We start from the raw sequence: 72,089 nt of genomic DNA, 5'->3' as shown, positions 1-72,089 counted from the left end.
GATAAAGAGGTGGGGCATTGGGGTGGCAGAGATCACATCAACCCCAAGGAAACAAATCTATGCCCGTGTACTATCATCCTTCTTTACTGTCCCACTGGCTATAAGAGACTGTACCAGCAAAACCCTGGAGGAGATACTAAAATATCTAAACAGTATGAGACTCCCCCCAAAGCTATTTGATAACTCCTGGCTGACACTGCAGGGCAAGTTGTATGTGAGGGGCAACATGAAATATCTAAGTCATGTAAGAAAAGAGTGTCCCTGGGGGTGTGGGGTGGAGGAGAGTCAAGAGCACTTTTTGGTGGATTGTTTTGTGTCAAATCGTTTATATGAGGGTGTACTGAAGGTGTTGGGTATTTATAATATATGTGCTAATGACTATGCAGAAAGAGCCTATGGGATCATTCATAGGAAGCACCGCTTTAACCATGAAACAGTTTTTATTATAATGTCAGTCATTCGATATCATTTATGGAATATCCGATGTATGAAAACTTTTGGGAAAGAAAATGAATCAAAAAAAATCTTAAGGGAAATTGTGTTTATTAAGGTGAATGAGATTCAGAAAAAAAGCATGAATGAAAAAAATTGGATGAACTTTGATTTCTCTTGGTCAAATTCTTTGTAAATAATGTACATATTGTAATATAGTGTCATTTTGATATGCTTTGATTTTGTTATCATTTGTATTGTTTTTAATTTTAAATAAAAATCCCTATCTGATCCCCATTGTAAGCAGCAGTCCTGTCCTGCTTTATGGCAGCTGAGATTCTAGCTATCTGTATAACAGAACATTCTGTCCCAGTGGCTGCACAGATCCTATCTGATCCCCATTGTAAGCAGCAGTCCTGTCCTGCTTTATGGCAGCTGAGATTCTAGCTATCTGTATAACAGAACATTCTGTCCCAGTGGCTGCACAGATCCTATCTGATCCTCATTGTAAGCAACAGTCCTGTCCTGCTTTATGGCAGCTGAGATTCTAGCTATCTGTATAACAGAACATTCTGTCCCAGTGGCTGCACAGATCCTATCTGATCCCCATTGTAAGCAGCAGTCCTGTCCTGCTTTATGGCAGCTGAGATTCTAGCTATCTGTATAACAGAACATTCTGTCCCAGTGGCTGCACAGATCCTATCTGATCCCCATTGTAAGCAGCAGTCCTGTCCTGCTTTATGGCAGCTGAGATTCTAGCTATCTGTATAACAGAACATTCTGTCCCAGTGGCTGCACAGATCCTATCTGATCCCCATTGTAAGCAGCAGTCCTGTCCTGCTTTATGGCAGCTGAGATCAATGTCATAGTTGTGACCAATCCTTATTTACAGTTGTTTTGAGTTATTTAGCTTTTTATTAAGCAGTTCTCCCGTTTTCAATTTCAGCAATCAGGCGGTGGGGGTTACACATCCATATGAGAGGGGTGACTTCTCCCACCTGCAATACCTCTTGAATTTAATCTGTTTTTAACCTGTACATTTTGACATGGTCGTGAATAAATATTGCCTTTTTATTTTAACGTTTCGATTACCCATAATATTGTGTCACTCAGGGGCTTATGATTGGGGATTAAGTCCCATTTCTTGTCCATATATTTACCTATTTATATACATTAATTGCGATGTTATAAGGCTACACGTGTGATTGATGGAAAAGCCTTACCAAACTTTCTTCCATTGCCGAACAGATAAAACTAACAGTAACCTTGACATTATCCCCCCCCCATAAGCGACGACTAATTTGCAACAACCGCAGGCCAAGCAAAACCACTTAACTAATTAGCAGTTCCGGGAGAGAAACGTGAATCAACACTGTCATTACGACGAGAGCCCTGTTTCGAGGGGCCGCTAATTATAACTTGGTAAACGCGGACGCTTCGCCTTTCCAACGCTGTCACCGCCGCATCCCATCACATTCGAGGAACTCCCACTCGGTGGAACGGCGGCACCCTGCAATCTCTCGCCCTCCATAAGTGACACGTTAAGCGTGATTACTTATTGTAAATAAACGGAATTGGAAGTGCAAATTGTCGCACAAGACACACAATGTGACACTTGGCAAGTGGCGGCCGTAATTGAGAGTTTCTTTGACTCCTCGGGATCATTTCGGAGGCGGGTGATTATAACGAGAGTGACGGCACAATGGTATCAGAGCAGTGAATGAAATTGTATCTGCGGTGGTTGTTGTGTGTGTGTGTGTGTGTGATCCTTGATGAGAGCTACACATGCCCGAGTCTTATCATTACAACAAAATGCTCATGTTGTTATCAACCTCGCCGGCGCCAAATGAAAAGAAATGATTGGTTTTTTTTTAAGCCCCCCTCCTTCCTATCTCTTCCTCTGAATAGAGTCAATTTTCAGCAAAAATCCAGCAATAGGCCCTAAAATGCAGCTGCTTCACTCAACCCCCCCCCCCGCCGCCATTAAATTAGAATCAGACACAATATGTTCTTACACTGGAGAATAAAAGCTGAGCCAGGGCCAAGTTTATTCACATACACAAAGCCGTGGGCTCCTCTTTATCAATATAATTGCCTTTCACATTGTGCCGCTCATAATGGGGCTTAATATTTCCTTAAATTCCCAATATATCCCAGGAATTCTGCCACAGCCTAGTCCTTCATACACACGGACACAAAGGGGGACCCAGGTATAGTCACTTATGTGATTCACATGTAGCACCCCCAGCAAGTCTATAGCGAGGATACAAGGAGAGTCCATTGTGCGCGGGGGGAGCAGGTGGAAATGACAACATGATTCCCATCGCTCTCGAGAGCCACAAGAGAGATTTTTAATAACTGGGAGAGGCTCAATGACGAGGGGATAGGAGTAGGGCTGGGAGTTACAATGCAATAGCTTGAGTTTCCCATACAAACTTCATAGTGATACAACTCAATGGATGGGCCCATTCCCTGCTAAATAATTGCACATTGTTGGGGGAAAATAAGTGCACAGCAGCCCCCCAGCTTCACTCGTATCAAACTGACTTCGCTTCCTCCCTATCCACAATTTTATTATTTTTTTGTTTTGTCCAATACAAACAAAGCACTTTCATTAGCGGGAGCTGCACAACAGACACAAATCACCCTGTTGCGCTGAATCAGTTGCTGAATCTTTCTGCAAACTACCCTGGGGCGATAAGCCATCATCATCATCATCATCATAAGCCGTGAGCAATTGGAAAAAATCGTATCCATCTACTTAATGAGACCCATGAAATGCAATGTGTAACATGTATAGGGTGAGAACTCCCTGCCTCCTCCTGCTTCTACATTATGGCATGATAAGGATATTAGAAGTCACTGAGGGGTTGTTCTGTGACCATATAAAGGCACAAGGCTGCAGGCTGAGTTATACAGGGAACTCTGAGTATCACTCATGTATTATAAGGGATAATGTACCCCCTACTGTAAATGATAAGGATATTAGAAGTCACTGAGGGGTTGTTCTGTGACCATATAAAGGCACAAGGCTGCAGGCTGAGTTATACAGGGAACTCTGAGTATCACTCATGTATTATAAGGGATAATGTACCCCCTACTGTAAATGATAAGGATATTAGAAGTCACTGAGGGGTTGTTCTGTGACCATATAAAGGCACAAGGCTGCAGGCTGAGTTATACAGGGAACTCTGAGTATCACTCATGTATTATAAGGGATAATGTACCCCCTACTGTAAATGATAAGGATATTAGAAGTCACTGAGGGGTTGTTCTGTGACCATATAAAGGCACAAGGCTGCAGGCTGAGTTATACAGGGAACTCTGAGTATCACTCATGTATTATAAGGGATAATGTACCCCCTACTGTAAATGAAAAGGATATTAGAAGTCACTGAGGGGTTGTTCTGTGACCATATAAAGGCACAAGGCTGCAGGCTGAGTTATACAGGGAACTCTGAGTATCACTCATGTATTATAAGGGATAGTGTACCCCCTACTGTAAATGATAAGGATATTAGAAGTCACTGAGGGGTTGTTCTGTGACCATATAAAGGCACAAGGCTGCAGGCTGAGTTATACAGGGAACTCTGAGTATCACTCATGTATTATAAGGGATAATGCACCCCCTACTGTAAATGATAAGGATATTAGAAGTCACTGAGGGGTTGTTCTGTGACCATATAAGGGCACAAGGCTGCAGGCTGAGTTATACAGGGAACTCTGAGTATCACTCATGTATTATAAGGAATAATGTACCCCCTACTGTAAATGATAAGGATATTAGAAGTCACTGAGGGGTTGTTCTGTGACCATATAAAGACACAAGGCTGCAGGCTGAGTTATACAGGGAACTCTGAGTATCACTCATGTATTATAAGGGATAATGTACCCCCTACTGTAAATGATAAGGATATTAGAAGTCACTGAGGGGTTGTTCTGTGACCATATAAAGGCACAAGGCTGCAGGATAGTTGTAGTGATCTTACCTGGTGGTGTAGTAGGGGGACGGCAGGGATGTGTGGTCTCTCTCAGTAGGCCGCAGGCGCTGCTGACTAATTTAAAGGCGCAGGCGCGCTGGCGTAATGACGTCGGCACGCAAGGGCGTGAAATTAAAAAGTATAAATAGCCTAATAGGGTTTCCAGACATTGCCCGTTTTAGAAGTTTGTTCCTGGTGCTTTCTGAGCTTTTGCTATACCTGTTTTGTACCTGTTTGATTCCTGTTGTGACCCCTGCCTGGCTTTTGACTATTCTGACCTCTGGATCCTGACCCCTGCCTAAATACCAACTACCTCTTCTGCTTAACCCTCTGATTGACTTCCTGGTTTGACCCTTGCCTGCCTGACTACGTTTATTTTCTGCTTGCCTCGACCCGGCCAGTTCCGACTACGATCCCGTCAAACACCTTGTACCACGACCTTCGGCCCAAAAAACTCTCGCTAACAGTCGTGCCCCTCTGTCTATCCAGAACCTCTAGCCTTGCACCTCTCGTTTAAGTCCTGGTGGCATCTAAGTAGCCGAGGGCTCCTCCCGAGGCCAATGGCGGTCACACTACTGGTGAAGCACGAGCCGAGACCAGGGTGCCTGGTGTTTGTTCTGGTGTTGTGTGGCGACCGTGACAATAGGTCCCTAATATATAGAGACTATAGAGACAAGAGGAAAGTGTTGGAAGGGTTACTGTCTGCTCTCTATTTCTGTAGGGAAATGAGAGAGAGCAGACAGTAACCCTTCCAACACTTTCCTCTTGTCTCTATATATTAGGTACCTATCTAGTGTTACCAATCCCTATTTCTGTAGGGAAATGAGAGAGAGCAGACAGTAACCCTTCCAACACTTTCCTCTTGTCTCTATATATTAGGTACCTATCTAGTGTTACCAATCCCTATTTCTGTAGGGAAATGAGAGAGAGCAGACAGTAACCCTTCCAACACTTTCCTCTTGTCTCTATATATTAGGTACCTATCTAGTGTTACCAATCCCTATTTCTGTAGGGAAATGAGAGAGAGCAGACAGTAACCCTTCCAACACTTTCCTCTTGTCTCTATATATTAGGTACCTATCTAGTGTTACCAATCCCTATTTCTGTAGGGAAATGAGAGAGAGCAGACAGTAACCCTTCCAACACTTTCCTCTTGTCTCTATATATATTAGGTACCTATCTAGTGCTACCAATCCCTATTTCTGTAGGGAAATGAGAGAGAGCAGACAGTAACCCTTCCAACACTCTCTCTTGTCTCTATATATTAGGTACCTATCTAGTGTTACCAATCCCTATTTCTGTAGGGAAATGAGAGAGAGCAGACAGTAACCCTTCCAACACTTTCCTCTTGTCTCTATATATTAGGTACCTATCTAGTGTTACCAATCCCTATTTCTGTAGGGAAATGAGAGAGAGCAGACAGTAACCCTTCCAACACTTTCCTCTTGTCTCTATATATTAGGTACCTATCTAGTGCTACCAATCCCTATTTCTGTAGGGAAATGAGAGAGAGCAGACAGTAACCCTTCCAACACTTTCCTCTTGTCTCTATATATATTAGGTACCTATCTAGTGCTACCAATCCCTATTTCTGTAGGGAAATGAGAGAGAGCAGACAGTAACCCTTCCAACACTCTCTCTTGTCTCTATATATTAGGTACCTATCTAGTGTTACCAATCCCTATTTCTGTAGGGAAATGAGAGAGAGCAGACAGTAACCCTTCCAACACTTTCCTCTTGTCTCTATATATTAGGTACCTATCTAGTGTTACCAATCCCTATTTCTGTAGGGAAATGAGAGAGAGCAGACAGTAACCCTTCCAACACTTTCCTCTTGTCTCTATATATTAGGTACCTATCTAGTGCTACCAATCCCTATTTCTGTAGGGAAATGAGAGAGAGCAGACAGTAACCCTTCCAACACTCCTCTTGACTTCGTATATTTGGCTCCTAAAATATCAGTACATTCATATGTGAGTTCACCAATCGTATCACAGTGTAGTCTGTGGAAATGAATAAAATACATTAACTCATTGCTGTTTTTGCAAACTGTCAGAAAAAAAAGCCTTAAACACAATAAGAGAAAGTCTACTCATAATAATCAGGAGAGGAGAACCTTGCAGAGTGTTGTCTCTGTGCCTGAACTATTGATCCATCCAATCAGCAGGCTGATTCCTGGCACCTAAATATAAGTTGGGAAATGACAGTCCCTGCCGTCAGATTAATCACTGTTTATTCAGGGGGAAAACCAGCAAACATGGGTCTCATCTCTTTGTACCTGATTAGAGATGTTGATGATGATTCTTTGCCGTTGATCAACCGCTACTACAGTGTAACCGCACTCACTGGCCTTTCATTGCAAAACAAACTGGTGGTTTATTCAATGTTTCAGCTCCTCAATGTGATCCGTGTTCAGGAAGTGCAGGATATACTGTATATATACTGTATATAAAAACAAATCTATTTAAGTATAAACAAACTAGAGCCAATATTTGTCTTATGTAGACAGTGGTTGTGAACATCTCCCTGTGTCATCACTTCAATCTCATAGTGAACCCCATACACCCATGTATAAACCATATTCTGTATAGATGTTTATATCTGTTAGTTTTACTTGCCCTCAAAGAAGAGAAGAGATTTATTCCCAACAGCCTGAGACGTATTTGATGCAGAATAAACCCATTGAGGGCCCCGATGCTTCAGAAAGACATTTGGGATGAAAAGAGGTTAATGAGGGAAATAGCGACTGTAAAGAAATATGTTAAATAGTGAAAATAGCGCAGTGTGAGCCATTAGCCAGACGCCCTGATGGAGAAGCAATAAGGGATCCTTCAGTCGGCCCAGGGCTTTTAAAGTCATTAATGAAGGTGAGAAGAGAACCCGGGAAGAGTAAAGGCAATTAGAAAGCTCTACAAGTGTGCGGGGTCTCGGGGCCAAGTCTAATAACACTGACCTGTTCTTAGTAATGGGACTGGATGGGCTGAACTGCAGCAATTGTTCTCCCACCATGTGTCTTATAACAGCCAAGCTGATGCTTCAGCTGAAGGGGATTTAAAGGGCAACTTCACCTCCAACCTGCATGATGAAAGACAAATTCATTCTGATCAGCTTACATTGTATATTAATTTGCTATGTTTGTTTTGTGTGTGTAAATGTATTGGTTTTAAGGGTAAAGTCCATCTTTCGGGCTGTTTCTATTTTCTCTGCACTGCTGCTTCTGACTTCTGAAACCATGTTGCACAAAGCAGGTCTAGTCTAGGGTCTGGCACTTTTTTGGAAACCGGAGCCCAATGCCAGGTTTATTTTTTAGAGTTTTAGAGTTGGAATGGGGCAAGCCAATGAGCTCAACATTAATAATGGAACCTGCTCCCTAGTCTTGGCTTGCTTGGCATCATCTGGGGACTCAAGGTTAATGATTAGTGATGGGCGAATTTATTCGCCAGGCGCGAATGCGTGGTGAATTTACCGCGATTCGCCGCTGGCGAATAAATTTGCAAAACCGAAGCGAAAATTTGCCAGCGTCAAAAAATGGACGTTGGCATCCGTTTTTTTGGACGCCGGCGGATTTTTACCAGTGAATTTGCGCCTTCATCAAAAATACAGATGTCAAAAACATATGCCGGCACCATAAACGAGACGCCGGCACCATAAACGAGACGCCGGCACAGTTTCACAAATTTTTTGCCATTTTGCGAATTTTGCAGGAAATTTGCGAATTTTTTGGCGAAACGCCCCAAATTCGCCATCACTATTAATGATTTCCTTCGGGCCACAAGCTTTCGTCCACCTGGGCTTTTTAAAGGGTTACTGAAAATTCAGTTCACAAGGGTTAAGCGTATTGCGTCCACTAATGAATTATATGATCAGCATTCCCTTCAAATAGGAGGTACTTTGAAGAAAAAGGTTAGAACAGGAGAGAATTAATGAAAATTAAGAGTGAGGTTGAAAAAAAATGAGAATATTGTTGAATTTAAATCTTTCTTCAGAATCAAAGCTTTGAAAGAAAATGTTGCATTTGGATATGAACTTAAAGCAATTATGTGTATTTTCAACTCTATAACTAATTGCCTCATTAGTGTAAAGAGTTTTTAACTCAAATTACATCTCTTTTAAAGAAGATAAAAAAATTTCCATCCACTTTTTGAATATAACTCTGAGAGCTGAAGCCAAAATCAACTTTATAAATTTCGAGACATGGGCAGCACTAAAATCTTTGGATTGTCATACTAATAATAATACTAATAATACTATTAATACTAATAATAATACTAATAATACTATTAATACTAATAATAATACTATTAATACTAATAATAATACTAATAATACTATTAATACTAATAATAAAACTAATAATACTATTAATACTAATAATAATACTAATAATACTATTAATACTAATAATAATACTAATAATACTACATGCCCTAAACCCTTTGTATTAATCTATAGTTTTGTTCCCTCCACACTTCAGATAAAATGAGCTTATAGAAACTATTAAATTGATTTGTCAAATTCTCAGCTTTAATTTCTTTTTGTAGATCGATGGATCACTATTTTGCCATTGATTCCATAGGATAAGTATTAAAATCCATATTGTTCATAAAGTTGATTGAATGGATCTGATGTTAATATCCAAATTGAAATAGATGAATTTGTTGAAAAAGGAAGATTATAAGAAATTAAAGTTTCCTTTATGTCAAGTTTATTGAATTTATGTTGGGTATAGAAAAATTTCTAAGGGCATATTTATCAAGGGTCGAATATCGAATTGAAAATACTTCGAAATTCAAATTCAAAAAGACCAACCGAAGTGAAGTCGAAGGTTTATTTGGGTCGAAGAGGTCCGTATTCAGCCATATTCGAATCGTACGATCGAAGGAATAGTGCATTCGATCAAATTCGATTCGAAGTTTTTTCCCCAAAAAACTTTGATTTCTCAAAGTCCACCAATTGAATCCAAATAGGTTCTAGGAGGTCCCCCATAGGCTAAAGCAGCACTTCGGCAGGTTTTAAATGGCGAATGGTCAAAGTTGACGTTTTAAAGAGACAGTACATGATAAATTTCGATATTCGAATCGAATTTGGACTATTCCCTATTTAAAGTAAAAAATAGCTTGAAATATGAAGTTTCAAAAATTCATCTTGACCTTTGATAAATCTGCCCCTAAGTGTATGTTTGTGTGTAACTGTCTGTCTGTCTAAGTGTGTGTTTGTGTGTGTGTGTCTATGTGTTTGTTTGTTTGTGTGTAAGTGTCTATGTGTATGTCTATGTGTATGTTTGTGTGTGTCTATGTTTGTGTGTGTGTCTATGTGTATGTTTGTGTGTAAGTGTGTGTGTCCCACTCATTTCTCCACTCAATTATTGTGCCTGTGTTGCATGGCTGCAGGTTACATGGAATAAAGGAGCGGAGAAGACATTGTGGCTTTTCCCCTAATTTCTCTCTCCCCGTTCAATTGGGGGGACAATAATGTCGCTGTCATTGGAGACAATTAGACCGTTTTACGGGATTGTGTTGAGTCCATTTTGCCTCCATGTGTGTTGTGTGTGATCTCGGGGAGCTATTGTGAGCGCCGGCCCTTCACACTGATCTGACTTATTGTGCAAAACTTCAATCTTTTTAGCAAATACCAAAGCCTTGAGGAAATTAGCCAGGGCCGGCCCCATGACGTTGCTCTGGGCAACTAATTAGGCCCCGGCAACAAAGTAACTTGTCATTGGCCACCTGGCCTTTCATGCACACGCACACCTGCACTTCATCTGCCCACGCCCACTAGACACACACGGGGTTAACCAGTCAACTGTGAAATGTGTCCCCCCCCAAAAAAAGCCTTTCCCATCAGCAGACCCCACCTTCCTGTCTTCAGCCCCCCTCCCACACAGGTCACCTGCGGGGCCCCCCTACAGAGGAAGAAGACCCCTCCCCCCCACAGTTCCTCTATAGTTACACCACTGAGTAATGGCCAGTGTATGTCCCAATATTGAGCAGTTGTTGGTGAACATGAGAATATGGCCACTAGAGGTCGCTGTTTCACACTAGTGAGTAAGAATCTACTCATCACAACTAAACTGTTACTAGAGCTTTGTACTATAAATGGAGTAAAGCTTTTAGGAGAGGTTGTGGTGGGGCGACTGCACTTTCATTCCCAGCGCTAGAGAGGTGCCTTATATGCACTAGAACCCCCATTTTAAGTCCCCTGATTTTAAGTTTCCCCTCATTTTAAATTGTTTATTTCTGGTCCCTTCTGTATAAGACTTTTTCATGGTTTTAAATTTTCCTGGATTTTACACCAATTTTTTCTGGTCCCCTGGAAAACGTAAAATGGGGGTTCCAATGTATAGGGTTTTTTATTGAAAACTTTACCAAAAAATATGAACATAATTGAGAGTAACTTTACAATGACATTACATTCATACAGAATAGGACAGAGACAAGATGAGAGCGTTGGAAGGGTTACTGTCTGCTCTCATTTCCCTACAGAATAAATGGTTAATTCACATCTCTGGTGTTGCAACTACAAAGTCTCTCCTCCCGGGACACTTGAACTCAAGTAGAGAAGGTTCCCATTTAAATCTCAGGTCAGTCGAGCCTTTGTGTGTAACAATGTTAATTGGGGGAAATCCCCTCCTATGGGCTGTTTGTATCCTGACCTGACACCCTTATAGGACACCTCGGTGGGACATTGTGATGGGCCCATTCATGGTGGATTGTAAGGCCCAGAGCATTCCGACACATCTCTGCTCTCACAAATGAAACAGGAGTCTGGGGAGACAAAGCTGAAGGAAGGAAGGAGGAGTCGAAAGGACCCCTGAACCCTCCATAGAACCAGAGTAAAACCCCATAAAGAGAAGAGGAAAGGGGTAGGGGCCGCCCATGTAGCATAGAGAGTAAGCTCTGGGGCCTGACTGTGGGACAATGTATATTATGATATAAAGACAGTGACTCATTGTATCAATCTTTCAGCTCTTGTGAGCCAATCAGAACAGTCTGTATCTCTTCCAGTATAACGGAGGATTCTGGGTAATACCTGATCAGTTAAGGATTCACAGAGCAACATATAGAGATTCATCAGTTCCATCAAACCTTGGTGGTCGGGGGGGTTGGCTCACCAGTAGATGCAATAGGGAATCTCCCGCACACATATTAACCCTTTCCCTGCGAGCCATCCCTTGTGCTAAAATTGCTCTTCTGGGAAACTTACTAAGGAAACCTTAAACGATGAAATGTAAGTGCTCTAAACCCCTTCCTATGCTGATGGTGAGATCTCCTTTACTCCCCACCAATGAATCACTCATTCCCCTCTCTTGGTAGGGAATCCCATAACCTGACTGCCCTTACAGTAAAGAACCCCTTCCTATGCTGATGGTGAAATCTCCTTTCCTCCCCACCAATGAATCACTCATTCCCCCTCTCTTGGTAGGGAATCCCATAACCTGACTGTCCTTACAGTAAAGAACCCCTTCCTATGCTGATGGTGAAATCTCCTTTCCTCCCCACCAATGAATCACTCATTCCCCTCTCTTGGTAGGGAATCCCTTAACCTGACTGTCCTTACAGTAAAGAACCCCTTCCTATGCTGATGGTGAGATCTCCTTTCCTCCCCACCAATGAATCCCTCATCCCCCTCTCTTGGTAGGGAATCCCTTAACCTGACTGTCCTTACAGTAAAGAACCCCTTCCTATGCTGATGGTGAAATCTCCTTTCCTCCCCACCAATGAATCACTCATTCCCCTCTCTTGGTAGGGAATCCCATAACCTGACTGCCCTTACAGTAAAGAACCCCTTCCTATGCTGATGGTGAGATCTCCTTTCCTCCCCACCAATGAATCACTCATCCCCCTCTCTTGGTAGGGAATCCCATAACCTGACTGTCCTTACAGTAAAGAAACCCTTCCTATGCTGATGGTGAAATCTCCTTTCTTCCCCCCCCCCAATGAATCACTCATTCCCCTCTCTTGGTAGGGAATCCCATAACCTGACTGCCCTTACAGTAAAGGACCCCTTTCTATGCTGATGGTGAAATCTTTTTCATTGGAAACCAACTTCAGTTTATGGAATATGGAGCCAGATGGGCACATTGCATCTGAGTCAGTGAGTATTGTCAGATCAATTGATCCCTTTAACACAGAACTGACAATTATCTGCTAAGAAGAACTGCATTGTGGAAGTGGCGTTCGTTGTACTTCTGCCTCAGGTGTGGCCCCTGTATATTCCTTCTATCACTTTAACAACTGACTCAACATTTGTTGTTAGTTGAATAACAACATGGGCACAGCTCATCCCAGTCTAGTAACCCATAGCAACCGAAGCAACCAGCAGTTTCCTTTTTACAACTACAGTCCAGTTAGACTGATGTCGGCAGATTTGGTCTCCGGGTGACCATCATGGGGCAAATTTACCCATTTTACTCCCTAACCCATTTGGAAATCTGATTTTTCTCAGTTGGATCAACAGGGAAGAAGGAATCAGAGAAGTCAGTTTGGACTCCCCCCTTCCCATCTGTAGTTGATGTTACACTGTACATTATAGAACAGGAGGAGCCTTTAGGGGCAGATTTACTAAAGAGTGAAGTGGTTAATGTTAGTTACTTTTCACCAGTGTTGCCACCCGCAGGGACATCGCCAATTCACTAACAGGCGCCAATTCGCTAGCGAACGGGACCATCACTAGCGGCCATTCGTTCTCTATTGCCAGGTGATTTTTCGCTCTGGCGAACGGACGATACTCCGCAAATTCACTAAAATGTGGATTTTACTGAACGTTGTTACCTCTTTTTCCAAAGTTGCCTTCGCTACCTTACATCAAATTCTGTGAGCTGAAAATGCATTAAAGTTCCAAAAACGCTGGCGACTTTTCCTTTTTTCAGCGGGATTGCCTGCAAAAGTCCTAACAAACTTTTTTTGGGTAACCGTTTTTTTCCAGACATTTTATAATATTACATTTACAGTGGGCTCATGTGTAGGGCATTATATTAACTCTCTTGTCTTTATTAAGGTTCCCTGGACTTGTGTAATAGAAACTGATAACTTAAACCATTTGCACCAAAATTTCTAATAAAGACGTCCATACAACTTTAAATTATATGCAAGTTGACTTAAGCGCAAGATCGCTAGCGAAGTTTCACTAGGCACAAATGAACGCTAGCGCATCTTCTCTATGAAAAGCTCGCACTGCCGAAGTAACGCTAGAGAAAAGTCGCCAGCGTTCGACGCCCAGGACATAACTTCACATCTCAGTGAATTAGCAAATTTGTATTGTATTTACGCCTGGTGAAGTGGTGCGATGAGTGCGAAGCTGACGCTGGTGAATATTCGCCCGTTAGTGAATCTGCCCTTTGCCTTTCATCACTTGCATATTCTGCCTTACCATAAAGCTCCATTGTTGATGTATTTTCCCATGATCCTATATATATATATATATATATATATATATATATATATATATATATATATATATATATATATATATATATATACATACAAACTACGGGATAGGTGCACTCAGAAAACAATGGAAATGCCTAGGTGCTATATATATATATATATATATATATATATATATATATATATATATATATATGTCCCGGCCTCTCATGCAGTTGAATGCCTTCCGAAAATAAGCTCTTGTGCCCCCCCCCATTCTTCAAATAGAGAAATAAAGAAACTATCCAAAATAATACCTTTCTCCCCTTCGTTTAATTATAAATTAATTCAGCTTGATATGTATATAAGACCCCCTGGTACCATCAGAGGGGCTTTAACATCTCTCAGTTATGCAATAATCATTTGGCCTTTAAATATAACCTGAAAAATACGTTCAATATGTATCATATATATATATATATACAGTATATGGGTGGGACTCACACGTCTATCACTTCCTCCAGTATTTCAATAATTCCAATTAAAGGACACGTTCCCTCCTCATATCCGTCAGGCTGAGTATTTGTCCTGCACAGACACAGGACGGCGCCCCAAGTGGTGATCAATAGATTCTCTGTTGCTGCTGAACTATACACTCAACCTTCATCCAAGCAATATGGCACTTCTCACCCACTTGCATATAAATATATATATATATAACAGCTAGTGGCAAACTATCCCTCACACCCCCATCAGGAAGATGTAGTTCAGCAACACCATCAGCCACAGGTTGCCCCTAATTATAAGAAATAAGTTTATTCTCATTGTAACTAATGTCTTTTTCTTTGTCACGCCCCACTACGGACGGGCAGCCCCCATTGAGAACTAATCCCACTGACAGACACAGTATTAGGAACACAATGGTGCAGGGATGTTGGGGATTAGAGAGGCTTTAACCTGCACCTCAGAGTTTCCCAATTAATTCTCCACTGGCAGAAGGAAGTAACTGTTATAGAGACTGGAGCATTTTATATGTTAAAGGGGAACTGTCATTGCTATAAACATGCGGCCGATGTTTAATAAGTCTCTAGTAACAGTTTGGGAGAAATCAACATGTTCAGGTGCAGATCCTGCACCTAAGATTTCATTTTCCTGCTGCAAATCAACAGAATTTACGGATATCAGGGTTGGACTTGGCCGATGGTGTGGTGTTCATGCAAATGGCCTGTAGATGTCACTGTGCTCATACTTATACTGTGTATACTCCCTGGTAGCTTAAAAGTGAAAGTTACTGTTGTGTAATGGCTGCATGACTCTGCTAATAAAAGCAATACTCTACTCATCCTCGGCTACCCAACACATAACAGATGGGACACCAGAAAAAACAGAGGGCTCTAGAATTTGTGGGTCCCACTGATCCTGGCACATCGTTACCTGCTGCCTGTGTTTGATGAATTTGCCCCATAGGTGCTGCACTTGCTACTTAACTATTAAAGGGGTTGTTCACCTTTGAGTTAAATTTTGGTATGATGTAGAGAGTGATATTCTGATACAATTTGCAATTGGTCTTCATTTTTTATTATTTGTGTTTTTTGACTTATTTAGTTGTTTATTCAGCAGCTCTCCAGATTGCAATATCAGCCATCTGGTTGCTAGGGTCCAAATTATCCTAGCAACCATGCACTGATTTGAATAAGAGCCTGGAATATGAATAGGAGAGGCCTGAGTATAAAGACGAGTAATAAAAAATAGCAGAAAACAATAAACTGGTAGCCTTAAAGAGCATTTGTGTTTTAGATGGGGGTCAGTGACCCCCATTTGAAAGCTGGGAAGAGTCAGAAGAAAAAGGCAAATAATTAAAAAACTATAAAAAATAAATAAGGAAGACCAATTGAAAAGTTGATTAGAATTGGCCAGTATATAATATACTAAAAGTTAACCTGACGGTGACGCACCCCTTTAACCCCTGGCAATGTCTGGGAACTACCAGCATGAGAGAGTTTTTTGCAGCAGGAAAATAATCTTCTTTTATTACAACATAAAGGGCTTCATTGGTCAGAACTGATTGTTCTTGTTGCAGCAGTTGATGTGCTTGGGCAGCGTGGGGGTGCGCATTAACCCTTTAACCTCCCAGGGTATATCGCTCCGTCTGACGCTTTGTTTGGTTTTCTTTAATGAATGAGACATTTCCACAGGAGCTGAACAGACATTTTCCCGTGAATTTTGTATTTCTGAGCAATGAATATATTAATTTATCCCTTCAAGTGCCAAATAATTAGGGAACTGGAAGATTTCATTGAAAATGCGGCGCCGCTCAGTCTATGGAATTGCGTGAAAATAAATAATGAGAAGAATCCAATCAGCAGGGGGATATCGGTGATGATGGGGTTAAACAATTCACCCCCAAATGTGGTGCAGAAAAGGGAATCAGAAACTATTCGTTGTTCTACAGAAACTCGGGGTAACGGGGCCACAAGACTTTCACTTCTCACAATTTAATCGCAGACTTACGACAAGAGACTCAACTTTATATACAGTTTGCCCAGTGTGGCCCCCAGAGGTCTCTTCTCCCCCCGAGGGTTTCACAAGAGAAGCTGAGCACCAAGTGTAAAAATGGGCAGAAACCCCCAAAATTCAACTTTTCGGCTCCCTGGGAAGACGTTGCGTAGATTGCCGAAATGTTAACGGGGTTTGTGCTGATTAATAGGCTCCATCTGTCTGTCTGTGTCTGTGTGTCGCAGTATACGGCCAATTAAGATTTGCATTCGGGGTGAGTGTTTATTTGTACCCTGGGTACCCCTGGAACTATAGCAGGGTGACACCCCAATGTTTCTATATATCTGTAACCTTGTTATGAGCTAAGGGGGCCCAGTCTGAAGGTCAGTTAGGGGGAGATTTGGGGTGAGTGTTTATTTGTACCCTGGGTACCCCTGGAACTATAGCAGGGTGACACCCCAATGTTTCTATATACCTGTAACCTTGTTATGAGCTAAGGGGGCCCAGTCTGAAGGTCAGTTAGGGGGAGATTTGGGGTGAGTGCTTATTTGTACCCTGGGTACCCCTGGAACTATAGCAGGGTGACACCCCAATGTTTCTATATATCTGTAACCTTGTTATGAGCTAAGGGGGCCCAGTCTGAAGGCCAGTTAGGGGGAGATTTGGGGTGAGTGTTTATTTGTACCCTGGGTACCCCTGGAACTATAGCAGGGTGACACCCCAATGTTTCTATATATCTGTAACCTTGTTATGAGCTAAGGGGGCCCAGTCTGAAGGCCAGTTAGGGGGAGATTTGGGGTGAGTGTTTATTTGTACCCTGGGTACCCCTGGAACTATAGCAGGGTGACACCCCAATGTTTCTATATATCTGTAACCTTGTTATGAGCTAAGGGGGCCCAGTCTGAAGGTCAGTTAGGGGGAGATTTGGGGTGAGTGCTTATTTGTACCCTGGGTACCCCTGGAACTATAGCAGGGTGACACCCCAATGTTTCTATATACCTGTAACCTTGTTATGAGCTAAGGGGGCCCAGTCTGAAGGTCAGTTAGGGGGAGATTTGGGGTGAGTGCTTATTTGTACCCTGGGTACCCCTGGAACTATAGCAGGGTGACACCCCAATGTTTCTATATATCTGTAACCTTGTTATGAGCTAAGGGGGCCCAGTCTGAAGGCCAGTTAGGGGGAGATTTGGGGTGAGTGTTTATTTGTACCCTGGGTACCCCTGGAACTATAGCAGGGTGACACCCCAATGTTTCTATATATCTGTAACCTTGTTATGAGCTAAGGGGGCCCAGTCTGAAGGTCAGTTAGGGGGAGATTTGGGGTGAGTGCTTATTTGTACCCTGGGTACCCCTGGAACTATAGCAGGGTGACACCCCAATGTTTCTATATACCTGTAACCTTGTTATGAGCTAAGGGGGCCCAGTCTGAAGGTCAGTTAGGGGGAGATTTGGGGTGAGTGCTTATTTGTACCCTGGGTACCCCTGGAACTATAGCAGGGTGACACCCCAATGTTTCTATATATCTGTAACCTTGTTATGAGCTAAGGGGGCCCCAGTCTGAAGGTCAGTTAGGGGGAGATTTGGGGTGAGTGCTTATTTGTACCCTGGGTACCCCTGGAACTATAGCAGGGTGACACCCCAATGTTTCTATATATCTGTAACCTTGTTATGAGCTAAGGGGGCCCAGTCTGAAGGTCAGTTAGGGGGAGATTTGGGGTGAGTGATTATTTGCTGCTCTGGGTACTCATGAAACTGTCATATTCCCAAGAATCCTAGGTGCCAGGTCAGACGCAATCCCAAACTCTCTGAGCCGGCACAGAGGATTCGTGGGAATATGGTGGAAGTTGGTGGAATTGTAACACTGGCCTATGGTATGTGCACAAGTATTTGTGAAGGAAAGTGAGACTGTGAGTGTGAGTGTGAGTGTGGGGGAGGGTGTGTACAAGTCTATTTGTGTGAACATATGTTTGTATGTCTGAATGTAAATGTGAGTGTGAGTGTGAGTGAGTGTGAGTGAGTGTCAGTGAGTGTGCAAGGTTGTGCCCACGTCTCTATAAATAGAAATATTCAACTTATAGTCAGTCCAGGAGCTTTTTATCGAGTGAGTCTTTGCTGATGCTCCGGCTGTAGGGCTCAAAGGCCGAGGAGCTGAGGTATCGGGCCGAGAGTTCGTGCAGGTTCCCGGCCATTGTCAGTGGGTGAGAGGAGAGCCGGTTGGCCACGGTGCCCAGTAGGGAGGGCACGGGCATGTTGAAGATGTTGTGCCCAGTGGGGGAAGGGTGAAGTCCAGGCTGGTGGGGGGGTGTGCTGGTGACAGTTGCAAGTGATCTGGTGCCAGGCCCGGAGCTATTGGGGGCACGGAGGGTGCCAGTTGTACAGGGGGGCATGAGTCCTGGCAGGCCGGGGGGGGACAGCAGACGACCCTGTTCCAGGAGCCTGAGGACACTGCAAGTTGCTGCTGTTTCAGACACGACCGAGCGCAGCTCCGAGTCCTTTCCCTGGTCCTTCTTTTGTTTGGTTCTGCGGTTCTGGAACCAGACCTTCACCTGCAGGAAAACACAGTGAGATGCCACGTAAATGCCACACGTGCTTTTAGATAGAATGAATATTATATACATGACTTTGTCCCAACTCAGTTCCCACTTGTATCTCATCATGCAATCACTCACACTCTCACTCACACTCTCACTCACACTCTAATTCACCCACATATTTCCAACATGCCTTGTATCCAAACAATGGTGCTGAAATACAACTCCCAGCATCCTAGACCAACTGGCCTGGCAGAGCAGCTCCGTGTTTCTGTCCAATAGACAGTTGTTATTATCAGACAAACTGGAGCCCCCTGCTGGTGACTGTGAGAGCTGCATGTCCCTCATCCCCAGTCCAGTTGTGCAGAAGCCAATAGCACTGAGCTGACTCTGAGGGGTTAATTGGACTGGGTCACTTCCTGTCATGTGATATGGATCATACGGACCAGTCTGAGCTTCTCTCACTCTCATGTAACTGACAGTTGGTCTGGGGAGGAAATTATCTGCAAAACCTTCTCATTCTCTTTCTACCCCTGTCCTATAAATACTCACATCTGACTTTATACTAGGGATGCACCGAATCCAGGATTCGGTTCGTAATTCGGCTAAGATTCGGTCTTTTTCAGCAGGATTCGGCCGAATCCTTGTGCCTGGCCTAACCGAATCCGAATCCTAATTTGCATATGCAAATTTTGGAGGGCGGGATTTCACGTGACTTTTTGTTACAAAACAAGGAAGTAAACCAATTTTTTCCACTTTTTCCTTCCCCGACCCTAATTTGCATATGCAAATTAGGATTCGGATTTGGTTCACGATTAGGCTGAATCTTTAAAGATGGATTCAGGGATTCGGCAGAATCCAAAATAGTGGATTCGGTGCATCCCTACTTTATACAAAAAATATTTTCTCAAAAAGGGACCAAGCTATCACCTCTCACTCACTTATACACACTCAAACTCTCACTCACTTATACACACTCTCACTCACTTATACACACTCTCACTCACTTATACACACTCACACTCACTTATACACACTCTCACTCACTTATACACACACTCTCACTCACTTATACACACTCACACTCTCACTCACTTACACTCACACTCTCACTCACTTACACACACACTCTCACTCACTTATACACACACTCTCACTCACTTATACACACTCTCACTCACTTATACACACACTCACACTCTCACTCACTTACACACACACTCACACTCACTTATACACACACTCACACTCTTACTCACTTATACTCACACTCACTTACTGTATACACACACTCTCACTCACTTATACTCACACTCTCACTCACTTATACACACTCTCACACTCACTTATACACACACACACTCACACTCACTTATACACACACTCACACTCACTTATACACACACTCACACTCTAACTCACTTATACACACTCTCACACTCTCACTCACCCACTTTAATAACCCTGGGAATATCTGTCTGGGTATTTGAGCCAGTCAGTGCGACTTGTAAATCGCTAATAATATCGCAGCAGCAAATCCAGCGCAGCATCACATGTCGGACCCTATGGCAGCGCTAATTGTTATTTAATGCGGCAGTTTAGTAAAAAAACCAACCTGGATAAATTGAGGAGAAATAGAATAGAAATAAACGGACGTTACTAAAGCGACAAATGCGATATCGCACAGACAGAGCGACGCAAATAGAAGTCACGTGGGACTCTGGGAGCCAATGACACTGACTGATATTATTTCTGCCCCCCCCCATATTATTTACACCAAATCTATTGAAGAACATTTTATTTAACCCCCAATTCTCCGCAAGTCTCGGGAAATAAACGGATTTTATGTAAATAATAAGGAATATTTTCTACGTTTATTTCCCCCTGGACCCAAGACGCAATTTGTGCCCCACAAACCGGGGGGTGACGATTCCGTTTACAAAAGATTTACATTATAATGTTTATTGGGGGGAAGAATCAGCCCTGAAACATGTGATGACCCCCTCCCCCATCTCTTTGCGCCCCCACTTCTCTCTGCGACTAAATAAAAAGTCTAGAGCCAGAGATTTGCGCCAAACCCATTTGCTCCGAATTCAGCGGATTCTCTTCTCTGACTGTTCCGACTCCTCTGGCTCCACATTCTCATTCTCTCCTCACTTCCAGTCTCTGCGTCCGACTCCGACCCCCTGACACAATTTCGCTCTATTTGCGCTCAGGGTTAATATTTCCATCTAGAAACAAATTCCTTTTCTTCTCAAACTCGACAAAACAGATCCAGTGTCTCCCAGCCCTAAGATTCAGATCCAGTCTGTCCCCACAGATCCGGATTTATCTACAATCAGGAATCCGCTTGAGATTTGCACTTTGCGCCAAACGCACCTTTTATTCTGTGTCTGACGCAAAACCCCTCAATCTTCTCACTTCTCAGCGCCAAACGGACTATCCAGATTTTCTCCTGAATTTACATTGAGCCACAGATCCAGAAGCAAATTCTGTGCTAATTCTCCCTGTCCCTAAACAAAGGTCCAATTAATCCAATAAATCATTTGCCTAATGTTCACTCTACACCCAAACCTCCTCCCTGACACCCAGTACATGGGTCCAAATAATTCCCAGAGATCACAACAATTATTCACATCACATGAAAATCATTCTCCTTATCCCCAATACACAAATAATTCTCCTAATGCCCAAAATAATGTTCCTAATAATTACTAATTACAAAGGTCCCATATGAATATATTTCTGCCAGATACAGACCAAGTGTTTCCCCTTATACCCAATATGCACTGATCCAAATAATTATTCCGCATAACAGATCCAAAAACTTCTATTTCTCGTTACAGACGCAAATAATTCTCCTAATGCGCAAAGTCAGGGTTGAAATAAATGTACTAAATGTTACTCATTATACATTAGAAGCAATTAATTCGAACAATTTCCATCTCATATATCCAATGTCTCTATTAACTGTGCCCCGAATTACTGGTTTAACTATTCACTCCCCAAACAATTCATTATAAGGGCAAATTAACTCAGAGACATGGAATAAATGTGATTCTGTCCCCCCCAAAAAAAATGAAATTCACATATATTAGAGATTATGGAAATGTTTGTTCTCGGGCTCAACACCAAAAACTATTCGTTTCTCACTCGGTTTGTTTGTGTAACTGTGACGCAAAGATACGAATATTACGTGTATTTTGCGCATAATTAATTTCCTATATTTGTGTTACTGTAATTAATTGTGTGTGGGGGGTGGGGTAATTGATCCCACAGAGGAGCTGCTGAGAGATCCCAAAACAAGGAAAAGGGATTTTGTTTTTTTTTTAAAAAATAAAGAGAGAATAATGCTAAAGATTTATTGATTTTGGATAATTGGTAAATAAATAATTGACATTGTGATTGTTCGAGGGCTGCAGAGATGTATCAGTGAGAAGTGTGTGACATTTGCAAACCACACAGTTACACAAACACATGAGGATTAATTGTGCCCCATCTTCCTGGTGACACAACTAACAGGTGCCTCCTGGTGCCCATTGGGTATTATTGGACCTGTACCCCCAAATTAATACCCCTATTCCTTATGTGTGTGTGTGTGTGTGTGTGTGTGTGTATGTTTGTGTGTGTGTCTGGGTGTGTCGGTTTGGAGCTTCATTTGTGACATGGGCTTTGCCTACACACAACACAAACACTGTCAGGGAACCTGGTTGGGCAGAAGATTGGGGGGTTCAGTAGAACTGTGGGGCGATGCCAGGTAATTGGGAATGGGGGGCAGTTAATAGGGTGGAAGGGAATATAGGGGGGTAGCAGTTTTGGGGTGCCAGGAAATGAGGGTGGGAAGGAGTTTGCTGGGAGGTGTTGAATAAAGGAGTTTGGGTGTTGAAGAATGAAGTTGGGAAGAGTGAGAGAATTTGGGGTGACCAGGAGTCGGTACCTGAGTCTCAGAGAGATTTAACTGTCGGGATAAGTCGGTTCTCTCTCGGCCGACCACATACTGACATCTCTGGAACTCCATCTCCAGCCGGTACAGTTGCTCCGCAGTGAAGGACGTTCTGCTCCGCTTGGGTCGGTCCAAATCCAGCCCTTTGGGTAAAATGATCTCCCGGATGGAACCTTTGGCATCTGCAAAGAGAATGTGGGGGTCAGGGGAAATATTTCTCTTTTTTATCTGATAATAATCCCCCCCCCCAATTAACTTGAATTATTATTAACAGATTTATTCCCATTGTCTGACCCTCATTCACTTCTTTTTTTCTACTGTCCCAGAAATAAACCCAATTAAACTCCTATATCAGTGGGGTCGGGCCCCTGGGAGAAGAATTCCTGAGTCCAGTTGAGCAGCTCGACCCATAGACCCAACTCTGCCTCTAAATTCAATGTAAAGACTCTCCAGTATGAGAAATATTTCTATTTATTTCTATTTATAAATCACTAGTGTACAAATCTGTGTGGGGTCGCCGATTCTCACTACAGTAACATCTCTCCTATATTATATACATTAAGGGCAGTGTAGGGCTTTCATATAGAATATGTCATTTAGTATATACTGTATATATATATATAATTAGTTTAGGTGTATTCAATAGATGTTGCTGTCCCCCATGTAACAAGTTTGACCCAATACAGGACTTATTATGTTATGTTTAGTGAATAGTAAGAAGAACTAACGAGTTGTGCCAAATTTAATATCCATTATTATTCTGTATAGTCAGAAATGTGTGTAACAGAGTGTGTAACATAAAGTGTGTATGTGTGTGTGAGCATAGACGAGTGTAGATACAGACACAATCATACAATTTATATAAATAATAAAGGACTGTAGATACAGACACAATCATACAATATATATATAAATATATATATATAAAAAAGGACTGTAGATACAGACACAATCATACAATATATATATATTCATATAATAAAGGGATGTAGAGGGTGCTATACTGAATTTGGGGGTTTGTTTTAGATCTGCTCCTGACAGTTACAGATACTGGTCTAAAAGGGACAGTTGACTTTGAAGGTAAATTTTAGTATGAAGCAGAGTTGTAATAAAAAATTACCCATAAAGGAGAACTATCGCGAAAATGAAAATTGAATATAAATTCAGTATACTGAAAGAGGGGCTCCTTTTGCCTAGAAGATGTATTAGAGGTCACTCTATTAAACTCACCAGACATCATGTCTCTCTACATGCAGGATTTGTGCAATACAGTTTTGTTGCATTTTGTTTGTACTGGAATCAGTTATTTGAGTGACCTCTAATACATCTGCTAGGAAAGGAGCCCCCCTATAAGATATATTGGATGTAACTGTCAGTGAATATCTGACACCCAACTGCTGCATGAAGAGAGAATGAAGAGAAACAGATGCTGAGAGAGGAATAGTGAACATAAACTTGATTATTTCAGAAATGATCCAGAATATTTAATTGATTGTATTTAGAAAGTTTCTTATTTCAGTACGAGGGAACTTATAATTCAATGTTCATTTTCCCCTTTAGTTGTCCACCTTTTCGTGGCTCGTGAATTCTATACAATTTGTGCAGCTCTCTGTTGTCTGGTTACTGGGCCATCATGTTTGTCTCAACAAGGGGGGCAGCTGAGAAGTCAGAAGTGAGTTTGAGCAGCAGAACAGAATAGAAATAAAGAGCAGGACTGATACTGAATTCACTGGAGTCAATTCCTTGTGGTTTTGGTTCTTGGGATCAGTAAAACCCACAATGTAAAACTATAAAAGCATTTTATTTTGCAGTCTTTAAAGATGAAAAAATTTAGAAGTGGCTCTATAATAATAAAAAAATGTTATTTTTAAGCCCCAGTTATATAGTTATTTATTCACCCGAATTTCTCTGTAACCTCCCTCTTTTATTCTGGGGCCCCTTTTCCCTGCACTGGAGAGGAGCCACAGCTTCACAGATATTGAATAGATGGGATTGGATAACTATTACTAATTGGTCTGTATAGGGGAATTTACACCAGGACAGACAGAGGGACAGACAGACAAAAAAGTTCTATAAAATATAAAACACTGGAATTCCTAAAACAAAAACAATGGAGAAAAACAGAGAGAAATAATTCCACTTATTTTACTTATAGAACAGCCCCGATAAACTTTACAAGAAACATCAGAATGGGAAAAAAATCTTGTTTTTCGAAATTCTCGAAAAATTTGCCCCTGATTTCCCACCTGGATTCTCCAAAATGAAAATATTTCAGCCCAAACGATTTTTTTTTTAATTCTAAATTTTGTATTTGGGATTGAATCAGGTTTTCTGCTCGGATTGACCAGATTTCCACCCATAAATAAATGAAAGAAACGAAATCAATCCCAATATGTTGGGAAGCTGAATTATCCATTATAATACAGAGGAGCTGAGATGGGTCAGATCATAAGAAATTAATTAATTACATGAAAAAATCTAATTTGCGCAAAATCATTGGCAATGATTACATTTCCTGAAATGTTACATTAAATTGCGATCGAAAAAAAAATAAACCAGATGAACAGAGAGGGGCAGGAGACTGGAAGGCGACAAGACGCAGACAAAACGAATTGCGATGTTTGGGGGAAGGTTTCAGACAAAGTCGCAGGCAGAAGTAGAAAGAAGGAATGGGCAGAAATCAGGGATCAGACAGGGGCTGAAGTCTGGGGGATCAGCTTTACCTCTCACTAGAATCCTCCTGCAATATTCGGGGTCCCCAGCGCTGCTGCTCTTGTTCTTGGCGCAAAGTTCAGACGAGCCCGGCGCAGGGTAAGTTCCCGGCTGCTCCTTCAGGTAAGTCGAGGGCATTTTGCCTTGAGTCTCTCTGATCTCCTTGTTGTCTTTGGGTTTGGAGATCCTTCCATTCTCCTCAATGTTGCACCTAATGTCCATGTCTGTTGTCTTCTCAAACATTCAGTGCAAAATAAAGGGGGAGTGCAGGCTGGAGGGGAGTCACAGGTGTGGGGAGCTCTGTAGCACCAAACCAAATGAAATAGCAAAATCAAATATAAATATATATCCCCCCAAAGTGTAGGGGTGCCTCTGCTTAATGTTTAATAGTGAGAAGCCCCAATGTGTCCAGAAGCAGCAGCTGCAGCCTGTGAGGCAAGTGCAGGAATAAAGGGTCTAAAGCTTCACCTTATTCCTCACATCCAACATGAAGGGGTCGCTCACTAGATGTTGCCATTGATTAGGGGTAATTTTCCAGGCTGCACATTTAAGTTCCCTCATGAATACATTAAATTGTTTGGATCATATATCAGATCACAAATGGTTGGTGTGTGAGTTTGTCCCCAATCAAGGGGAGTTTAGGCGCAGATAAATCAGTCAAATGATTGGTCTCTTGAGTGCAGAGAGGGGAGACAATCACTTGCGCCAACAGCAAAATGCAACTTGGCTCTTCTTGAACAACATTCCCAGCAAATGGGGGAGACTTTTCTGCTTCTGTTTATGGTGTTTTCCAATTGATGAGGTTATTCTGCTGGGGGAGAAAAACACAGTGGAGTCCAAGGAAATAGATTGAGCAGAAAAATAAATGTAGTTAAATCCACAAGTAGAGAAATGGTTCTTGGTGTTTATGTGTCAGTGTCCCTTGTAGTTGCAGGTCCCAAAGCCACATATTGGTTTGGGTTTGTCTCAAGCTGATCATTAGCTGATAGAAGATATTCCTCCAAGAGGTGAGAGAAGGGAGAGAAGGGAGAGAAGGGAGAGAAGGGAGAGAAGGGAGAGAAGGTGCAAGTGTCGCCCTGGAGGCTGAGAGGACAGAGAGAGAGAAAGAGGAGTTTAGCCTGTCAGGCCCATTGTCCCATCACAACATCAGTGAGAAGAGAAACAGCCAGTAATCCAATAAAACCATTGATTAGGCCACAATGCGCCAATTCAGTCGCAATTCAGTCAGTAGGCTGCCCTTGTGTAAAGAGGATGGTGCAGTCCTTGTTGTCACCTTGTGTAGCCCCCTCCTCACAGATCTGCTTATTCTTTGCTTTATAAGGAATGTACAAGGGAAAAGGCTGCAGACACAGCAATTATCTAATAGGGTCACAATTATCACTCAGGCCTGGGAGTGTCCGTGTCTCGCAGAAAGGCCTGGCGGGGTGAAAGGCCAAGCGCAGCAACAGCCCCATTCACCAAGGTTTCTGGGGGGCTGGGAGGCGGGGGCACAATTTCTTTACAATGAATGGAGGTTTTGGAAAAGGCCTAGTGTTTAACCCCCCAGCAGCCAGACGGAAATCAGAGTGTCTGTGTAACAGGAGGCAGAGTTCTCTGGAAACACTTCTGGCTTCTTGTAACTTTCTACATTTGTAACTTTCTACATCTTGTAACTTTCTACATTTGTAACTTTCTACATCTTTTAACTTTCTACATCTTGTAACTTTCTACATCTTGTAACTTTCTACATTTGTAACTTTCTACATCTTGTAACTTTCTACATTTGTAACATTCTACATCTTGTACCTTTCTACATCTTGTAACATTCTACATCTTGTAACTGTCTACATCTTGTAACTTTCTACATTTGTAACGTATTCTACATCTTGTAACTTTCTACATTTGTAACGTATTCTACATCTTGTAACTTTCTACATTTGTAACGTATTCTACATCTTGTAACTTTCTACATCTTGTAACTTTCTACATCTTGTAACTTTCTACAGCTTGTAACATTCTACATCTTGTAACTTTCTACATCTTGTAACTTTCTACATTTGTAACGTATTCTACATCTTGTAACTTTCTACATTTGTAACGTATTCTACATCTTGTAACTTTCTACATTTGTAACGTATTCTACATCTTGTAACTTTCTACATTTGTAACGTATTCTACATCTTGTAACTTTCTACATCTTGTAACTTTCTACATCTTGTAACTTTCTACAGCTTGTAACATTCTACATCTTGTAACTTTCTACATCTTGTAACTTTCTGCATTTGTAACTTTCTACATCTTGTAACTTTCTACATTTATAACTTTCTACATCTTGTAACTTTCTACATTTGTAACTTTCTACATTTGTAACTTTCTACATCTTGTAACTTTCTACAGCTTGTAACTTTCTACATCTTGTAACTTTCAACAACTTGTAACATTCTACATCTTGTAACTTTCTACATCTTGTATCTTTCTACAGCTTGTAACATTCTACATCTTGTAACTTTCTGCATTTGTAACTTTCTACATCTTGTAACTTTCTACATTTATAACTTTCTACATCTTGTAACTTTCTACATCTTGTAACTTTCTACATTTGTAACTGTCTACATCTTGTAACATTCTACATCTTGTAACTTTCTACATCTTGTAACTTTCTGCATTTATAACTTTCTACATCTTGTAACTTTCTACATTTGTAACTTTCTACATTTGTAACAATAGGGGAAGAAAGTGAACTCATGAAAACTAGGAAACACAGAAAATGCATTGACAGAAAGGAAAAATGAAAAATAGAACCAGGTACAGGGGGTTTGTAATCAGAAAACAGGAAAAACCCAGTGAGTTTACCAGCAACAAACAGGAAGTAGACAGGAATGTGCAGTGATTTTAGGAAGAGAAAATCGGAAGTTGAAAAAGGCCGAATCCTGGTCGAATCCCTAACCGAATCCTGGATTCTGTGCATCCCTACAGAAAACAGAAAGGATAGAAGCAGGTACAGGGAGTTTGCAATCAGAGACAGTTTTTACAGTGCCCATCTGCAAGTCAGTAATAAACAAGTTAAAAAAACAATGAGCCAAAGATGAACCCCTGTGGTACTCCATTAGCAACCCTGGTCCAATTGAAAAATGTTCCAATTACCCCCCCCACACACACACTGTAACATATCCTTCAGCCAGTTCTCTATCCAAGTACAAATATCATAGTCCAGGCCAATATTATTTCATGCAATCACTAACCTTCTGTGTGTTACTGTATCAAATGCTTTAACAAAGTCTAAGTAGATCACATCCACTGCCATCCAAGAGTTGATGCTTCTGCTCACCTCCTCATAGAAAGTAATTAAATCAGTCGGGCAAAACCTTGTTGTCACAAACTCATAGTTTGCCATGTATTTCATCATCCCTTATGACCTCTTCCAAAATCTTTCCTACCACTGATGTCAGACTAACCAGCCTATAGAAGTGGCAGGCCTAAGGTGAGGTCACTCCCACACACACACACCTTGCTTTATGGCTGAGATTCTAGCTATCTGTATAACAGACCAGTGGGTCCTGTAGGTCTCGGGTCAACCACACAACACTAATGAAGAAGGAATGATCAATGTAGATAACAAATGAAAGGCAACCTCCACATATAAATAAAGGATAGTTCTGACTGTGTTTCTTGGACAAGCACCCATCTATGCATTACATCTATGCATTACATCTATGCATTACATCTATGCATTACATCCATGCATTACTAGGCTGCCCATGGCTCCAATTGTAGTTGTGCTTAGATGCATCTAGTGATGACCCCCATCTTGGTGTTGTCCATTCAGTAAACAAACCTCCCACCTCCCTCTGGTTCCTATAGATGTCTGATGTGTAATTATTATTTTCCAACATTAAATGTCTTGTCTCTCTATTTGTTCTGCCGGATCCATTCATAGAACCGCTTGGCATTTCCTTCAGTTTAAACTCTTCTCTGATAATTGTTCCCCGCTGTTTAATTATCTTTTATTTCACTGCAGTCTCTAATTTTAGATCCAATCATATTGAAAGATGTTTAAAAGACACAAGACAAGGTCATTGGAGATAAAGTACTGCACCTTTAGTAGCACTGCTTTCAAGTAAAAATCCAATTATATATATGATTCAACACGTTTAAATAGGAAATTCTTTCGAAATATTTGGTCTTGAAGAAAATATTGAGGGTGCAGGGGTCATAGAACCCTCTAAGCCCAGTGGCAAATCATTGGTAAGGGAGGCACAGGTACCTGCTGTTGGGTCTTGTGCTCTAAGGAACCCAATTTCGCAGCACAGGACTAAAAATCTATATTTACCCTTTTAAGGTTGGAAAAAAGGCGCTTGCGAGGGGACATGATTAGACTTTACAAGTACATTAGAGGACATTATAGACAAATGGCAGGGGACCTTTTTACCCATAAAGTGGATCACCGTACCAGAGGCCTCCCCTTCAGACTAGAGGAAAAGAAGTTTCATTTGAAGCAACGTAGAGGGTTCTTCACAGTCAGGACAGTGAGGTTGTGGAATGCACTGCCGGGTGATGTTGTGATGGCTGATTCAGTTAATGCCTTTAAGAATGGCTTGGATGATTTTTTGGACAGACATATATCAAAGGCTATTGTGATACTAAACTCTATAGTTAGTTTAGGTATGGGTATATAGAATTTTAATTAAAAGTAGGGAGAGGTGTGTGTATGGGGCTGGGTTTTCATTTGGAGGGGTTGAACTTGATGTACTTTTTCTTTTTTCAACCCAATTTAACTATGTAACTATGTAACTATGTAACTATATATCCCCCCTTGAAATTATTTTGCTGCCTCAGATAGTATATCAGTTACAGCTCCCAGCATTCTCTTACAGCAGTTAGATTTACCCATGTGTCCTGCCTCCATCCTCTCAAGTGATCTATCCATGGCCCGTGTTATGGAACAGTGAGCAGTCCACAATCACACAGATTCCACCAGGGTTTCTATTTGCAACTGTGCAGCAAGGAGTATCCTTGATTTAACTGGTGTAAAGACTCAATGGAGCTTCTGGTGCAACTATCTCCATCTGGCCTTACTGTCACCACCTTATCCTAGTATTTCCATCGGGTTCTACTTTTACCATCACAGGTCTCTGTCCTGTTCTATCTCCATCTAGCATTACTGTCTTCATCAGACCCTACTGCCTTTATCTTGCCCTACTGTCTCCATCTGACTTTACTATCTCCATCCTGTCCTACTATTTTCATATGACCCTACTGGTTTCATGTAGCCCTACTGAATCCATTTCACTCTTTCTCCATCTTCTCAAGTGTCTCTATCTATTGCCTAGTTTCCATCTTGCCCTACTGTCTTGCTCTATTGTATCCATCTCACTCTATTATCTCCATCTTGCCATGCTGTTTGTCCTACTGTTTCCATCTTGCCCTGCTATTTCCATCTGTCTTCACCTTGCCCAAATGTCTCCATCATGTGCTACTGTTTGCACCCAACGGTCTCCCTCTTGCCCTGCTGTTTACTTCTTACCCTACTTCTCCATCTTGTCCTACTGTCTCCATCTTGTCCTACTTCTCCATCTTGTCCTACTGTCTCCATCTTGTCCTACTGTCTCCATCTTGTCCTACTGTCTCCATCTTGCCCTACTGTCTCTATCCTATACTACTATTTTCATGTAGCCGTACTGTCACCATCTCACTCTTCCTCAATTTTCCCTAATTTCTCTATGTTTCCATATTGCCCTTCTTTCTTGCTCCACTTTCTCCATTTTGCACTTGTGCTACTGTCTCCATCTTGCCCTGCTAATTACATATAGTACCATCAATACCAATTATTCCCTCCTTTTTCTCCCTACAGCTCATGTATGACAATTGTATGACAAGCTAAAACACTTCTTACAAATGCAAATCATGACATGATATTCTTCTTTATGTCACTCCCATGAGATTATTCTGGAACAATTGAGTGGCCCATAAGCAATGACAATATGTATAACAAAAAAGGCAGTTAATTAGTGCTCTCTATTGCTTCAATAAAGTGACTTAAATAATGTTCCAAGGTTAGTGGCAATGAGTTAAAATGCTATTTGTATAAATCAAGGACATCCATCCTGCAGGCTTCAACCAGGCGTGATGTCACTACTAATGATGTGTTATATAACATCTGACATCATGTTCCCCCACCCACCCCGGCATATGTTCTACTCCCCTAACACTGTCCCTGCAAATACACAATAATACTAAAGAGATGATAGATAGATAGATAGATAGACAGACAGACAGACAGACAGACAGACAGACAGACAGACAGACAGACAGACAGATAGATAGATAGATAGATAGATAGATAGATAGATAGATAGATAGATAGATAGACATAGATAGAGAGATAGATAGATAGATAGATACTGGATGAATAGAGAGATAGATAGATAGATAGAGAGATAGATAGATAGATAGATAGATAATAGATAGATAGATAGATAGATAGATAGATAGATAGATAGATAGATAGATAGATAGATAGATACTGGATGAATAGAGAGATAGATAGACATGACAAAGAGAGACAAATGGATGATAGAAAGAGAGATAGAGATAAAATGACAGATGATAATAATAATCTCTCTCTCTCTCTCTCTCTCTCTCTCTCTATCATCTATCTATCATCTATGTATCTCTCTCTCTCTATCATCTATCTATCATCTATGTATCTCTATCTATCTATCTATCTATCTATCTATCTATCTATCTATCTATCTATCTATCTATCTATCTATCTATCTATCTATCTGTCTCTCCATCCATCATCTATGTATCATCTATCTATCTCTCCATCCATCCATCTATCAATCTATCATCTATGTAACACAAGGAAACTCACCAACTAAATAAGTGCTGATTTTATCTGGAGGGGTTTGTGTTGGGAACTAAAGTGTAATTATTAGTAATTAGTAGCAATAATAATTAGAGTTATTAGCGCCCTCAGCTCTGCCCTCCGCTGCCTCTGACCCACATTTTACTTTCCCTTTTTAAGTACAATTTTGTTTTGGTTCAGGCGTTGGTGCAAAGTCGCCAGTGTAAATGTGAGTAAATGTGAGTAAATATTTAATATTAAGCACATTCCAATGGCAGGGAATCATGGAATTCTGTCCCGGGGCTTTCCTATTTTCTGGCATTTGCAACTTAATCCTCGTATTTACTTTATTTATCCACAAAATTTACAAACGGCTCAGAATGTGATTGGGGACATTTTAAAGTTAAACCTTTGAGAATGAACTGGAATAGGGGAAAAACTCAGATTCCTGCACAAATACATCTTTATTGTACAGTAAATGTGACTATTACTTTAATTGGATCTGTGAGATAAAAACACTGGGCTGGGAGTAAAAGCAGAAATAATCCAATTCCGCTTCATGGCTTATAAATAAAGTGACTTCGGAGAATCTTCCAATCACATTGCAATAAATCTTCTGCGACCAGATCTCCCGAGTTGCAGCCTGGACTTAACTCCTTCCCAGCCGCGGCCCTCGCTATAAATCCCTCTCTGTGTGATGTGACATCGATAGAACCCGGGCACCGAATATATTGGAATTTATTCTTTATAATCAGAGGGGGATTGTCATGTCATATCTGTCTAATCATATGTCTCTCTCTCTCAAATCAAATCAAATCAAATGAGCTTTATTAGCAGGAGCAAATACATTAATCATTGCCAAAGCAGGTATAGGGGTGAAATGGGTGGGGTTAAAGGGGGGGGGTTTCTGGGAATAGGGGATAAGTGGGGTCTCTCTCAGTCTATGACAGTCTCTTATATATTGTGCAGCTATTGTTACTGTCAGTGTCTTTTCTCCCAATAGGAAGTGGAGTTTCCTCTCTTCTTTTATGGATGTGAAGTCTGGGATGTGACGGGAAAATCTCTGGAAATGGGGTTCTCTCAGTGCTGAGTATTTGGGGCTCATCCTCCACTGTCTCCTGGTTACATCGCTGGCACAGTCTGTTCTCTTTGGGTCTGTAGGTCTGTCTGTGCCGTCCCAGTTCTATCTCCAAGTTGTGGCCATTCAGTCTGTACATACTCTGTCTGTCTTTGGGGTTCTGTAGCCTTTCCAGATATGGGGCCAGTCTGTACTCTCGCCCCAGTGATTGGTAAATAGAAAGTTTCTGGGAATTTGATATTTCCTTCCTCCAGTCACAGACGTATTGCTCTTTGTATTTGTTTATTTTTTGTGTTATTTGGCCTTTTGTCAGTTGGTGGAAGTCTTGTTGTGCAGGGTGCTGATCAGTTGTTTCAGGGTGCATGCTTGCCCTTTTGTCTCTATCTTGCCCTACTGTCTCCATCTTGCCCTTTTGTCTCTATCTTGCCCTACTGTCTCCATCTTGCCCTTTTGTCTCTATCTTGTCCTACTGTCTTCATCTTGTCCTATTGTCTCTATCTTGTCCTACTGTCTTCATCTTGAGATACTGTCTCCATCTTGCCTTACTGTCTCCATCTTGCCTGACTGTCTCCATCTTGCCCTACTGTTTCCATCTTGTCCTACTGTCTCCATCTTGCCGTACTGTCTCCATCTTGCCCTACTGTCTCCATCTTGTCCTACTGTCTCCATCTTGTCCTACTGTCTCCATCTTGTCCTACTGTCTCCATCTTGCCCTTCTGTCTCCATCTTTCTCTACTGTCTCCATCTTGTCCTACTGTCTCCTTCTTGCCTTGCTGTCTCCATCTTGCCCTACTGTCTCCATCTACTGTCTCCATCTTGTCCTACTGTCTCCTGCTTGCTCTACTGTCTCCATCTTGTCCTACTGTCTCCATCTTGTCCTACTGTCTCCATCTTCCCTACTGTCTCCATCTTGCCCTACTGTCTCCATCTTGTCCTACTGTCTCCTTCTTGCCTTACTGTCTCCATCTTGCCCTACTGTCTCCATCTACTGTCTCCATCTTGTCGTACTGTCTCCTGCTTGCTCTACTGTCTCCATCTTGTCCTACTGTCTCCATCTTGTCCTACTGTCTCCATCTTGCCCTACTGTCTCCATCTTGCCCTACTGTCTCCATCTTGTCCTACTGTCTCCTTCTTGCCTTACTGTCTCCATCTTGCCCTACTGTCTCCATCTACTGTCTCCATCTTGTCCTACTGTCTCCTGCTTGCTCTACTGTCTCCATCTTGCCCTACTGTCTCCATCTTGCCCTACTGTCTCCTTCTTGCCACTATTCTTCTTCCTCATTGTAAATATTGCTCTTTAAGACAGAGTGCACCATTTGTGGGGCCAAACAGCTTTGCCTGTTACAAACACTAATGCCTTTCTGCATTCCCATATTCAGAACCATATGTGCAAAGAAAGAGGAATATTAACTGGACAATGAGGGACATCTAGTGGCGGCCAATATAAATCCATAGTACAGTGACACTGTGTCGATATATTATATATGTGTTTATTTATTATATTTACTGTCTGTGTGTATATGATATTTGGGCTAGTCAGATATCATAAAGATATTGTAACAAGGCAGATAGGGAATAGCAATTTAGGTTTAAGGACAGATAACATATATATATATATATAATAGGCTTCTGAGAATCTTTCATTGCCCAGGAGCAGACGAGCGGATCAGCAGGGTGCAGCAGGCGAGGCCTCTATCTCTCTCTCTAGACCTCCCAGAAGGAAGGCAGGGGGATTCCTATCCAAGGGAGGCTCATTCTGTACAAATTAGAGTTAATTAGAGCCTGGGTTAGAGCCGCCCTATCAGGGGAAGGCAGTGGGACACCCAGACAGCTGTTATTTACCTTGACAGACTCCAGGCAAAGGAGTAACCTCCCTAATTATAACTCAGGCAGGACAATGAGACTCAAATTGGCCATTCTTCCTTTAAAACAAGGGCCATATTAATACTGTTTACTCACACAAGGAAAATAAGCGGGTGGGTTTTTGTTTCCTTTGCAGAGGCCGGGGCTTTTGTGCTATTTCTCAGGCAGTTCTGTAGGAAGAGAAAAGCCCCTTTGCACCGACCCTTCTCCCCTCCACAGACTCCCCGGTGTTCCTTTCAACCAAGAGGAATTTCTGCTGCAATTGCAACTCCTGCCTGTGCCCTAACTGCCCATCTGGGGGAAAAGAATTGTTTCAACTGTGTGTTTGGGAGGGTCATTTGTTGATTTTTTTCAGAATCCTTCATCTTCCTACAGATTCTAAAGAGTTAATTTGTTGGATTTAAAGGGAAATGGCAAAGTCCAGAATGTTCCATTTCAGCTCTTGTGTGCCCAGAACATTCCTCTCTATTCTCTTCTATAAAGATTTTATTTGCCGGCGGTGAAATTCGCTGTAAATTTATTCGCCTATCACTAATCAGGAATGCACGGAAAACTGATCCCACCAGGAAACTGAGATCAGAAGCTTGCCAGGAAAATTAGATCATGAGCCCACAAGAGAACTGAAATCAGGAGCCCCTATATCAATGAGTAACTGCCCAATGCCCCTTTAAATTTTCAGTTTTCCAGCCAATGCGCAATGACGTCATGACACCGACGCGCTTCAAACCCGGAAGCACACACTATGTGGCTTAATATAAAAGTAAAGTAGTTAATAGGAAAGAGGGAAAAGCATTTGAAAACTACAAGTCTGTGGGGGCAGAAGCTGCATTTAATGAATATAAACACTATAATAAATGTTGTAAAGCAGCAATCCGGAAGGCAAAGATATGAAATGAGGAGAGCATTGCGGCTGAGGCTAAGACTTACCCCAGTCTTACTGTTAAGTATATTAATAGTAAAAAGGTGCAGGTTGAGAGTGTTTCTCCATTAAATAATGGTACCAGTATGGTTGTAACTGATACAGAAAAGGCAAATGTGCTAAATCAGTTCTCTTCTTCAGTGTATACAATAGGCACTGATGGCTCAGCTCCATCTAGTCAGTGGCTGACTCAGGATATGATTCATAAAGCTTTAATAAGAATGAATGTAAGCAAGGTGCCAGGGCTTGATGGCATACACCCCCGGGTTCTAAGAGAGCTTAGTTCAGTTTTAGACCCTATTTCTGATTTTCCCAGATTTTTTCATCTGGTATGGTGCCTATGGATTGGAGAAAAGCTGGTGTCATTCCAATAAATATATAAATGAATATTAGCTCTGACGTTCTATTCATCTGTCAGTGTATCGTGTGCTGTGATTGGACAAGTGGACACCGCATTGTAATTGGACAGAACTTCAGTCGAGCTAACGGTGCCCCAGGCAGGGAGCCAAGATGCTGAAAGTGGCATCAAAGATTCCCATGGACTTGTAATTTAAGAAAATAAAAGCAGACGGGTTATGAATCTTTTTTCTTTCTTTATACCCTTTAATAGAGATTATTTGGTTGCTGAGGAACAAGACGTCAAGCTCTGAAGGCTTTTCACTCTCACTGTGTCTTTCCCACAAAACTTGTACCTAAAAAACCAAAATTATCCATCACAACCTTGATCAACGGCGATAACGCCATCATGGCGGCATCTGTCATGTCTCATGGTGAGTGGCGTATAGAGCATACCCTGTAGTTACAGGGGGCTGGGGAATTGGGGGGCTCATGTCTGCTTCCTCCATAGCTAAAAAGAACCCCATCCCAGCTGCTCTCTTACCTGCGGTGGGGAAGGGGGGCAAGTGGGCATGGGGCAGGGAGTGGGCAGAGGCGAGAGGATTAGGAGGATGAGGATCGGAGTGCATTGAGACCCTCCAAAGGTTTTTTGCAGGGGGGCTTCTACGCCACTGCTTCTGTTATTCTCTGCACTGCAGGTCCTGACTATGTGTACCACTGATACAGTGTGAGAGTGTCATCTATCCCCCAGCCAGGAATCCAGAAGCTTTATGGGTAATGGCGTCTTGGCTTGAAGGGAGCCTGCAGGAATGTTTAGGAGATATTAAGGATCAGCCATTAGCACAGAATACATACGTCTGTCCGTCCTTCCCATATTGCACAGATATCATCTCAGCGCCGACTTTAGACGGAATGATGTCGATGAGGCTCTTGTTCCAGGAGAAGCTCACGGTTGTGAGGGGTCCGACATCGACCTCTACATCAATGAAGGCTGTGTAGGTCTGTCCTGGTTTAATTAACCGTCTAGGCATATGGGAAATAGAAATTATATAAACACCAAAGTCAATTAAAAAGTTAAGAATTATTATGTATACAACAATTCTGGCAGCCAAGTGATCACGTCTCATATAGCAATGTGCGAAATTCTGCATTTCGCATTTTTTCACAAAACTGCAGCAAAATTTTGCCAGGAAAGAATTTGCAGCTACAAAAAAGTCGTCATAAGAAAAAACGCCCATTGACAGGGCAGATTCACTCATCACTTGTCTTAAACCCAAAGTAACTATTGGCCGAGACCGAGAGTGACACCTAGTGGTGGAATGAACAAAGGTAATGGCAGACCCAGTGGCTGCACTTGCAGACACATATTAAGGTCCTTATATATCTTCAGATATCTTCTAGTTCCCAGATGAAGGTCCCTGAATTACAAAGACCCACCCCTTACAGAGGAAGACATTTTACACCCTAGCCCCTCAGAAAAGCAGATATCTGTCCCCACCACCCCACTAGTGACCCATCAACAAGGAGCAGGAATAGTGGGCATGGGATGAGGTTGGTTCCTGCTCAGTGATGTGGCTGAACATGGCAGTTGACAACCCCATTATCCAGGTATGTTTTGGTAGATCAGATAAAGAAGAGCAGGATTGTATTATGTCAAAGTCCAGGGGCACCAAACGGGTTAGTTGTCCTTTAAGAAGTACCTGATGTAGATGTGTCTTTTTACCATGTATCTCTACTACTGTGGGTGCCACAAGCCTGCAAAGGCTGAGCAACATGTGCACCCCACTTATCCCCAATCTACTGAGATGATTCCAGTTTTCTCATTGGGGGGTTTAATTCTCCTTTAAACCACTGGCACCTGTGTATTATAAAGGTTACTCCCTTATAAACTTACCTGGCAATCTCTTGTCCTGTGGTGCTCCCCTTAACTCCATGTAAAGACACTTGAATGGATCCCAAGAAATTCAGCCTGCCGGTGGTCTTCACAGTGACCCTGTATCTCCAGCCTACGTGGGAAGAACATTAAAAGGCACAACTATTGAGACCACCCCATTACACCCATGCCCCCCTCTACACACACTGATTCTTACACACATTCTGTGAACTACAACTCACAGCCCTATAGGGTCATGACACGGGGTACCTATTGTTGCTCACACTGGAGGAGATTGAGCCAATGCAAATCTGTGGAGCAGGAATAGGCCCAGGGCAAGACTTACGCGAATAAGGCTTTTCACTTCCAGTGTTCAAGAAATAAGAATGTTCATTTATTCCATGGCCAGAAAATAAATCTGCATAGTGACCCATTAAAGGGCAACCAGAACTAGGGCATGGGAATCCGTTACCCTGGGGGAGGGGAAAGGAAGAAGCATCAGAAATGAAAATGAGATATAATAATGTGATAATAAAAATGTGATATATAATGTGGTGCATTGGATCAGCAAGATAATGATGGCAATGGGTACAGGCAAAACTAATAAAGAGTGCAGTATAGGGGCCTAATATGTTGTAATATTGACTGACCTGGGCCACTTATCACTGAACCTCTAGTTTCTATAAAGAGTTTAACTACGACATGCCAGAGGCTATGCACAATCTTAGGGGGCTGTTCTTGCTGAACTGAGTCTATTACAAAGAAATACCTTTGCCTCTCTACAATCTATTAATATCCTTATGTTCTTCATCACCTTAGTGAATTCTCCATATGAAGTGCTGGGATATCCAATGAATCCATTGGGAGAGGTGATACTTTCAGTGTAATATTTGTAGCTCCGGAGGTGGTTGCAGGCAAATATATCCCTGGATCCTGGAGGGCAAAAGTAATACACTGAAATCATTAACATACTCAGAACCCATGGGCCCAAAATAAAATGTCCAGTTCATAATGAGCTTACAGATATTTGTCTGTAGCAGTCATACCTCTATAATTCCAGGGGTACCCAGGGTACAAAAAAACACTCACCCCAAATCTTCTCCTAACTGACCTTCAGACTGGACCCCCTTAGCTCATAACAAGGTTACAGATATATAGAAACATTGGGGTGTCACCCTGCTATAGTTCCAGGGGTACCCAGGGTACAAATAAACACTCACCCCAAATCTCCCCCTAACTGACCTTCAGACTGGGCCCCCTTAGCTCATAACAAGGTTACAGATATATAGAAACATTGGGGTGTCACCCTGCTATAGTTCCAGGGGTACCCAGGGTACAAATAAGCACTCACCCCAAATCTCCCCCTAACTGACCTTCAGACTGGGCCCCTTAATATATCTAGTTTTGTAATGTTAAAATCTATACACACAGAAAGACTGGCTCCATAGAAGTGATCAGAAGTTATTACCTTCCCAAAGTCCATCAATATCCAGGAGTTTGGCCACAATGGGTTTGTTACACCCCCTCATGCTCTCGCCCCCGTTTGGGAAGAAATCCATGTGTCCAACCGACTGCCTCATTCCGTAACCTGATATATAAAATAATAATGTTCAATACGTTTGGAAGAAAAGCTTTTTGCCCACCAGTCGGTATTTAATCATTTCGGTACAGACCCATTTTGGGTATAAGGGGAGATGTGTCCGTATGAATGACATCGACAAAGAGAGCGTCGGTTGGATCCAGTCTGACCTCAGGGGGCGTGTCCTGGAAGAAAGGACCAGCCGGATCAAGACCTGCGTTTGGAGGAGGAGACAATTCAATTAATAGCAACTCATTTATAGCAGGTGTTCCTCGAAGGCGGGGCTTATCTGCACTATGTCATGTGACTGATTCTGAGACAACCAAACCCTGCTTTGCCTTTGTTGGTTCTCTAATAACATTCTAAAAGAAGAATAAAGGGTAAGTACAGCACAGTAGGTCCAATCAAAACGATTAAATAAAAATATACAGAGAAGAAAGCAAATAAGCAACATGGCAGCTTCAACCCATCCGTAGAAATAGAATATGGTGAACTTTGTACTCCTCTCTCAACCTACCTGTGATACGTCCAATGCCGGGCAGCCGCTTCCCAACCTCCCCAGCCGTGTGAGATCCTAAACTGTGGCCGATCACATGCACCTTGGACAGAGAGTAGTTCATATTGTTCTGCAAGAGTTAAACAGAAATAATATATATTATTATATATAACATCCAGAGTCGACTCTCAAATACTCAACATTTACGTTAAGTTCCCCTTTAATCAAGGAACAATGAACTTACTGAGAGGAAGCTGATGAAATAGGCTAGCTCCGCCCCCACAACGCGGATGTTATTGGCTGCCTGGCTGTATAGGGTACGGGATCCCCCACTCCAGTCGACGCAGAAACAGTTCACGTCTTCGACTTTTAGCATCGTCTGAAAAGCAAAAAACTAATTATTGCACAAGAGTGGCCCACAAGGGGCCCAAAAGGTTTAAGGGACCTCCAAGTGATCACTAACTACCCCTAATCAAATCAATGTAAATTGTTTTATAGGCTCGACTGATCACTTTTTTAATTTCAAACCTTTATATAAATATTTTTTTAGCTTTCATAATATTAGCAGTTGTACAGAATTGTGGATGCAGGAAGCGTCTCCTGATGCTTTTCTCCTCATTTATTACTTTATCAGGTTGTTAGATGAAGCCAGAAAAGAGTAAATTGAGCAGTAACTTTTTCTTCTGTTGGCAAATCATGGTATTAGCAGTGAAAAAATTGCCAATTTCTTAAAATTTAAAGGAAATTAAAGCAATAGCATTCTAAATAATGGGTTTCTGGATAGTGGATTCCATATCTGCCTGTTTGGTGTATAGGAAAGCAGAAACTTACCTTGCACATATTTACCAGCCAGTTCTCCTCTCCCTGTTCAAGGAATCCGTGGATAATAAAGCGACTTTTCCTGTTGGTCTTGAAATTTGTTAGTGGCAAAGCTGAGGGGTTCAATGGGCGGAGCTCCTGTAACAGACATTGGTATAATTACATTTTACTGACCATCCATGGAACCCAGATCCCTACACCCAACCACTTACCCCCATATGTGTCTAATATGAAGGTACAGAGACAAGAGGAAAGTGTTGGAAGGGTTACTGTCTGCTCTCTCTCATTTCCCTACAGAAATAGGGATTGGTAACACTAGATAGGTACCTAATATATAGAGACAAGAGGAAAGTGTTGGAAGGGTTACTGTCTGCTCTCTCTCATTTCCCTACAGAAATAGGGATTGGTAGCACTAGATAGGTACCTAATATATAGAGACAGAGACAAATAAAGTTTGTGATCGGCTGATTCAGTAACTGAATGTATCTGTAACTCATTGAGCAAATTACCCAGACGTACTTGGAACGTATCAGGGTTTTCTCTAGTGAACATTAATAGGTGAGTGTTAATATGTTCTGGAGACTCGGGCAGCCTTCCTATGAGCCGTTCCAATGTTCCGCTCCACGGTTTGTCGTCAGTGAAACAACCAATCTTGTCATAACAGACTTTCCCTGCTGAACATTCAGATAAACAGAATTGTGTTACTCACAGACCTTAAAGGGATACTGTCATGGGAAAAAAAAATTTCAAAATGAATCAGTTAATAGTGCTGATCCAGCAAAATTCTGCACTGAAATCCATTTCTCAAAAGAGCAAACAGATTTTTTTATATTCAATTTTGAAATCTGACATGGGGCTAGACATATTGTCAATTTTCCAGCTGCCCCAAGTCATGTGACTTCTGCTCTGATAAACTTCAATCACTCTTTACTGCTGTACTGCAAGTTGGAGTGATATCCCCCCCTCCCTTCCCCCCAGCAGCCTAACAACAGAACAATGGGAAGGTAACCAGATAGCAGCTCCCTAACACAAGATAACAGCTGCCTGGTAGATCTAAGAACAACACTCAATAGTAAAAACCCATGTCCCACTGAGACTCCTTCAGTTACATTGAGAAGGAAAAACAGCAGCCTGCCAGAAAGCATTTCTCTCCTAAAGTGCAGGCACAAGTCACATGACCAGGGGCAGCTGGGAAATTGACAAAATGTCTAGCCCCATGTCAGATTTCAAAATTGAATATAAAAAAATCTGTTTGCTCTTTTGAGAAATGGATTTCAGTGCAGAATTCTGCAGGAGTAACACTATTAACTGGTGCGTTTTGAAAAAAAACATGTTTTCCGACGACAGGATCCCTTTAAATAGAAGGGGACAGAAATGTGCCACAGAAATGCCTATTATGTTATTTATTTATTTGTTATATATTTGTTTAATATGACCCTCCCCCCAGTATGCACCCCCAGACCCAGCTGGAAGACCTTGCCAAGTGACTGAACTTTTTCATTTCCCTTATTTATTTCATTGCTGGTCTCTTTCCTTTCTCTACTTGGGCAATGTCTATTTTAGTCATTAAAAATAACCCATATTGTGAATTTAGATCTATGCACCAATCCTCCCAGACCAAGCTGCAGTCATGGATATGCCTATATCATGTAGAAGTGCAAGGCCAAGTGGAGGCTCTATGGTGTGTGTGTGCGCTATGGTAGCTTCAGCCTCTTCACCCCTGAGTTAAGGTTTAGTATGGTGTAGAGAGTGAAATTCTGAGACAAGTTTTTTATTATTTGTGGTTTTTGACTTATTTAGCTTTTTATTCAGCAGCTCTCCAGTTTGCAATGATCTGGTTGCTAGGGTCCACATTATCCTAGCAACCATGCGCTGATTTGAATAAGAGACTGGAATATGAATAGGAGAGGCCTGAATAGAAAGATAAGTAATAAAAAGTAGCAATAATAATACATTTGTAGCCTTACAGAGCATTTGCTTTTAGATCGGATACACCAATTTATTCTGGGCATTTGTTCACAATAGTGTCCCATTTACAAAAGGCTGGGCACAAAATCTGGAGCTGCTGGTGCAAGAAGCTGTCTATCCATGTCTGAACTACAACTCCCAGCATTCTTTATTAATATAACACCTCTAATTCCATTCTCAGCAGTATTTCTTTAGGAGATTTAACTTGAGTCTGTTTGTACTGATCCTGATGAGATCAGTTTCTTACCTTGCACATAACCCAACAGAAAGAAAATCAGTCCCCAGCACCCCGACATCTGCAAATAGAAAAGGGGGATTCAATTGTAATTAAATAGACAAATTCTTCATTTTCAGGCAGACGCTCAGTGCAATAGTGACCCCTCATCACTAGAGTTAGTATATGCCCAGTTTGAGGCTCACACCAAAATGAAGTACAGGTATGGGATTTGCTATCTGGAAACCCGTTATCCAGTAGGCTCCAAACTACGGGATAGTCAGCTTCCATAGTCTCTGTTTTATCCAAATAATCCACATATTTAAAATTGATTTCCCTTTTCTGTGTAATAATAAAACAGTCGCTTGTACTTGATCCCAACTAAGATATAATTAATCCTTATTGGAAGCAAACCCAGCCTATTGGCTTTATTTCATGTTTATATGATTTTCTAGTAGACTTAAATGGTATGTAAAGGCAAACAAATAAAATCCCATTTTCCTTTCTTTAATGAAAAAGAAACCTATCTCCAATATACTTTCATTAAAAAATATGTACTGTTTTTATAAGAAACCTGAGTGTATGCAGTGAAATTCTCCCTTCATTTACTGCTGTGGATAGGAATTGTCAGACGGTCCCTAACTGCTCTGCAGGGAAACAATCATACTTATGAACAGCAGGGGGAGCCCCCGCCTTACTTCCCAGCCATGCAGAACTCAAGCAGCTTTGTTTGTTTCCCTGTAGAGCAGTCAGCGACTGTGTAGAAATTTGTATTGGATTTTATTTTTGCCTTGACATCCCCTTTACTGTTTCCAACTCCAGCTGCAGGGACAAAGATCATGGAGCCAGATTTAAACAGATAAACTGGGATTCTATTTGGAGGATTATTTTGCTGCAGCCACTAGTTCTGCAGAGTTGGAGAAAGTTTATATTAAACAATACAAAAACTATAAAATCCACATTAGATCACATGACAACACAGGAGCCAGTGCAGTCTGTATATTCTGATTATTAATCAGTCTTGCTGTATCGACTTCTGGCAGATATTATTTGACTTGTGCTGTTTTGATAATTTATGACGATCCCTAAGCAGCCCAGATCACACTGAGCATGTGCACAGTCTTGGTCTTGCAAAGATGTATAACAAAGTTACAAGACGGTGACCCCCTGTGGCCAACTTTGAAAGCATAAATCATTTGTTTGATTAGACTTGTGGTGCAGTAAATTCGTGTTTATGTTTAGTATACAAAATACAGCATTTCTAGCCTTATTCTATTTTAGACTTTACTTCCCCTTTAATGATTTAAGATTCAAATTATGGAAAGATCCATTATCCAGAAAGCTCAAAGTCCCGAGCATTCTGGATACCTGTACTTTGTACTTGATCCCAACTAAGATATAATGAATCCTTCCTGGAAGCAGAACCAGCCTATTGGGTTTATTTAATGTTTATATGATTTTCTAGTAGATTTAAGGTATGAAGATCCAAATTACAGAAAGACTTGTTATCCAGAAAGCTCCAAGCCCCGAGCATTCTGGATAACAGGTCCCATACCTGTACCTTGTACTTGATCCCAACTAAGATATAATTATTTCTTATTGGAAACAGAGCCAGCCCGTTTGCGTTTATTTCATGTTTATATGATTTATTAGTAGACTTAAGGTGTGAAGATCCAAATACGGATTATTAATTAGTGATCGGCGAATTTATTCGCCAGGTGCGAATTCGCATGATTCATCGGCAGCGAATAAATTCGCAAAGCGAGCACTCAAAGAAAAATGGATGATGGCGTCAAAAAAAATGGACGCCGGCGTAAAAAAATGGACGCTGGCATCAAAAATGAGACGCTGGCTCCATTTGCAAATTTTTCGCCGTTCCGCGAATTTCGCACGAATTCGCCCATGACTATTATTAATAACAAGTTGTAATGCAGCCTCCCCTATATCCAGTGAGTTCACAATTAGGATTTAATTTCGGTCCCTGGTTGGGCAACTACAAGCCTCTCTGTGCTTATAATATCCAATATCAGGACTTACCTCACTGATGGTTCCAAAGCACCTGCTCCGGGTCTGGTTCTGCACAGAACTAATATACAGAGCCAGGTGGGAGGGGGAAAGTCAGATTTCGTTACACAAAGCCCTCCCTTCTCTGGGGCAGGTCCCCCACCTGGTAAATTCAGTGGAATATATATAAATAAATATATATATAATCATTTAAGGGGAACTCCATCCAACACCTGTTATTTGCACAGCAGCTTGTAATTGTTACTGATACCAATGTTTTCTTATCCTTTTCACAGACACACACAGACATGTGCAAATACAGACACGTAATGATAAGAAATATCTGTGCCAGCTGAACATGTGCCACTGAAGAATATCCTGCCCCTCAATTCCGGGCCATCGCCATGACTGTGCCAAGAAATGACCCACCCAGATCTGTAAAAATGGCCAACTGCATGGAAGTCGTTCAAGTGCCACTGGAGCTCATTAGTGATGGGCGAATTTGCGCCGTTCGTTTTTTTACGCCGGCGCCCGTTTTTTTACGCCGGTGCCCGTTTTTGACGCTGGCGCCCGTTTTTTTGAAAAAATATTTTTTGACGCGGGCGACTTTTTGCCGCGAATTTTCGCGGGCGTTTCGCGAATTTATTCGCTGGCGGCGAATCGCGCAAATTCGCGCCTACTGAATAAATTCGCCCATCACTAGAGTTCATAGAAAAGAATGATCATTATATAGTAAATAAAGAATCCCCTACAAGGATATTATAAGTTACCGAGGAGTTTCCGAAACAAGAGGCCTCCTATTTATACTTTATTTATTATAATACACAAGTTTCAGTAAATCATGTGACAGAAAAATCACTAAGCTCCGATTATAACCGATGACATCACTAAGGATATAATTTACAGGAAATTCACGGCTCATCTATTATATATATACAAATACACATGTGGCAGTTGGATTATAATGAGATTGATACATGTCCTAAAACTGCCAGTTTTCAGGCTTTACTGCTTGGATTTTTTCAGGTGCAGATGGGGTCAATCACCCACATCCTAATCGGCTCTGGAATGTCCAGTGATTCGGTACAACAGGTTTGTTTAGAAATTCCGCCCGAGTCAGTGGGGCCAGAAGAAAGATCTTTACATGCCCAAATGTTTTCCCCTGACTGCCAATATGTATTTATTATCTCTACTCTACTTATATAGAGTCAAAATATTCTGCAGCACCGTACTGAGATTATACATTATTATCATCAATCTCTGCCCCAGTGAGTTTACAATCTAAAATCCCTATCACTTTCCCCATAGTCCCTATCTCATTCCCATCAGTCCCTGTCCCAGTGGAGTTTACAATCTAAGGTCCCTATCACATTCCCATCAGTCCCTGTCCCAGTGAGCTTACAATCTAAGGTCCCTATCACATTCCCATCAGTCCCTGTCCCAGTGAGCTTACAATCTAAGGTCCCTATCACATTCCCATCAGTCCCTGTCCCAGTGAGCTTACAATCTAAGGTCCCTATCACATTCCCATCAGTCCCTGCCCCAGTGAGCTTACAATCTAAGGTCCCTATCACATTCCCATCAGTCCCTGCTCCAGTGAGCTTACAATCTAAGGTCCCTATCACATTCCCATCAGTCCCTGCTCCAGTGAGCTTACAATCTAAGGTCCCTATCACATTCCCATCAGTCCCTGTCCCAGTGAGCTTACAATCTAAGGTCCCTATCACATTCCCATCAGTCCCTGTCCCAGTGAGCTTACAATCTAAGGTCCCTATCACATTCCCATCAGTCCCTGCTCCAGTGAGCTTACAATCTAAGGTCCCTATCACATTCCCATCAGTCCCTGCTCCAGTGAGCTTACAATCTAAGGTCCGTATCACATTCCCATCAGTCCCTGCCCCAGTGAGCTTACAATCTAAGGTCCCTATCACATTCCCATCAGTCCCTGCTCCAGTGAGCTTACAATCTAAGGTCCGTATCACATTCCCATCAGTCCCTGCCCCAGTGAGCTTACATCCCACTTCCAATAGCATTGTGGAAAGAACAAATGGTCTTTATATTTTTGCCCATCCCAATATTGGATTCATAGACTGACTATGAACTTTTAAAACTGCACAATATTGAATTTGATATAGTTAAATTCTGGGAAATTGACAAAATGGGAATGTGATAATGAAGCAGCTTCTCTCTGCATCTTTTACTGTGTTCCACTGAGAGTAAAAACACCAAAGATAAAACTGTTTTTGTTTAAAAAGGTTTGAGAAGGGAATTTTCCTGCAATTCATTGATTGTGACATTGCCCAAGTCCCAGCTCTTTATGTAACTGATTGTATGTAAACTGCACTGATATAAACAAAGTAATAGACCCCATAGTAATAGACTCTGCTACTCATGTGCTAATAATAGTATTGAATGGAGTCTAGATTCCATGACTGGCCCCACGTATAATATTAAGTTTATAATCTTATCATAGCCATGAATACAGAGGTAGTTCTAATATATACAATAGCCATCCAAAACAGTATGACTTTAGATTCGTATGTGGTTTTATAGGAAAAGAAGGTTGTGCAGGTAGGAGATCTGTTATCCAGAAAGCCCCTGGTCCCAAACATTCTGAATAACAGGTCCCATACCTGCGCTTAGATTGATGTTTCTGAAGTGAATCCCATGTAGCCAAGGTTCTAGAGCTGTAATATTTCTAAAGAAGGGTTAATTTCTTTCAGATCATTAGATAAAGTTTACCGCTGGTTAAACAATTTCCTTGGAAGTTTCTTTAAGCCTTTCCTATTTATCCTAGAATTAATCCTTGGTCTATATTTACTTATTACAATTATGCTTTGTGCCATACGACGCTGGAACTCCTCCCGAGCTTCAGTCGTCTGATTTTAGTAGATAATCTTTAGTTATGGCTGAGTGATCTTGCGTTTCGCAAAAATTTGCGAAACTGCAAAAATTCGCAGTTCCGCTAACAAAGATTTTGCTGCAATTTAGTGAAACCAAATTAGAGTCTCTGGTTGTTGTGTTTGTGTCAGCTTTTTTAAGCTTTGGGGCTTCCAATAGAACATTTTCCATTACTTTCAAGCTTTCTAGACTGTGAATATCTTGCTTTGTGCTGAACTGCATTGGAGTCAATGGGAAAACCAATTCACGCTCAGTATACGGCGGCACACAGGCATTGTGAGACAAGAAACAAGTGCTCCCATTTTGCCATTTTTTTAAAAACGTCGGTGATTTTTTAAATTAACTCTGGTCAACTGATAATGGTGTCTACTGCTACTCTTTATTGCTCTATATTTCTGTTTAGCCAAAAAGTACCATCTATAGTTTATATATTAGTATTACTAATAGCTTACTAACACAGGCACAACTAATAACAAATCTGAACTGATAATATCCGGGTGCTTTGTATCCCACATTAAAAGGAATAAGCCATATATTTATGTGAATGAACCATATATTTATGTGTAAATGTAAGGAAACGGAAATACTGTGCAATGTAATTGTCAAGGATTAGGTAGGGGGCGCTGTGGAGACTGATAGGGAAAGGGTGAATCCTTGAGGCAGGAGCTGTATGTGCCTAGGGAACACGTAAAGGTCAGGCAGGAACAGGTTGATCAGGGCGAAGAGTCAGTCTGGATCAGGTGCAGAACAGGACAGAGAGGGTGAAGATCAGGACTGGACTAGGCTGGATGAAGAGGGTGATGACTCAGGACAGGAACAGACTGGATGGGACAGGACGGTGTGGGTGTAGATCAGAACAAACTGGGGATAGAGTGCAGAGGGAGACTAGAGCTGAAGGAGACTAGAGTGGATAGTGGGATAGGTCTGGAGAGCAGGATAGCAGGAGAGGACTGGAGCAGAGGGAAACTGTATAGCAAGATAGCAGAGGAGACTGGAGCAGAATAGCAAGACAGGACTGGAGCAGAATAGCAAGACAAGACTGGAGCAGGATAGCGAGAGAGGGGTACAAGTTACAAGGTACGGTCAGAAAGCAAGAATCAGGATCAGGCGAGACAAGGTCAGTACAAAGTGAAGTCAGGGCAAGGTATAAGGTGGAACAGGAAGCAGAAATCAGGAACAAGCAAGGCAGGGTCAGGTCAAGGTTGGGAAGGTACAAGATAGGGTAAAGCAAGACAAGACAAGGACAGGCAGACAAAGGCAAGGAGGAATAATAAGGGAAAAGGGGCAAGAGCTAGAACTACCTAGTTAGGGGTCGCTGCCGCAGTACTAAGAAGAAACAGTGTAATGCTCTGGCAAGGAGTGTTCTAAGTGCTGCCCTTAAATAGGGAAGAGTCAGTCCTGATTGGCTGATTACAACTAGGCTGCAGCTGGGCTGGGACTGGAGAGGCCAGGCAACACATAGCGAGCAAGTCTACAGGCTGCTCTACTGGCCCAATGGTTAAGATATCGAGCCAGAAACACAAAGGTCCCTGACTTGAATCCCAGCAATACCTGACAGTAATGTTACATGATTGAGAATTGTCATAGTTGTGTTATATTATCCAAACAACTTCAAGTACCATCTGAGCAGTAGTTAAATTACAAATAAACTCCAAATATACAGGATTGAACAAGTTTTTTTTAAGATAAAAATAAAGAATAGCACAACGGTGATAAATCTTAAATAATCTGTTATACATTATACAGTAACACTGGAGGATAAGGGTTATCCCTCAATGTGAGCAGGATCTCTTCATCTCCTGCAACTCCTTCCTCATTTCATTGACCTGTTGGACCAGGCCACGCAGCAGCTCAGTGTGTTGGTGATGATCTTCCACTGTTTGGGTTGCAGCATTAGCAGCTATAGCTACTGCCACTATTTCTCCTTCCTCTCCTTCTGACAGCTGAGGAGCTTCATCAGGTTCATCTTCTGCCAGGTGGAGATGTGCAGGAGGTGGCAGTGGTGCTGCTGGAGGTCCTGCATCATTGGGTGGTGTTGCTGCACCAGCTGCAGTCATCTTGGATCAATTTAACGGGCAATGAAAGAATTTCAGTTTGAGTAATATAGCACTTGCATATATACAGTATGAATTATACATGTCATGTAACTACAGGAAAACCAACATCTATAAGGCTGGCATGTATATGGTGGGCAACACCATTAAAGGAGAACTAAAGCCTAACTAAAGAAGTAGGTAGAAATGTTGTACATTATGTTTTGTGCTTCTGTACCAGCCCAAGGCAACCACAGCCCTTTAGCAGTAAAGATCTGTGTCTCCAAAGATGCCCCAGTAGCTCCCCATCTTCTTTTCTGCTGATTCACTGCACATGCTCTGTGCTGCTGTCACTTACTGAGCTTAGGGACCCACTCACAATATACAGTACACATAGAATAGAAATCGTAAGATGCGTCATTAAATCTTTCGATTCGAAGGATTTTAATCGATCGAACGATTTTTCTTCGATCATAAAAAGCTTAGAAAACTTATGGGGAAGGTCCCCATAGACTAACATTGTAGCTCCGTAGGTTTAAAGTGGCGAAGTAGGTGGTCGAAGTGACAGTACTTCGACTATCAAATTTTTCGAATAGTCGAACGATTTTTATATCGAATCGTTCGAATCGAAGTTGTAGTCAAAGGTCGAAGTAGCCAATTCAATGGTCGAAATTTGAAGTTTTTTTAGTTCGAATCCTTCACTCGAGCTTAGTAAATGTGCCCCTAAGTGTTTGTGAAATGTGTAAGGCTGTTGACACAACAAACTATTTTTCACTTTGAACCAAGTGCCTGGTAGAAGATTGCCTTTATTCAGTGCCCAAAGAATGCCCCATGCTGAGGGCGGTGCACCTGGGCCTCTTCCTTTAGGAGTAATCACTTACTAGTTAGAGACCATGCTTTTAGATTTATTAAAATTATTATTAGCCTTGATAGGCCACAACTAGAAGAAATTTGTCAACAATGCGGCAGTATTAGAAGCAACATTATTATTAGCCTTGATAGGCCCCCAGCCAAAAACATTTGCAGACAATGCAGCAGTATTATAAGTAACAGCAGTAGGAGCCTTGATATGTCCCACCAGAAAAACATTTGCTGACTATGCAGCAATAGTACTAGTGGTAGTAGCAGCAACAGCAGCAGAGATAGCAGCCAGATGGGGAATAGGCAAAACTATGGAGGAGTAGACTATGAGAGGAGAGTATAGGCAGCAATGGAAAAAGGAAGGTACATCTGTGAGGAGGAGGAGAGGAGGCTACTCTCTGATGTTTGCAATGGGCACTTGGATATCGATGCCTCATTCATCTTTAGAAATGTCAGTATATTCACGCTGCCAGTGGATAGTCATTGTCTGCTTCTAGGTGACCCCCCATCTGCCGCACTGAAGACCTGCTCTGACAGGACACTGGCAGGGGGGCAAGCCAGCACCTCTAGACTGTACTGTGCCAGTTCTGCCCATTGGTTGAGCCTTGACACCCAGAAATGCATGGGGTCATCATCAGTGTGGGGTCATCATCAGTGTGGGGTCATCATCAGTGTGGGGTCATCATCAGTGCGCATGGCATCCTGCACTGACAGACCCAGGGCCAGATTTACATAGTGGGTGCCCCTAGGCCCACTGCCGTTCTTCGCCCCTGTCCCCTCCCCCCTCCCCTTTATAAGTGCAAATTTTCATCATCTGGACTGGAGCAATGGGGATTGGGGAAATTAAAACAATTATTTTATCTTCAGCGCATCCCCAGTGTTTTTGAATCAATGTGGGTGTGGTTGGGCAGCATGACGCCCCCCTAAAATCCTGCCACCCTAGGCCCGGGCCTTGGTGGCCTTTCCACATATCCGGGCCTGGACAGACCCCATGTAGTCAGCCACCATATGCTCCAGCCACTGTTGGTGGTGAGTTTGGGTGCTGACTGGCCCTGCTGCTGCCTGATGAGGCTCAAAAAAAGATCTTCCACAAACCCATGAGATCAGAGCCAGACTGGGATTAAAAAGTAGCCCCGTCAAAAAAAATCAAAGCAGCCCACACACACAGACACACAGACACACACACAGACACACAGACACACAGACACACAGACACACACAGACTGACACACACAGACACACACACAGACACACAGACACACACACAGACACACACACAGACACACAGACACACAGACACACACAGACTGACACACACAGACACACACACAGACACACACACACACACAGACACACACACAGACACACAGACACACAGACACACACACACAGACACACACAGACTGACACACACAGACACACACACACAGACACACACAGACTGACACACACAGACACACACAGACACACACACACACACAGACACACACACAGACACACACAGACACACACACACAGACACACACAGACTGACACACACAGACACACACAGACACACACACACACAGACTGACACACACAGACACACACAGACACACACACACACAGACACACACACACACACACACAGACACACACACACAGACACACACAGACTGACACACACAGGCACACACAGACACACACAGACACACACACACACACACACACAGACTGACACACACACACAGACACACACACACACACACACACACACACACAGACACACAGACTGACACACACAGACACACATAGACTCACACACACAGACAGCTACACAGTGCACTAAAGTAGAACTTGTATTTGCCATTGTTACTTCTATGTATATTAGTACAACACATGTATCTCAGAGGATTGTTGCAAGTAGATAGATCCTACATTTTAATTTATTTTAATTAAATTATTGGCAATGATAGAAAAAATACTTTGGGTTATATTATGTGATAAAAACAAGGCTTTATTTGGTTGAGAGTTGGGAGTCGCAGGGAGTCAGGATCTGGAGGACTTTGGCCATGACCCAATTTGTGCCACAAAACTGGTGCCTAAAAAAGAAAAAGAAAGAATCACAAGGTGGAGGGGCGGAGGGCACCCCATTCTCAGGTCCTGTTCACTCTAACAAGGTTACAGATATATTGATGTAACGCTACTGAATTAAACCGCACTTGGGACATTGTGATTCCACTAGTGAAGAATACGTACGTCTGTCCGTCCTTCCCGTATTGCACGGATATAGTGTCGGCCCTGAAGGTGGATGGAATGATGTTGACGAGGCTCTTGTTCCAGGAGAAGCTCACGGTTGTGAGGGGTCCGACATCGACCTCTACATCAATGAACGCTGTGTAGGTCTGTCCAGGTTTAATTAACCCACTAGGGAAATGGGAAATAATAATGAGATAATGGGATGTTAGAGAGCAGAGAAACGGCAGTAAATAGGAATTCTGGGAAATATAACACTATTAATATTATTGTTGCGCCAAACATTTCAAAACAGTTGTCAAAGTGCTTCTTCATAAGTCAGCGAGGGGCATTTGTAATGGAAGGTTATTGGACTGGTTTAAGTTATACTGATCCATTTCTGTATTTACTGGACTCACCTGGCAATTCTATGTTCCATAGTGTTCCCTTTAACTCCATGTAAAGCCACATTAATACTCCCCAGGAACCACACACTGCTGCTGGTGTTCACAGTCACCTTGTACCTCCAGCCTACAGCAAGAGCACATGTACATACAAGATTCATAAACAACATTTGTAATAATATATTGTCTTGGGCAGGGGTGTTTCCAACTTTAGCGATGTTCCTCAGAGGATAAAACCCGAGGCAACCAATGAAATCTTTGCTTTGAATAAAAATTAGGTTAGACCTCATTTCTGTTTGGTTAGTAGGGAGTTGCTGCTCTAGGATTAGTGAAGAAGCCCAACACAAGACTATCAGTTTGTTAGACCTGCCACATTGGTGTAGGACATCAATCTACCTGCAGGGAAGTGGTAGGTTACCCATAATGCCGCACTGTATGTAACTTAAGTGCATTGGTGGTTCAGTAGATTATAGTATTAGTACCTAACATTCTGAGCTGTAGATAACACAATATACTACTTACGTGCATAGGGTTTAACATCTCCCGTATTCAAGAATAATGACTGGCCCCTTAATGTGTCCCAACCATTTGAATCCACATGATGCCCCATTAAATGGCAACTAGTACTGGAGCATGGAAATCCAGAACCCTAACAGAAAGATATACACGTTAACATCATAGGGGATAAACAATATTGATGTTTCAATGTAACGTTCAGATTGGAGACAATAAGCCTCAGGTTTGCTGAGACAATAGTTTCAGTGAAATGTTCCTTATATCAATAATTTCTTGATTTTGATCATATGCCAAATTCATTAGAATGGCAGGTAATTAGGCAGGGTCAATTATATGATGCCTTCTTCATATTGCGATAATCATTTATGATGAGGGTTCCTTTGTACATCATTAGGATAAGGAACCTGGGAAGGGTTAGAGGCTATTTGTGGGATTGGAGGGAATTCTAATATTCTGCAAGCCAATGCTCTCTTTTCTTTGGGGCTAAAAAATTATGTTCGAGCTGCTGTTTATTTACCTCTGTAAATGCTTGATATGTATTGCTGGGATATCCAATGAAAGCATCAGGAGTGAGGATACTCTCTGTATAATACTTGTAGCTCCGGAGATGATTGCACGCCATAAGATCATCTGATCCTGGAACAACAATGAATACGTTGAGTAAAGAAGATCATAATAATGACAAAGAAAGAAGTCTTAGAAAGCTTTTGTAAACAAATAGAGAACTGTCTCAAAATGTCATCAAAGGAGCCAACTGTAAAGCCAAAGAGATGGAAATGATGCCCAACCTGAGGTTGAACATATTATGAGATCCATGATGGTTTCCTTGTATTGATTGGGATGATGTGGAAAGGGAGCTATTTGGGTGGAACCACCAAAGAGTAAGTAATAAAACCTCGAAGACAAAATTAGACTTTGGGGAAGAAGTATAAATGGAGAAGAGAACTAGAGTACCTGTTTGAGTACCTATTTGGGTGGAACCACCATATTGTAGGTAATAAAACCTCTAGGATGAAATTAGACTTCTGGTATAGGAGCATTAATGAACAGAACTTGGCAAGGACTATGCTTTTTGGGTACCTGAACGATCAATCTGTTGTAGAGTATTTAACCAGAAAAGAGGAGACCACTGAAATGCAGATTTACTGCTGTGAATTAGTGTTTATTGTCGAGTGTTGTACAGTATGTGAAATTGTACTGTAAGAAGAGATGATAAATGACCAGTTGGAGAAGAAGAAAACCATGAAGGACCATATAGTGACGAGCATTGGAATAAGTAGTTGGTGGCATTAGACGGCGGTCAACAGTATTGAACCAGTAGCAAGTTCTAAAGCCTTGGCTACATGGCGGGAGAAAAACAGATTGAAGGGGCTCAAGTTTGTAGCGTAGGATCAAGGATAAGAACAGCCTGTATTTTAAGTCAACTGGTCTGGGGTTGGTTCTTTGGTTGGTAGAATAGAACAAAACTGGTCTGTATTACTACTGTATTTTTGAAACCTAGGTGAATATGAAAGGTAAGGTGTACTTACCTTCCCAAATCTCATTAATGTGTAGAAGTTTGGTTATGATGCTCGTGTGACATCCCGGCATCTTTTCTCCTCCGTTTGGAAAGAAATCCAAGTGACCAACTGACTGGGACATTCCAAAACCTGAAACACAAAGTCAAAGCGGTGAATCTTGTTGCAAGCGGAGCTTTTGGACAGTGATATGTAGAGTGGGGGTAACTTTATCTCCAGTTGGTGAGAGCACGTTGCACCTTGGAGTTGACTTATGAACCGCCTGATGTTTGTTCCTACACGCACCTATTTTGGGAATGAGTGGAAATGTGTCCGTATGAATGGTGTCTACAAAGTCAGCGTCAGTTGGATCCAGTCTCACCTCAGGGGGGGTGTTCCGAAATAGTGGCCCAGCCGGATCCAGGCCTTGAACAGAAGTTTAAAGTTAAATATTATAAATGATCACTATTAATAACATTCGTAACAACCACCAATACCGTCCTTCAATATATTTAAATATATATATATATAAGCTATGTAACACTATATAACGGACGTATGTACATTATGCCTAAGACTGTACAGCAGTTTTATATACAGATACTACAACTAAATTTAAGTATAGAACCCTGAGGAAACCCTGAGTTGCACCTACTCTGCTTATATCATTCAATCACAGTGTCAGCATTATAAGCAGCCTGAACATTCACTCTTTTCCACTCCCAATATACCTGTGATCCGTCCAATGCCTGGTACCCTCTTCCCAACTTCCCCTGCAGTGTGCGACCCCAGGCTGTGACCGATAATATGTATCTTAGATGAAGAGTAATTATATTTGCTCTGAATAAGAAAAAATACAGTGTAAAATCAAAATACTGTAATAATCATCCGAGACAAGGTGAAAAATGTTTTACTAAAAAAAGCTACATCCTTACAGTTATCCTCTGACCTGTATAAATGACCTTGTCTTTACAGAGCCAGAGACCCCTTCAATGGATTCTTATATCCTTATCATTTACAGTAGGGGGTACATTATCCCTTATAATACATGAGTGATACTCAGAGTTCCCTGTATAACTCAGCATGCAGCCTTGTGCCTTTATATGGTCACAGAACAACCCCTCAGTGACTTCTAATATCCTTATCATTTACAGTAGGGGGTACATTATCCCTTATAATACATGAGTGATGCTCAGAGTTCCCTGTATAACTCAGCCTGCAGCCTTGTACCTTTATATGGTCACAGAACAACCCCTCAGTGACTTCTAATATCCTTATCATTTACAGTAGGGGGTACATTATCCCTTATAATACATGAGTGATACTCAGAGTTCCCTGTATAACTCAGCCTGCAGCCTTGTGCCTTTATATGGTCACAGAACAACCCCTCAGTGACTTCTAATATCCTTATAATTTACAGTAGGGGGTACATTATACACTTATAATACATGAGTTCCCTGTGACAGACTGGGGGTTTTGCCCAAAAGCCTAAATTTTATATAACACATTCCCATTGTGGAACAATGAACTTACAGAGAGGAAGTCAATAAAATAGGCCACTTCGGCCCCCACGACGCGGATGTTATTGGCTGCCTGGGAGTATAAGGTGCGTGACCCCGCTTTCCAGTCGACACAGAAACAGTTCACATCTTCAACTTTCAATAATGTCTGAAAAACAAAGACAAGATGAATCTGTGGTGTAGGACGTTCTGCAACGTCAACATTCACCCTTATGACCCTCCCAGGGGCTCATTCACTTGTATAGAGGGACACCCACCTTACACATGTCCATGAGCCAACTGCCCTCTGCTGAACTGAGGAAGCCGTGAATAATAAAACGAGTTTTCCTATTGGGTTTAAAGTTGGATGTGGAAACCGAGGAAAGATTGAATGTGCTGATCTCCTGTGTGATGCACAAAACAATACTCAGACGTTACTTAATGCCAATTTATACTTTACACTCTTCCATATTTTGTCTCTTTAGATGTACAGATATCAAACATTTATGACTGTTCATTTATTTAAGTCCTGGAGAGCAGAGGGGCAGAGTGTGGGTATAAAGGGGTAAGAAGGGGGCAGCAGCGGGCATTAGGTTTTGGAAGAAGGTGACTGACATCAGAAGTGCCGTGGAGAAGTGCCATGTTCATTTGCCCTGTCTCTTTGCAACCAGCAATTACACAAAATCTATATTTCTATTGTTTACTCAAAAAGGTGAGGTAGGTGAGGGGGGGCATTGTATGGGGAGATTTCTAGATTGGAAGGACCACCTTGATGCAGCCCAAGTCAAGGCACCCTGTTTATTCTGGTATTATAATTATAGTGCTTGTTGGTGATATGATGGTGGTGATGATGATGATGATGATGGTCACACAATGTATCCATGGGTTAATCATCAAGATGTTGGAGCAGAAGTAGGAACGACCTTCTTTAATGGAAATTCTATTAATTAGTAAGAGAACTTACCTGGAATTTCTCAGGGTTATCTTTAGTTAACAAGAAGAAGCGAGTGTTAATCTTTTCCGGGGACATGGGTAATCGCCTCAGTGGTCTCTCTGCAGTGCCCCCCCATGGGGCCTCGTCTGTGAAGCACCCAAGTCTTTTGTAGCAAACCTGCTCTCCTGTGGGATGAGGGAAATGAGCAGATAAGGAATTACAGACTGGCAGATGTTAACGGATGGATACGTCTCGCTTTCTAGTTGCTCCGTTGTTGTGCTCCTCAAACTTTTTCTTCCCATCTGTTATTCACTGAAACTCCCGGTATTGTAGATACCTTAAGCTATTGGTATGTGCTGGGGATTTTAGTGCTGCCATAACTCAGGAGTTTGATGCTTCACTAACGCCCATCTCCATCCAACGCCATATACTTGCTCCATCCTCACAACCTGAAAATCCTGCAGAACTCAGCTATTTCTAACACTAACTAACTGAAATAGAAGCAGGAGTTTTGAAGCTCAGTTGGGTGTTCGAGTCGCTGTGCTTCACTAACACCTGTTCCCTCGAGTAATTCAACAAGGTTCCTGGGAGTGTCATGAGTGACAACACCTTCTACAATCTATCTATGGTGATATCTAGGAGTGCGTTATATTCCCCTGCATTAATCACCTGCATAGGGTTTTGTTACAGGAGGCACTGGACATCACCTCCATCTTCTCAATAATCTCTACACAGTGTAGTATGTGTTGCGTATCCCCCAAGCAGTGAAAGCTCGAAGGGATTCTTGGGTGGAAAAAATCAGATTTTTCTGGTTTGTTAAAATAACAATAAGGAACATCTAACTAATGGGCTGTCAATTTAGACATAAAAAGAAGGTAATGTAGCTTGAGGCAACATAGTTGGAGCGTGCAACTTTAGTTTTGTGCTTAATGCAATGTAGATATAATTTATGTATATACATTCTGCTGGAGGAGCACATCATGCTAAGCTTAGGTACATCTTCTCTATGAAATCCAGAGAAACAGGGACCTTCAATGGATTATAATGACAAACTGCAGGACCATGTTAGCTGTGACGGAGCAATTATGGGTCCTCTTCGGCCTTTGGGTTAGCCCATCAAAATAATCCTCTGCCCACTACCTCTTGCTTCTCCATTTACTCACCTGGAGGGTGAGAGTGGGCCTCCTCAGTTGACAATATCATTCATTATTCATCATTATTGAACCCCTACTTACATGGTCTATTAACAAATTCCAGAAGGAGCTTTCGCCCTCCAAAAATGTTGTATGCCCTGTGGAATTCTATAACGTCTAAAAACTCTGGGCACAAACCTCACACACTTTGGGGGTTATTTATCAAGGTCCGAATTTATGACAATAACCCGATCTAACCTGCTCAGGTTTTTAACGCTTATTTATTGTTACATTTTCCCGAAAATTACCTTTGTGGGAAAAGCTCAAGATTTTCAGGATTTTTTTGTGAATTTTCCCCGAAAACTCTGTAAAATTGCCCAAAACCCCCGAGCCAATCAAAAATCAATGCGACTGTTCCCATTGACTTTTATGCAACCTCAACAGGTTTGAGATGCCGTGTTTTTATATTCTGACTTTTTAGCCCTCGGGGTTTAATAAATTCCGAAAAAATGTGTGATTTTTTTAAGCCTATTATAACACAAAAAATCACGTTTTTTTTTTGGATTTTGGGGAATTTCGGGTATTCGGAGCTTAGTAAATAACCCCCTTTGTGTTGGGACCAGGGGGCATAGGATGGCTTTGGACTCACTAATGAGGTGGTCTGTCCTGCCCATGTATTGATACTTACTTTCGAGCAACCTAACTCAACCACAAAAAGTGCATGATTCCAGACTCATCGGATACACCTTGTATCCTTATGGGTGGCCATACCCCTAAACTGTTTACCAGGACCCATGCAATTTAAAAGGGTACTCAACCATAGCGCTGCCTTGGCTACCACTGGAACTCTAGTAGGGTGACTTTCTATTGAGCTAATTGGCTGTCCAACCAAAGGCAAAACCCACTTTTAGAAGTAGAAGGTCCTTACCTTGCACACATCCCAGGAGGAAGAAAATCAGCCGCCAGCGTCCAACCATCTGGAAATAAGTCAAGATCACCAAAGTTGTAGTTCATGCATCTAAATATATACTGGCTCCAGTCATTCAACCCTAGACCTTAAACATACTTGTATCTCCTGACATTATCTCACATACCCAAGAAGACCTGCCAAAGGTCCCATGACTGGACCACTTAATGCCCATGTCCAGCTTTACTGAAAATTAAGGGGAGTAGCTGAGGGATTTGGGTGTATTTGATTTGATGCAGATCCAAATGAGGAACCAGAAGATGAAGATTTTATATTTGTTATCAACAAAGTGAAATGGCCACTTATTTATTAAAACGGTCCCACAAGCCCTCTAGCCCAAAGCTTTTGGGGAGTAACTCGGCAAGGAGAACTGTTGGATTGACTACACAACTGCTTCAACAAGAAATCATTTAAAGATGTTTCAAAGTGGCTTCTTTTCCTTTTAGGTGAATTTTCCATTTGAGAAAGGCCCAATCTGCCCTGAACAACCAGGTTCCGTGGAGCAAAAAATGTGACTTACCCTGTTACTGGTTCAATGTATCTGCTGTGGGTGATGTTTCCCGGCCCCAGACTCTTATACTGAGCTGAGTGGGAGGAAGACAAATGTACATTGTTGAAATAGAAGCATAAACTCTTCCTTTTTCTGGGGAAAGGTGTAGTTTGAAGTTTGCTAAGGGTTGAGGTCACGGCTATAGAAGGAAATAATTTAGACATTGTAAAATTTCTGTTGTCTTTTACCAACACTGCAGGGCCTCACGCAACATTCTAGTTCTGTATCTTGTGCTTCACACTCACAGTTTGCTTGATTTTCAGGTCACAGTTGTGCCATAGAATGTTCTTTGCCCAAAGTCAGAAACTCAGAACCTTCACTGTGTTATCTTTATTCCTAGGTCAGTAGTGGCCTATTGAGTCATTTCAGAAAGAACAATGTATTTATTATAAATAGTATTTCTTCTGCCTTACCTGCCCCCTTAAATATTTCTATTAAACCACTTTCAGTTCCTCAATTACAGTATGTACAAGCGCACCAAAGTATGCCAGCTTATTGCACCATAGTTTTATGAGATCTCTCTGTACAGACTATGAGCAAACTTAGGGACTGTTCCTGCTGAATTGTGCTTAGTACAGGGAATACCTATGCTGCCATAGTTTTATGGGATCTCTCTGTACAGACTATGAGCAAACTTAGGGGACTGTTCCTGCTGAATTGTGCTTAGTACAGGGAATACCTATGCTGCCATAGTTTTATGGGATCTCTCTGTACAGACTATGAGCAAACTTAGGGGACTGTTCCTGCTGAATTGTGCTTAGTACAGGGAATACCTATGCTGCCATAGTTTTATGGGATCTCTCTGTACAGACTATGAGCAAACTTAGAGACTGTTCCTGCTGAATTGTCCTTAGTACAGGGGAATACCTATGCTGCCATAGTTTTATGGGATCTCTCTGTACAGACTATGAGCAAACTTAGGGACTGTTCCTGCTGAATTGTGCTTAGTACAGGGGAATACCTATGCTGCCATAGTTTTATGGGATCTCTCTGTACAGACTGAGCAAACTTAGGGGACTGTTCCTGCTGAATTGTGCTTAGTACAGGGAATACCTATGCTGCCATAGTTTTATGGGATCTCTCTGTACAGACTGAGCAAACTTAGGGGACTGTTCCTGCTGAATTGTGCTTAGTACAGGGAATACCTATGCTGCCATAGTTTTATGGGATCTCTCTGTACAGACTATGAGCAAACTTAGGGGGCTGTTCCTGCTGAATTGTGCTTAGTACAGGGAATACCTATACTGCCATAGTTTTATGGGATCTCTCTGTACAGACTATGAGCAAACTTAGGGACTGTTCCTGCTGAATTGTGCTTAGTACAGGGGAATACCTATACTGCCATAGTTTTATGGGATCTCTCTGTACAGACTATGAGCAAATTTAGGGAATTGTTGCAGGTTAAAAAATGTTGATATGTAATGGATATTGAATTTATCGCCGTTTGAAAAATGTTTTCACAGTTAAGCAAATTCTTCAACTAAGGGAAATTGTACAGATTCGCTCACCACTAGTGAACAGAACATTGGCCAGGTGTGAGATCTGTTATCTGGAAAACCGTTATCCAAAATGAATTTTTTTTATGTTTGTGTTCACACAATTCATTTTTGTGTGGGTGAATTTCTGTTTGGGAATACAACATGCTGTGTAGCAGCAGAATTTATTGCGTAGATAAAATTCAATGTGCGCCTTTTGTGGAGACCAAATAATTTTATTCTTACTGTGAAATGTATTTTGTGATCACAAAAGTGAAGTTCTCAACAATATGCAATATATGAATTTTTTTTTTTGAGTCTGCAAAATGTGATTTGTTCTTTAAAGTCTTACAAATGGCGACTGGGCGTCTCTGGAACCTCGAGTCAGAAGTGTTGAACTTTACCAGAGCCAATATTGCAGGATAAGCACAAACTAAAAACGAATAGGCTAAAAATGACTTGACTGGGATTTTATTTATCCCAATATTGGTATTAATAGAAAAATGTTTTAGGTTATTTTATGTGATAAAAACAAGACTTTATTTGGCTGAGAGTTGGGAGTCGCAGGGAGTCAGGTTCTGGAGCACATTGGCCATGACCTGGTCTGTGCCACAAAACTGGTACCTATAAAAAAGAAGAAAGAAAATGACATTGTAAATCTTTTTTGGGCCTTAGTGGATTGGGTTTTGCACAAAAACAGTCCAGACTAGGAATCCAAAAGGCAGAATACATACGTCTGTCCGTCCTTCCCGTATTGCACGGATATAGTGCCTGCGCCTAAGGTGGACGGAACGAGGTTGATGAGGCTCTTGTTCCAGGTGAAGCTCAGGGTTGTGAGGGGTCCGACATCGGCCTCTACATCAATGAAGGCTGTGTAGGTGTCTCCGGGATTAATTAATCCACTAGGGTCATGGGAAAAAATAATGAGATATTGGGTTATTTGAGAGCACAAAAAACAGAGTAACTAAAAGGAATGGCTTGGTCAGCATTTATATTGATCAGCCAGATCTCTTAACTCTTTCACAGCTCTAGATCAATTAGACCATTTGACTGATTTAGATCTTGCGGTACCAGTATTCCCATGTCTGGTCTATAGCAAAAACCTTGACTGTGAGGGGTATTTGGAATGGAAACTGACTACAGTGGTTCATGTTGAAGAGACTAAATTGTGCAGAACTATAGGTTCCATGCAGGATGCTGCCACTTTGCAGAGAGATTTGACTAAATTGGAAAACTGGGCAGCAAACTGGAAAATGAGGTTCAATGTTGATAAATGCAGGTTATGCACTTTGGCAGAAATAATATAAATGCAAGTGGTTGTTAACTGAGAAGGATCCAGGGGTTTTTGTGGATAACAATTTGTGCAACTCTAGGCAGTGTCATTCTGTGATGTCTCTTTATCTGGAGTATGGGGGGCAGTTTTGGACTCCAGTCCTTAAGAGGGATATAAATGAGCTGGAGAGAGTGCAGAGACTAAGTGCAACTAAACTGGTTAGAGGGAGGGAAGAGTTAAATTATGAGGGGAGACTGACAAGGTTGGGGTTGTTTTCTCTGGAAAAAAAGGCGCTTGTGAGGGGACATGATTAGACTTTACAAGTACATTAGAGGACATTATAGACAAATAGCAGGGGACCTTTTTACCCATAAAGAGAATCACGTACCAGAGGCCTCCCCTTCAGACTAGAGGAAAAGAAGTTTCATTTAAAGGAACAGAGTAGGGGGCTCATCACAGTGAGGACAGTGAGGTTGGGGAATGCACTGCTGGGTGATGATTCAGTTAATGACTATAAGAGGGACTTGGATGATTTCTTGGACAAGCAGAATATCCAAGGCTATTGTGATACTAAAATCTCTAGTTACTGTATGAGTATATATAGTTTATGTGAGTGTATGGAGGGGTGTGTGTATGGATGCTGGTTTTTCATTTGGAGGGGTTGAGCTTTATGGACTTTGGTCTTTTTTCAACCAGATTTAACTATGTAACTATGTTATTTCTCTGTGTACTGGACTCACCTGGCAATTTCATGCCCCTTAGTGTTCCCTTTAAGTCCATGTAAAGCCACCTTAATATCCCCCATAAAAGACAAAGTGCCGATGGTCTTCACAGTCAACATGTACCTCCAGCCTATAGAAATAGGGCATTTATGGGTACATTTATAGGTGCATAACAACACCCACCTACAATACAGAATTTACATTTACAATGAGCTGGGTAGGCTGTAATTAGTTATCCATAATTATGCACAATATATAGAAGATATGCATACAGAGTGTTGGGTAGACAACAGTAGGTTGACCATAATGCTACACTATATATAACACACATGCATAAGAGGTTGGGAAGACCATGGTAGGAGTAACTGGGCACAATATACTACTCACGTGCATAGGGCTGAACATCTCCAGTATTCAAGTATAAAGACTGGCCACTTAATGTACCCCGACCATACAAATCCGCATAGTGCCCCATCAAAGGGCAACCAGTACTGGGGCATGGGAATCCGGAACCCTACAGGAAAAAGATAGATTTCAGCTTCGTGGGGCAATAGAAATGAATATTCATGGGGGCTACTTTACATTAATCTAAAGTCAATAAACCTCAGTTCTGTTTATATGAGATGTTCCTTACATCAAGGTGAGACATTCACACAAATGACAGGTAAGTAGGTGGGGTAGTTTATAAGATATTCACTCATACTGAGGAAATTGCTCTTGACTGACACAGCATGATGGGTTTCCTTTGTGTAACACTAGGATAGGAAGGGTTGGGAGATACAGAGGCAGTTTATGGGTATTGGGGGAGAAAACCTTAATATTTTGCTAATGAATTCTCACTTGGGGTCAAAACAATTGGGTTTTTATGCTGCCATTTATTTACCTTCTTAAATGCTTCATATGTTTCACTGGGAAATGCAACAAAGGCATCAGGAGTGAGGATACTATCTGTATAATACTTGTAACTCCGGAGATGACTGCAGGCCAAAAACTCATCTGTTTCTGGAAGAACAAGGGACACATTGATCTCATGAGTAGATAAAAAACTTAATGGAAATACTGATTTTTGTTCCTTAACGATGACACAGGAAGAAGTCCTAAACAGAAGAATATTTTGGAGATGATAACCATTTTCAATTGAACTGAATTCTGAGGTCCCCCTTGGTGGAACAGACTGACAATATAGGAACCACAGCTGTATAAGGATCATCATTTTGGAAACCTTGTCCAAGAGAATCAGGCATCATTTCTATGAGTATGTTGGCTTAAAATTGATCTTCAGTAACCCCATACTTTAGGATTATAGGCTATCATAAAATGAAAAGCCAAACAGTGGAAGTTGAGGTAGCTGAGATGTAGTTGAGGATAGGAACAAGAGCCATGGTGGACATCTAGTTAAATAGTCAAAAAATAGAGGGTAAATAAAGAACCATCTGAAAATGTCATCAAATAGCACTTCCTGTGGTTGGAGTGATGTTGCCTAACTTTATTGATTTGTGGATGAAGAGTATTGAGGTTGAATGTATTTTGAGTTTCAGTTTGTAATCGTTTCCTTGTATTGATTGGGGTTGAGTAAAGAAGCACAAGTGGAGAAGAGAAATGGACCAGGACTAGGCTTTGTGGGTAACCAAATATCCAAATGTAGTGTAGATGAGAATGCAGTTGAAAAAGAAATGATAACTGAGAAGAAGAGACGTGAAGGACCAGGAGGCAAATATCATAGACATGGAGAATTTGGAGCACTAGAGGATGGTCATGAGAATCAAGCCAGCAGAAAGGTGTGTAGCCTTGACTAAATAGTGGGAGAAAAAACTGATTAAGACGGCTCAAAATTATTTTTAAAATCTAGGTGGATATCCTGTCATGATCTTGAGATGTACTTATTACCTTCCCAAAGTTGATTGATGCTTAAAAGTTGGTTTATGACATTCCTCTCACACCCAGGCATGGTTTCTCCTCCATTGGGAAAGAAATCCAGGTGCCCAACTAACTGAGACATTCCAAGACCTGAAACAAAAAAGACAGTGAATACTATTGCAAACTGAGCTTTTGGACACGGATGGAGCAAACTTTATCCGATCTTTAGCAATAATGCAAGTTACTGAGATCATTTTGATGTCTATTTCCATTGACCTTTAGATGTGGACATGTTGCACCTTGGGAAGACGTATCAACCCTCTTTGTTCCATGCAGTTCATAGACCTACCTAATTTGGGAATTAATGGAGATGCGTCTGTATGAATGACATCTACAAAGTCAGCATCAGTTGGATCCAGTCTCACCTCAGGGGGGGTGTTCTGAAATAATGGCCCAGCCGGATCCAGGCCTTGAACAAAGAGGTTAAAAATCAATTGTTTGCAAAATACAAAAATATTTTGTGGTCCTGAGTGTGATATAAATACAGATGAATGATTAAGTGCCTTGTATAAGGTTCCTCTGTGTATTCTAATGGGGTCTCAAGGGATTTCCTACATTAACAGGGTAACTTTTGCCAATGGCTTTGCTTTTATGCCTAGCAATATTAGTAAGATAAAACCAGGACCCTTCTGTTCCAGTCATAGCAAAGGGCATATAAAGGGCCAAACAGTGGCGTAACTATAGAGGAATCAGACGCAGTCGCAGTGGGGCCCAGGGAAAAGGGGGATCTGGAGTGCAGGGTCTTCCTCCTCTATAGCCAACAAGAACCCCCCACTTCCCGAGCCGCTCTCTTACCTACGGTGGGGAAGCAGAAAGCGTTGGCATGGGGGCGGTTAATCGGTGGAATCTGGGTGAGGAATGGGTGGAGCTTGGTCAAAACTAAATGGGGAAGTGGGCGGGGTCTGCATGGGAAGTGGGCGGGGTCTGCATGGGAAGTGGGCGGGGTGTAAAGTGGGCAGGAGGATGGGGATCAGAGTGTGCTCTGAAGATTTTTTTGCACTCTAGTTATGTTACTGCTCCCAACATACCTGTCAATCGTCCAATGCCTGGTACCCTCTTTCCAACTTCCCCTGCCGTGTGGGACCCCAGGCTGTGACCGATAATATGTATCTTAGATGGAGAGTAATTATATTGGCTCTGAATAAGAAAAAAAATATCTAAGTGGCTAAATGCCTTAATAACTACCCGATAGACTTGCCTAACATTAATTCTTTCCCGGAACACATGGAACAATGAACTTACATAGAGAAAGTTAATAAAATAGGCCAATTGGGACCCTACAACGCGGATGTTATTGGCTGCCTGGGTGTATAGGGTGCGGGACCCCCCTCTCCAGTCGACACAGAAACAATTTACGTCTTCAATTTTCAATAATGTCTACAAAGCAAAGAAAGGGTTAATCTGATCTGTGATTTAGGGAACGTTGTGCTTGCAGGGTCCCATAGTATATTTATAGATGGAAACCCACCTTACACATGTCCATGAGCCAATGGTCCTCTGCTGAACGGAGGAAGCCGTGAATGATAAAATACGTTTTTCTATTGGGATTAAAACTGGATGTGGAAAGTGATGAATGATCGAGTGCGCTGATCACCTGTGAGACAAACAGAACAATACTCAGGTGTTACTTCCCCTTTAACATAATGCATTTTCATTCTCAGGCTTTAATTTGGATCTCTCATATTCTGTCTCTTCAGAGGTTGGGATTATGTATATTTAGAGCAGAGGAGCAGGGTACGGGGAGAGGGGTATCAGGACTTTATGAGAATGAGAGGAATTAGCCAGGGATCTTACCTGGACATTATCAGGGTTTTCTTTAGTGAACAGAAAGAAGTGAGTGTTAATTGTTTCCGGGGACATGGGTAATAATCCCAGTGGTCTCTCTGCAGTGCCCCCCCATGGAGCCTCGTCTGTGAAGCACCCCAATATATTGTAGCAAACTTCCGCTCCTGTGGGACAAGGGAGATGAAGAATTATTCACTGTCAGACATTAACAACAGAAGGATCCACCTCCTTATCCAGCTTTTCTTTTGCTTTGCTCCCCAAATGTCTACTCTCCAGTCACTGGACTTCAGACTGGGCCCCCTTAGCTCATAACAAGGTTACAGATATATAGAAACATTGGGGTGTCACCCTGCTATAGTTCCAGGGGTACCCAGGGTACAAATGAACACTCACCCCAAATCTCCCCCTAACTGACCTTCAGACTGGGCCCCCTTAGCTCATAACAAGGTTACAGATATATAGAAACATTGGGGTGTCACCCTGCTATAGTTCCAGGGGTACCCAGGGCACAAATAAGCACTCACTCCAAATCTCCCACTAACTGACCTTCAGACTGGGCCCCCTTAGCTCATAACAAGGTTACAGATATATAGAAACATTGGGGTGTCCCCCTGCTATAGTTCCAGGGGTACCCAGGGCACAAATAAAAACTCACCCCAAATCTCCCCCTAACTGACCTTCAGACTGGGCCCCCTTAGCTCATAACAAGGTTACAGATATATAGAAACATTGGGGTGTCACCCTGCTATAGTTCCAGGGGTACCCAGGGCACAAATAAGCACTCACCCCAAATCTCCCCCTAACTGGCCTTCAGACTGGGCCCCCTTAGCTCATAACAAGGTTACAGATATATAGAAACATTGGGGTGTCACCCTGCTATAGTTCCAGGGGTACCCAGGGTACAAATGAACACTCACCCCAAATCTCCCCCTAACTGACCTTCAGACTGGGCCCCCTTAGCTCATAACAAGGTTACAGATATATAGAAACATTGGGGTGTCACCCTGCTATAGTTCCAGGGGTACCCAGGGCACAAATAAGCACTCACCCCAAATCTCCCACTAACTGACCTTCAGACTGGGCCCCCTTAGCTCATAACAAGGTTACAGATATATAGAAACATTGGGGTGTCCCCCTGCTATAGTTCCAGGGGTACCCAGGGCACAAATAAAAACTCACCCCAAATCTCCCCCTAACTGACCTTCAGACTGGGCCCCCTTAGCTCATAACAAGGTTACAGATATATAGAAACATTGGGGTGTCACCCTGCTATAGTTCCAGGGGTACCCAGGGCACAAATAAGCACTCACCCCAAATCTCCCCCTAACTGGCCTTCAGACTGGGCCCCCTTAGCTCATAACAAGGTTACAGATATATAGAAACATTGGGGTGTCACCCTGCTATAGTTCCAGGGGTACCCAGGGCACAAATAAGCACTCACCCCAAATCTCCCACTAACTGACCTTCAGACTGGGCCCCCTTAGCTCATAACAAGGTTACAGATATATAGAAACATTGGGGTGTCACCCTGCTATAGTTCCAGGGGTACCCAGGGTACAAATAAGCACTCACCCCAAATCTCCTCCTAACTGCTAGACCAAGAATGGTTCTTGAATCCAATTAGGGGGAGACCAATTTATTTATGATTCAGTAGAAATAAGGTCCTTACCTTGAGCACATCTGAGCAGAAAGAAAATCAGCCCCCAGAGTCCAACCATCTGGGAATAAGGGACGATAAACGATTTGTTTTTTGTGCATTTTGTAAGGTTTATACTGATTTGTTATAGATAAAAACAGATATGAATCCACTGAATTAACACACTAGCAACCAGATCTCAGATTTAAAGGAGAACTAAAGAGGTGGGTTAGAAATGTTGTACATGATGTTTTGTGCTTCTGTATCAGCCCAAGGCAACCACAGCCCTTTAGCAGTAAAGATCTGTGTCTCCAAAGATGCCCCAGTAGCTCCCCATCTTCTTTTCTGCTGATTCACTGATTCACATGCTCTGTGCTGCTGTCACTTACTGAGCTTAGGGAGCCACTCACAATATACAGTACACATAGAATAGAAATGTCACAATATAAGGCTGATTAGTAATTAATACACATAATTACTACATGGCAGCACAGAAACCAGTGCAATTAGCATCAGAATTGAATAATCAGCAAACCTGTAGCATCAGCTTATATTACAGCCAGGGAAGCTCATTTTCTGCTGGATAATTAGTGACGAGCCCTAAGCTTAGCTTCTCAACAGCCAATCAGAGCCCACTGAGCATGTGAGTGTCACAGACACTTTCCAAGATGGTGACCCCCTGTGACAAGTTTGAAGTCCTGGATCATTGCTGCTATTGACAAGCTCAAACTTTAGCCTCGTGCAATAAGTTCACTATAGAAAATAGGACATTTTTAGCCACATTCATTTCTAGGGTTTACTTCTCCTTTAATGCCAGACTGGGGAGCTGCAGAAATAAACTGAGTGAAGAATAAACAATAAAAGGCAAGTGCAAAATACTCCAACATTGAGTATAAATTAAGACTTACTCTGTTATTGGTTCCAATGCGACCGGACAGTGTGACGTTCCCCAAACTCTTATACTGAGCCGAGTGGGAAGAGAAAAAAAAAACTATTTTATTTAATCAGAGGCAAAATTTGGCATTTATAGTAAATAAAAAAAAGGTCCTTCACCCCCTGGGGCATGTACAGATTATTAATGACATAAAAGGGCTAATGAATTGAGATGAAACGCTTGTTGCCCAATATAATTGTCACGTCTGAGTGTCTGGGCAGAAACTCAAAGTAAATCCTGTGTAAATGAATAATATAAAATATACAGAATGTACAGCCAGGGAAGCCCATGTAATAAGTACTGTGTGTTCCTTATGTCTCGCACCAACTCTACTCTACTAATTTCTTAAAGGGCACCTGTAGGGCAAAAATATTAGGTGCCTGTTAATAGAGTCCACTCTCCATTTGGGGGTAACAGTAGGGGTACCCCAGTGTCAGACTGGGCTGCTCCATGAGTGAAGTCTTTTTTGTAGCTCCGACCTCCCTCTCTGGCCCCCCTTGTGCCCACAAGGAGAAGGATTTTGGAGCAGGAGGAGCGGAGGGGGTTACGGCTCGGGCAGATCGGCTGGAGGGGGCTTTGTGTCTGGGGCAGGGGGTCTAGGGTTTCATTCCTCCCAACATTTTGAAAATAGAAAAAGGGACAAAAAATGTTTGAGCGTGCAATGGGGGCGACACCCATGTTATGGCCACACCTCTTAATTTCTGGGGGTTTTATGTGTTTTTAAAGTTTTGTTAATGAAGGTGAAGTGCCTTTTAAGCCTTTTAAGCTGCAAGTCACCATATCCCCAAGAGATCTGCTTATCTTAAATTGTTACAGTTGTTTCTTTGTTTATCTTAAATTCAGAGCCGTAACTAGAGGGGGACGGGCCCCGCCCCCATCCGTACGGCCAGAAACAGCCGCATTAGAACTGTGGCGCAAGCTGCCGGGGGGCCCTGAGGGGGTGCGGGCCCTGGCCCAATCGCACCCCCTGCTCCCCCGGTAGTTACGCCACTGCTTAAATTGTTACAAATGTATCTAAGCGCAACTGCCATGTACAGTATTCTGGGCTCTCTGCCAAAAGCCAATCAGGTTTTAGAAACTTTGTATCTTTTTCTGGCTGTTCAGTGCAGGAGATGGAAGAAAATGTCTGGACATGATTTCAATAATAATCCGGGACTGCAGGTTGAGCTGTCAAAACCGGGACTGTTCGGAGGTATGGGGGTGTGGTGGACCCTGAGGCAACAGCTCCTGTGGGCCATGGGCTCCCCAGTCCAAAGCTGGTAACCCCCAACTGGAGAGTGGGCTTTATAAGCAGACACCTTTGGTTGGGGATAATATTTTTGCCGAACAGGTGCCCTTTAAGTCCCTGTGTGCAACATCAATATAAATATGATTTTCTGTTGGCGCCAAGGCCAGTAACATG

General features: G+C 42.0%; 4 protein-coding genes across 7 annotated transcripts; all 4 read right to left on the bottom strand.

Annotated features, from left to right (window-relative positions):
- Window positions 1-18,351: 18,351 nt before the first annotated feature.
- vax1.S (ventral anterior homeobox 1 S homeolog) lies at window positions 18,352-25,702 on the bottom strand. The gene is given in 3 exon segments (NM_001085680.1): window positions 18,352-18,819; window positions 22,742-22,929; window positions 25,471-25,702. Coding segments are annotated over 3 exon segments (888 nt in total).
- Window positions 25,703-36,040: 10,338 nt separating this feature from the next.
- pnliprp1.S (pancreatic lipase-related protein 1 S homeolog) lies at window positions 36,041-45,481 on the bottom strand. Of its 4 annotated transcripts, NM_001094231.1 has the most exon segments (13): window positions 36,041-36,840; window positions 37,340-37,507; window positions 38,379-38,490; window positions 38,704-38,830; window positions 39,172-39,290; window positions 39,826-39,945; window positions 40,031-40,150; window positions 40,454-40,562; window positions 40,677-40,811; window positions 41,264-41,389; window positions 41,771-41,925; window positions 43,467-43,515; window positions 45,471-45,481. In NM_001094231.1, coding segments are annotated over 12 exon segments (1,419 nt in total). In that variant the 5' UTR covers window positions 45,471-45,481; the 3' UTR covers window positions 36,041-36,761.
- Window positions 45,482-53,224: 7,743 nt separating this feature from the next.
- On the bottom strand, window positions 53,225-60,405 carry LOC108697910 (inactive pancreatic lipase-related protein 1). The gene is made up of 12 exons (XM_018228390.2): window positions 60,357-60,405; window positions 58,326-58,480; window positions 57,640-57,765; window positions 57,396-57,530; window positions 56,594-56,702; window positions 56,169-56,288; window positions 55,896-56,015; window positions 54,884-55,002; window positions 54,373-54,499; window positions 53,866-53,977; window positions 53,471-53,638; window positions 53,225-53,313 (listed from the first exon to the last, which is right to left on the bottom strand). The coding sequence occupies exons 1-12, from the start codon at window positions 60,403-60,405 to the stop codon at window positions 53,229-53,231; spliced, it is 1,425 nt and encodes a 474-aa protein (XP_018083879.1). The 3' UTR covers window positions 53,225-53,228.
- Window positions 60,406-62,344: 1,939 nt separating this feature from the next.
- LOC108697146 (inactive pancreatic lipase-related protein 1) lies at window positions 62,345-70,722 on the bottom strand. Its single transcript, XM_018227073.2, has 13 exons — window positions 70,662-70,722; window positions 69,787-69,835; window positions 68,127-68,281; window positions 67,801-67,926; window positions 67,575-67,709; window positions 67,361-67,469; window positions 66,622-66,741; window positions 66,303-66,422; window positions 65,299-65,417; window positions 64,803-64,929; window positions 64,434-64,545; window positions 63,155-63,322; window positions 62,345-63,044 (listed from the first exon to the last, which is right to left on the bottom strand). The coding sequence occupies exons 2-13, from the start codon at window positions 69,833-69,835 to the stop codon at window positions 62,960-62,962; spliced, it is 1,425 nt and encodes a 474-aa protein (XP_018082562.1). The 5' UTR covers window positions 70,662-70,722; the 3' UTR covers window positions 62,345-62,959.
- Window positions 70,723-72,089: the final 1,367 nt, after the last annotated feature.

This window comes from Xenopus laevis, chromosome 7S, assembly GCF_017654675.1.
Source record: "Xenopus laevis strain J_2021 chromosome 7S, Xenopus_laevis_v10.1, whole genome shotgun sequence".
In the NCBI taxonomy this organism is placed as follows: Eukaryota; Metazoa; Chordata; class Amphibia; order Anura; family Pipidae; genus Xenopus; species Xenopus laevis.
The sequence above is the reverse complement of the archived record's forward strand: the minus strand, read 5'-3'. Positions and strand labels throughout refer to the sequence as shown.

Excerpts from the sequence above, each read along its gene's own strand:
- pnliprp1.S (XM_041570521.1), bottom strand. The coding sequence starts at position 43,515 with ATGTCGGGGTGCTGGGGACTGATTTTCTTTCTGTTGGGTTATGTGCAA. Across the intron at positions 40,812-41,263 it reads GGCTGGTAAATATGTGCAAG|ACGATGCTAAAAGTCGAAGA; the intron begins GTAAGTTTCTGC and ends TTTGCTTTTCAG. Across the intron at positions 40,563-40,676 it reads ATTTCATCAGCTTCCTCTCA|AACAATATGAACTACTCTCT; the intron begins GTAAGTTCATTG and ends TAACTCTTGCAG.
- LOC108697146 (XM_018227073.2), bottom strand. The coding sequence starts at position 69,835 with ATGGTTGGACTCTGGGGGCTGATTTTCTTTCTGCTCAGATGTGCTCAA. Across the intron at positions 65,418-66,302 it reads CATCAATCAACTTTGGGAAG|AAACAGATGAGTTTTTGGCC; the intron begins GTAATAAGTACA and ends TTGTTCTTCCAG. Across the intron at positions 64,930-65,298 it reads CATATGAAGCATTTAAGAAG|GGTTCCGGATTCCCATGCCC; the intron begins GTAAATAAATGG and ends TTTTTCCTGTAG.
- LOC108697910 (XM_018228390.2), bottom strand. The coding sequence starts at position 60,405 with ATGGTTGGACGCTGGCGGCTGATTTTCTTCCTCCTGGGATGTGTGCAA. Across the intron at positions 56,289-56,593 it reads AGGCATTGGACGGATCACAG|GCCTGGATCCGGCTGGGCCA; the intron begins GTATATTGGGAG and ends CTTCTGTTCAAG. Across the intron at positions 53,639-53,865 it reads ATGGAACATAGAATTGCCAG|TGGGTTAATTAAACCTGGAC; the intron begins GTGAGTCCAGTA and ends CCATTTCCCTAG.